The sequence below is a fragment of the Salvelinus sp. IW2-2015 genome, linkage group LG6.2 (assembly GCF_002910315.2).
Source record: "Salvelinus sp. IW2-2015 linkage group LG6.2, ASM291031v2, whole genome shotgun sequence".
NCBI classification, from domain to species: domain Eukaryota; kingdom Metazoa; phylum Chordata; class Actinopteri; order Salmoniformes; family Salmonidae; genus Salvelinus; species Salvelinus sp. IW2-2015.
Window position 1 is genome coordinate 19,160,156 of NC_036846.1, and position 67,611 is coordinate 19,227,766.

At 43.6% G+C, this 67,611-nt stretch overlaps 1 protein-coding gene and 1 long non-coding RNA gene across 4 annotated transcripts; both read right to left on the reverse strand.

The window, feature by feature from the left end:
• Positions 1 to 6,934: 6,934 nt before the first annotated feature.
• tcaim (T cell activation inhibitor, mitochondrial) lies at positions 6,935 to 13,026 on the reverse strand. Of its 3 annotated transcripts, none has more exons than XM_023990357.2 (11): positions 12,905 to 13,026; positions 12,326 to 12,430; positions 11,825 to 11,957; positions 11,270 to 11,420; positions 10,768 to 11,032; positions 10,359 to 10,481; positions 9,851 to 9,948; positions 9,594 to 9,685; positions 9,260 to 9,492; positions 7,777 to 7,908; positions 6,935 to 7,638 (listed from the first exon to the last, which is right to left on the reverse strand). In XM_023990357.2, the coding sequence occupies exons 2-11, from the start codon at positions 12,358 to 12,360 to the stop codon at positions 7,413 to 7,415; spliced, it is 1,488 nt and encodes a 495-aa protein (XP_023846125.1). In that variant the 5' UTR covers positions 12,361 to 12,430; positions 12,905 to 13,026; the 3' UTR covers positions 6,935 to 7,412. The 3 variants fall into 3 exon arrangements, with proteins under 3 accessions (XP_023846125.1, XP_023846127.1, XP_023846126.1); XM_023990359.2 differs by having other exon boundaries at positions 6,935 to 7,679; XM_023990358.2 differs by lacking the exon at positions 12,905 to 13,026 and adding an exon at positions 12,783 to 12,870.
• A 2,334-nt stretch (positions 13,027 to 15,360) lies between these two features.
• On the reverse strand, positions 15,361 to 46,296 carry LOC139027943 (uncharacterized). Its single transcript, XR_011480082.1, has 3 exons — positions 46,091 to 46,296; positions 27,797 to 27,878; positions 15,361 to 16,353 (listed from the first exon to the last, which is right to left on the reverse strand). It is a non-coding gene; the product is annotated as an uncharacterized lncRNA (long non-coding RNA).
• Between the last annotated feature and the right edge of the window lie 21,315 nt (positions 46,297 to 67,611).

Consider the following 67,611-nt stretch of genomic DNA (forward strand, 5'->3'; position numbering starts at 1 on the left):
GACATATGCTGGACTCATTGGACACATGCACGACACCCACAACTCCCTCCCCCATGACAATCACACAGACACACACAACTCAGGGATGAGCTCAGGACAAAGAACTACCTCAGGACCAATGGAACGTGGACACCAGGCCTTGATCAGGACTACCCAAGACCGCAGTTCGACCATCGAGGCCAGACTCGCAGATCTACCTACTTTGCTTGTTGTCTATATATTAACTGTACTGAGTGTTGGAACTAGTCCCTTTTTCCTGACGACCCGATACGGATCAGATAGAAAGAGCCGTGCTGCACGCTTTGGCATAATATTTTTACACTTGAATAAACCTGCCTTATTATAAAATTTATCCACCTCGTCCTATGTCTCCTCTTGTTCTCCTGTCTCAAGTAAAACGAATTATCAATAACACTTGGTAGCAGAGGATGGTTAAAAATATTTGAATTCGGGCCAATAGAAAATTCATCGGACAGGAGACGAGAGGGAGAAGATTCAAGAAGGAGAGGTGACCCGCTCGAGGGAGACCGTCGGCGATTCACCTCACCCAGGAAACTGATCAAAGAGCTCGAAAATATTAAGGTAAGCCAGAGCCGGTTTAATCAAATCTGCATAATTGTATTATAGCCAATATCTAAATCAATGATCAGAAGTACTGAGGTGAGTGGTGAATTTGTTGCTAAATTTATGTGGAATTGTTAAATCAAAGGCATTCAATATAAAAGGGAGTGTGTATATTGTGTCAACCATAGCTAATGTTGAGAAGTTGTTAAAACAAGTCACCAATATCTAATACAATTCCTTACAAAACCCACGTTAAGCTTTGAAGAGGTGGTGGGTCAGACAGAGGATATGGGAGGATGGGGGCGATCTCATGATGATATTAAACAACATTACTGCAGTTAGACTCAGATGGAGAAACTTACCGCATTGTCATGCTCCTGGCAGAAACTCAGCCTGTCCTGAAAGAACGGCAGCAGAGAGTAGCTTGACTGGAAGGAGGACCGGCTCAGAGTGGCAGTAGGAATGTTGTTAGAGTTGTTGGTTCGGTTCCCCAGGTGTTGGTGAAACAGACTCTCCACTAGTCTATCAATGAAATGGTCTTTGGTAAGCCGGACCCTCTGATGTGCCCATACACAGTTGTTACAAAGGTCCTCCTGGCAGTCTCGGCAGTGAGAGGTAGCGGGGTTGCCCTCGTTGCAAGAGCTGCACAGGGGCTCTCTGCTGTGTCTGTGAGAAAAGTTGTTGCCCCTGCTGCTAACAGTATTGCTGATTTGCTCCTCAGACGAATTTACCACGGCATCCAACATGTTGCTAAATAAAAAGTTTGACGAGGGCAAGGCATCTACTCCTGATACGGGCATTAGAACCTTTCGGTCACAAGTCGGGCACCGGAGTGTCAAGGGGTCTCCGGGGTTCCGCTGGCCCTCCAGACACTGCCTGCAGAAGGCATGGAGGCATGGGAGGACGTGGAGCCTTCTGGAGGATGAGGTAGATGAGCTAGTTGAGGTATGAGACGAGGACGAGGAGGAAGAAGAGTTGGAGGAGAGCGGAGCAGAGGAGCAGCACAGTTCTTTGCATAGGGGGCATGTCTTCAAGTCGGAGTCAGGGAAGGAAGCCATCTGGAATAGGGGTCTTTAAACCCGCATTTAGACATAGCCTACGGTTGCCTTTGTAAATAGATGCAATGACGATAGACTATATTAAATGGTTCTATTAAATGTTGCTCCTATTGTGCAAAATTGGTATCCACTCACTGACAACAAATAAGATGTGTAACTGATGAAATAGGTCTGCGGGTGAAGGACGTGTGTTTGAAGGAAATTGGAATGGCAGTCAACGTCAATGAAAGCTCTTTGGAATAGAACAAACTTCAGGTCGTCCTTATTTGCATACATAATTCACATTTGACGTGTTTTGCGTATTGAAATTTGAGAGTAATTATAACTTAATATTACAGAGTTGTATGTTCTTGTTTACGTCAATGCTGCGGGGAAGAAACCAATATTGTGGAATCGGCTGCGTGTCCCCCACTCCGATTCTCCCCAAGCACAGAGAAGGGCCACTGCCGGTTTTCGTTATCAATTCCTCTGTTCAATTACGCACAAACGTGTTTTAACAGTAAGTCTCCGTCCAATTATTATAATCCACCATCACAACTCTTTCAAATGTAGCCAACCATGCGCATCAAACAGAGACTGTTGAAAGCAATTAAATAATGAATCCATTTGATGTAATAAGTTAGCTCGATACTTGCGCGCATAAGATCAAATAGCCAAACAGTTGCTGAACAGTCTCCCAAAAAGGATTTGCTACTCTATGATACCTTCTCTGAACGAAATGCTCTCTGCGATGCATTCGTTGTGCTTTAATAAAAGGCTGCACTTTCTTGAGATCAAATGTACAGCGTTTTCCACTGGCTTCCCTTGACCATCCGCCAGCGCAGAATTAATCCATTCGTTCCGTGCAATGAAGCGTTCCATGGAATGTGTTCATTTGCGCCCGTGTCCTTGTGCACGCGCAAAATATCAAGAGGTACAACGTAGGTTTTTCTATATATGTGTATTATGTGCCATGTAAACTGCAAGACGTGAGTTTCTCGAAAATGCCCTGAATGTCTCTAATCCTACAGCCGTGAGCATACTTCCGTTTCATCACACGGAAGGTGACTCCAGGACTTTGTTGGACAGCGGGGCTGGGCAGTTACATACTAGCGTCGCCCTATTGATGCCATTTTAACAGTAACATTTGAATTGGAAATGTTACAATATAGTATGCAATATGTCGTGTCGTAGACCTCAAACAGCAGTTGTGCAAAAACAAGGGAGCTATTTCAATATTTACATTTCGTGGAAAAAATTATAGACTGGCTTTAATTTAATTTGACACTTTTGAGACTATTCCATTGGTTCCATGGTACCAGGCAAACTAAATCAAACGTTCTCTCTGGCTTGTGTATTTAAAACAACTAAAAACTAAATAATTTGTATTTAAACTGCAGTAAGTAGCCTAATGTTAACGTTTTATTTAAACAACTATAATGTCCACTTTGAATGTGAACAAATAAATGACTGATCATGATCGTATCCATTCATCCTGTCTCAGACTGACAAGCAATGCTTACTCATGCCTGCCTCTGTGAATGCCATGCCATTGATGTTGTGCTTTCGGTTCAGTCTCCAGGAATATCTCTCTCACACACACACACACACACACACACACACACACCACACCAAAACCACACACACACACACACACAACACACACACACACACACACACACACACACACACACACACACACACACACACACACACACACACACACACACACACACACACAGAGAGAGGCCAGGACAGGAGAACCCCAGTGAGGTTTATCCTTTACATGTTAGCAGTCCAAAATAAGCAGTGGGATGCCAGCCTGAGTGACAGAGCTCTGACCCCATTATCCAGTCCTGGATAAGGAGCTGGCCCCGCCCAATCCTGTTTAGAGGAAAAACCCAAGAGTGTAGGCTACTAGGACTGGGGCACTATGAAAAGAAAGAGTCAAGAAGCGTCAGTGTTGGAAATGGCCAAAGACAACTTGGTTGTCCGTCTAACCAGCCGAGATCTGAATCCCACGGGAGGAACCAACCAACCAATCTTAACCATTAGACCAAGAGGACAGTTCCACCACACTTGTGTTGATGGACGGGGTAGACACGGTGTCGACTTCTAACATGGATGTCTCCCTTCCCTGAGTCATATTAAACTTGGTAAATAAAATCTGTGAAAGACTGGGAGACATAAAACATGGGAATCACATGAACACCAGTAATACTCTTTCAAGCCCCAATCAATATCTGAATGTCAAATCAAAAGTCACGGGTGGATAAAAATGCTACCTTTCCTGTTATTTAGGTTGCTGGGAAAATAACTTGAATGTCACTGGCTACTTCAAAGTAGATCATATTTCTGGTTCTGAACTGAATGTTATGATCATAATGCCAGGATGTATTTTCTGGTTACAAAAGGAAGCAAGATGACGCTGGGAAAGAGAGTAGAGTGATCAGAAACATTCAGTTCAGAACAAAAAATATGATCTACTTTGAAGTAGCCAGGGACATTCAAGTTAGTTTCCCAGCAACCTAAATAACAGGAAAGGTAGCATGTTTGTCTTCCCATTACTTTTCATTTGACATTCAAGATATTGATGGCCCTTGTTATTTTACAGAATAATGGCCAACTGTATTGCACTTGATTAAAACCTTTACCACAGTCACAAGAGGGCCAAACGCTGGTCAGGTCGCCGCCTCTTGTCATGATCAAATGGGGTAATTGATAGTGAACGCTCCCCCCCACGTCTGTGAAAACGCATTAGAGCAGGAGCAGTATGGAACAGTGCGTTAGAGCGCCTGGTTGCTGTCTCTGTTCAGTTATAACATTCGACTCCTTGCCACTCCTGTCATTTGCCAAAGACAAGAGTGTGAAGGTGTGGAATGTTAGTTCTAAAGACTGATACCCTGACTACATTAGATCAGGGGAGGTATGGCAACAACAGCGGGAGCTCAGGTATAAATCATTAAAGGCTTTCCTGTTTCAAAACAGTCTGATTTAGCGTCATGACCTCCATGGCTTTATGGCAACACTCAAACTCAGAGGGGGTTCCTCTCTAACTAGGAGGAAGTGGCCGATCAGGATCAGCTTGCCATAAACCAACCAAACCCATATCCTGCACAATGAAGAGGCAGGATGACTAACACTAGCACTGCTAGAAGGCCAACCCCATGCCAGGCGGGACACAACCTCCCCTGTCTATTAATGTCTCCTAAAAAGCTAGGAATTACTCTGCTAATATCCATCCCACCCTGCCTCAGGGTCCATCCCAAATGGCACCCTATTCCCTAGTGCACTACTTTTTACAGGCCCTGAATCTAGGAGCTGAACAGTCAGACCGACAGGCAGACAGGTGATGGTGGATCTATGATTTGTTGTTTCTTTGAAGAGGCTGTTCTGACCACTGATTTAAATAAAGAACATATTATCTATCTATATAGTTCTGGCTCAGTGTACAGAGGAGGAAGGGACTTCATATCGTCTAATTCAACACACATTTATCACTCTGGGAGAGTGAGAGACATCCACATGTTCATGTAGAGTTTATGTATGGGTGTGTTTGGATCAAATTGGCTTTTGACAACCGTTCAGCACAGAGCTGATTCGGGATGGAGTCAGTCAGCTCTGCAACAAGTTACAACACACTTTGTGAAGGACAATGGCAAACAAACAAGAATTTTGAAAATAGTGTTAATCCAGCAATAGTCATACACATTTTACATTTGTCATTTAGCATCTCTAAATTATATTAGATTAAATAAATTATCCATCTTCTCCCAACGCTTGAAATCACTCACTTTATTTTAGCAGGTCTTTATTCTGTGGTATTGGTTGTGTTCAATTTAACAAGAGGTAAAAACAAACATATTAAGCATTATTGTTCCCAGTTGTCTCAACAGTATTCTAGCTAGTCAGGTAACTGATGCAAAATACAGTTAGTATTACTTGATCTTGCAGTATAAAGTCTCCATTCCATTTGACTGTCCCGTCGCCCGAGAGCTGCATCAATGCGGTGGGATCCACTTCCAGTACTATAGCGCTTCTTCTAGTAGCTGTTGTCCATTTCAGTTGAGGTCAACCTACAGTAGACCACTGACCATAGGTTCTACGTATCAAACATCGGATCTAGAATCAGGTCTCCCCTGTCCATGTAATGTTTTTTTTATTGTGATCTAAAAGGTCAAACTTATCCTAAATCCGCACTCCTACTCTGAGAAACACCAGAACATCAAATCTCACTCAGAAGAATATACATCATTACAAAAACCAATGAACCCCATACTGAGTTTAGTGAGAGCACTCCATCTAGTGGAGAGTTTAAACACTGCAGCAGTATAGGACGTCTCCACTCCGATCATCGTATGAGACAGTTTGTAATACCGAGCCATTTCTTCTCTTAGCTCTTCTTTTGTGACAGCAAAGTGTGTTTCTGTACAGTTTAAAGTCAAGTGTAATAGATTTGAATAAGTGTTATAGTTGTCTTCGTAGATGGTCTCGGAAATAATACTCCAACATATTCATTAAAATAACACAATCAATAAAAAGCGCTACTGTACTACATTAACAAACATCTTATTATTTTCCCTCATACACCCCTAATGACAATATTGATAATATTACTCTGTGTTGGTTTCTTCACTCGCACACCCTCCTGAACACTGACTGACTTCAAGATACTAGACCTTCTTGTTGGTTGATACAAACTAACTCTATTGCACCAGCCTGCTCTGACCAAATCTTTTCACAATACTAAACCAAGCTGAGCTGCGCTAGTCTGGTTACGCATCCTATAGTTACTGGAACGTGCTGGAAAGGACATTATGAAAAGAACGTATGCAAGCCAACACAGTACTGGGCCTGGTTTCCCGATATCGATGGAATGGAATTTAGGCTTACGAGTGTTTTAACGATTCATCTTTCCTACAACGGCCGAAGATATACTGCCACGCAGACAGAACGTTCGCTAAGTGTGTCGATACTGACAAGATTGAAAGAAACGGATCACTGCTCTCGGATCAGCTTTCTTCATTAATATCTTACATTAAAATTATAATTATTCCACAATACTGACGATGGATCAGCTAGTACGACTGCAAATATTGAGACGGCTTATTCTAATGCTTACCCTATAATAAATGCACTAAATCATGATTTTACATATCATGAAATATAGAGGCATAAATTACAGACGGTAGCCAAATAGTTTTATTTATCTATTTGAAATATAGGCCTATGTAGACTATACTGTAGGTAGGTAGGCTATTTATATCTGAATGCAGTCATATAGGTTTTCATTTAAGCATAATTTTATATTTTGGTTGTTTCTAACAATTGCATAGACATTGGCAACTTTTTATTTGTAGTCAACATCGTTGTGAAGTTATCAGCGGTCACAGTGAGACAGATAAGCATCTTGATTCTATGTTTAGTGGAAGGGAAAAATAACACTAGCTGTTCTAGGAGTGATCTGAGGCAGGCGGTAAATAACAAGCGTTTTCAAGTGCAACTTTAGTAAGGACGGCTTTGGAAAACAGTTCAGAGATCTAACAATGCTCCTACAAAGGTTCTAACTATGAACTCAGCCTTCAGATGCTTTTGGGAAACCGGGCCCTGGTTCAGCACGATAGTGTGAAAAGAGTATGTCTGTTTATCTGTGCTCTCCAGTAGAAGGATAACGTGGTTGACCTTGTGAGAGTTGGTTGGTTTGTTTCTCTGTGTGGCAGCTGCAGTGTAGCCTGGTGGTAGACATGGTGAGCACAACATTCAGTCTGGTTCAACCAGGCATGCTGCAGCATGTCCCCTGTCCCTGTGCCCTCAGCCCTTCCAGTCCCAGGGGATACACAAGTCCCCGTCCTGCAACACAGAGTAGAAGTGGGAGACCTCCACCCGGAGGCCCTCCATGAGGGGGGAGCGTTCCTCCAGCAACCGCCTGCAGCAGGGGATCATCTGGTTGTGTCTGACACTGGGCTCCTTGGACAGATTCCTCAGGGCCAGACCCTCCAGGCAGTGGAGCAGTACCTCCTCCTCCTCCGCCTGCAGCCTGGGGGACGGACACAGGTCAGGGTCACACACAGAGCTCGCCTAGCCACACACAGACAGAGGGATAATCAATACAACAATGTACACAGACATGTAGGAAGTAGGAGGGCAGGAAGACATGGTTGACAGAGACACTCACTGGTTCCTGTGTTTGATTCGTTGTCGGGCCTCCCAGGCCATGCTCTGGAGGAAAGTCTGTAGTCTGCTAGGCTCACAGGTGGCTGGGATGATGAAGTGACCCATCTCATGCAGGCTGGGGCTGGAGCGGTCACTGGGACAAAACACCACAGGTACATCATCAGTGTCCGGGGAATCTCTCACATGCCTCTACACCAGGTTCCCCTATAGGCAGCCCGCCGGTGATTTCATTTGGCCCTCCAAGTTCTCTGAGCAAAATAAATCAATAATAATAAAAAAAGGTTTTGGGGAATTGTTGTTGTTGGACATAAAATACTAAAAATCACCAAGAAATTTGCTCAACGTGATTTTAATTTAGGAAATCTGTTCCCAAGTATTCCCACACATTTAGAGCGAGGCTTATGTGATCCTATCCCAATGTAATCAATGTTTGAAATTATTCTGCTTTTGTGAAATACTATATCTGTTTGGGATCCAAATCATTTATAACTATGTTCCGGCCCCCCGGCCATCAGGAAAAGTCGGCTCACGGCTAAATGTAACCTGAACAAAAATGCAAACACAACATGTAAAGTGTTGGCCCCATGTTTCAGGAGATGAAATAAGATTCCAGAAAATGTTCCATATGAACAAAAAGCTTATTTCTCTAAAATGTTGTGCACACATTTGTTTACATCCCTGTTAGTATTTCTCTTTTGCCAAGATAATCCATCCACCTGACAGGTGTGGAATATTAAGAAACTGATTAAACAGCATGATCATTACACAAGTGCACCTTGTGCTGGGGACAATAAAATTTGCAGTTTTGTCACACAACACAATGCCACAGATGTCTCAAGTTGAGGGAGCATGCAATTTGCATGCTGACTGCAGGAATGTCCACCAGAGGTGTTGCAAGGTAACTGAATGTTCATTTCTCTACCATAAACTGCTAATGTCATTTTAGAGAATTTGGCAGTATGTCCAACTGGCCTCACAACCGCAGACCACGTGTAACCACACCAGCCCAGGACCTCCACATCCGGCATCTTCACATGCACCATCCACCTGGACAGCTGATGAAACTGTGGAGTATTTTTGTCTGTAATAAAGCCCTTTTGCGGGGAAAAACTCATTCTGATTGGCTGGGCCTGGCTCTCCAGTGGGTGGGCCTGGCTCCCTGCGCCCCTGCCCAGTCATGTGAAATCCATAGATTAGGGCCTAATACATTTATTTCAATTGACTGATTTCCTTATATGAACTCAGTAAAACCATTGAAATTGTTGCATGTTGCGTTTATATTTTTGTTCAGTGTAATTGGGGACCCCCACTCTACAGACTGGTATTATAGTAGCATCAAAATCACACCCTTGAACAGCAATGTGCTGCATAAACAGAGTATTTTGGCCCACTGGTAGACTTCTGGTACATGGTAGACAGTCAGGTACATGGTAGACAGTAGGGTACATGTCTGTGGTGTGGGTGGATAGGGAAGAGTCTCTTACTTCTCCAGGGTCATGGCCAGGCCCTGCAGGCTCCTGGGATGCAGGGCTAGGCGTCGGGCCAGTAGTCTCTTATGGAAGGTGTTGAGGATGCTGCAGTGCTCCTCTATAGGCTGTACAGGTCCCAGTCTCTCTATGTTAATTACCTGAATACCTCCCAACACATGGCTGATCCTCTCCTTCAGCCACTCTGTCTGCTGGAGCAGGCTACGGTAGCTGGGGAGACTCACAAACAGCTAGGACACATGTACACACACAAACAAACATTGAACATGAGCAATAAGGAAAATAAAAAAGACTGGTAACTTTTCCAGCTGAAATGTAACATGTGCCTTACTTTTGTCCATTGGTGATGAACATCCATTGTTCCCAGCATCACATGACCTGAGGCATTCATCCCTGATTGGTCAGTGAATATTATAGTGTGTCCTAGAAGAAAATAAGGAATGCATAAAGTAATTTACCATACATCATTTTAATTCACTCATCATTCTCTGTCAGTCAGGACATCTTTCAAAATGTCAACAGAATAGAACAATTCAAGCCCACTCTTAAGACATAAAGACCCTTATTGACTCTTCCAGGTGTGTATACCTCGCAGGTTGAGCACAGCCTCAGGGTTCTGCTGGGAGAGACGGCTCAGACTCTGGAGCTGACAGCATCTGTGAGTCACTCCCCAGCTGCGATGCCACCTGCAGGACGAAGGAGGTATTGTCCTCAGATCAGGTGTTGAAGTGGGAGCAGAGATCCCCAGTCATGATGTAACAACAGGAGGAGGCTCAAAGTCTCCAGAACATTGATAATACGTTACTTTGGAATGACATTAACCACCTTCTGTTGTACCGCAGGCCAGTGGAACCCAGTCAAACAGTAACTCAAACATGCACCCTATGAAGCTGAAGGGTCTATGCACTTTACTTCATAGGGCCAGCACTTTGCGTCAGAGTCATGTTGTATTCGGCGCATGTGACAATTCGGTTTTTACTATATGTCTCTGCACTATTTTCTATCTGCATGGGAGTTGGTGCACTTAATGAAACTCACCAATGTTTTCATCTTCTATCATAATGGAATAGCTGTTGTTCAGAGTGTTGATGATTACCTGATATCTTCCAAGGCAAATTTCTGACACAATTCCTTCTTGAGTCTCTTCAGCTCCTCCCGTCGAGGGACACTGGCGTTCTGCTTCTTCGTAGCCTCCTTCTCATGGTTTCTCAGCCACAAGCTGCAGCAGAAAGACAACTCTTCAGACAGACCAATGGCTCGCTTGTAGAGCATGTCACTTCTCTCAGGGCAGTGGAATGAGCCAACTAGAAGAATGCAAGTACACAGGCAGTGACGAAGACAGCAAGATCATTTGTTTCTTTTTAAACCCGTCTTCGGAATGCATCTGTGAATTTGAGTTGACAGTTAAAAAGTGATCGAGCTAAAGCGATGCTAATGTCTAATGTGTCATTCTACATACATAAGAAGCTACCGTTTGCTTTGGCTAGGTAGTCATCATACAGTACCTTAGTGTGGGCTCTACTTTCTTGGCCTGCTCCAGCTCCTGCTCTGGGTCTCTGAAGCCAGTGAAGCTGTAGTAGCTTTTGTCCCATTTGATGGGCCTGTAGAAAGGGTTCCCATGCCCAGCCACTGGCTGCTGGCTCTTGGGTGACTCTGAGCTGGCCTTGAGTCCCTTCATGTGCTCTGTGGACAGACTGCAGGACTTCAACACGTCCATTACGGTGGTCAGGACATCCTTGGTCTGCAGAGTGAAGCTGACCGAACGGAACCCTGGGAAATGTAGTCAAATGTATTACAAACGTAGTCAGTCACACAAAAAATCAAAATTGCAAATGGCACCATGTTCTCTATATAGTGTACTACATTTAACCAGGGTGCATAGGGTGTCATTTGGAATGCATCCAGGCATAATACTCACCCTCTCAGAGGAAACGGTATGAAAAAAACAAATGATCAAGAAACACCAATACTGTAGTCTACATTTTAAGCAGGCTAAAAGGACATTACCAGGAGGAAGGATGTCCTTCTGAATGCCTTCCTTCTCCTTTATTTCCCTGACATAAAAGGTGAGCTTTGTTGGTTGGACTGAGCGGGTTCCCGGTTTCTGAAGGTTTTCCAAATAACCATTGAGTCTCTTGAGGGAATTCTCATTCACTTCCTGAAGACAATTACACAAAGAATTTATTATTATTTATTTTTTTGGATTGGCAATTCCACGATAACAGAATGATTCTGAGGCTCATATTTTTCACTTTAAAATGTCAAACAAAAAACAATGAATGCAAAGTTAAACAAACCATACAACTCTATGCACAAGGTCTAATTTTAACAATTACCACTGAAAATTTTACAAAAACAAATTTAACTGAATAACAGTGCAGATGCAAAGTTTGGTAACAGAATGACGGTATGTGCTGCATCTACACTGTCCTTCAAGTAAACGTGTTTTTGTAAAATGTTAAATGGAAATTGTTAAGTCACCATGGAATGGCCCTACGACATAATTCTATGATACATTGACATTATTGCTCTTTTAGCCTACGACAGGACATAATCATTCACCCTTTCCCTGGGATGCTGGCCAAAGAAGTCTGGATGCACTGCAAAGTAGAAAGGTCTCAGTGCATTGATAGCATCTGCCCCTGAAAGAGCTCTCTGATGGACCAAATGTGCTGCAACATGTCTGTTCCCCACTCTGAAAAACAACATGGACCAGAGAGTGAGGATAAAGGGTTGTCACCATGATCACTATGAAGTCCAAAGGGAGCCTGCTGTGCATTACATCAGGGTCTCCCAAACTCAGCCCCCCCTGCACGTTTTGGTTTCTGCCGCACCACTACACAACTGATTCAAATGGTAAAAGCTTGATGATGAGTTGGTTATTTGAATCAGCTGTGTAGTGCCTGGGCGAAAAACAAAACATGCACCCAGGGGGGCCCCAGGACCGAGTTTTGGAAACTATGCATGACATCACTAACAACAGTGGCCCTTTTCACAAAATCAATTCAGAGTGCAGGTGATGATGTAAATATGATAATGTAAGTACTATAGTGGGTTATTTACCTCATGGCACTTCGCAGGAGAGAGGTCACAGACATAGCTGTAGCTAGCTCTAGCTGGACACCATCAAATCAATGACTTGTGACATCCACAGGTGTTGATTCTCTCCTGTTGACGAAATAGGTTACAGATTATGAGTTGACTGACTGGTCCAAACTGACAAATCTTAATAAAGATTGTAGTAGCATTTATACTACAGCAGTAGCTAGCCAGCTGAGCCTTGGTTTGTTGGGCAAACTCAAAATAGGTCTTATTTACAGTATCTCTGGCATTCACAGGACTAGCCTAAGGCAAGGCCAAGGGGACACATTGGAGAACACTCTAAACAACAACGCTATCAAATCGTCTGGCTTGCAAGTTCTTTCAGTTTATTCCATCACAAAACTGAGCAATAAATCGTATGACCTGTTATAACTAACATACAATCACAACAACAAACAGGTTCAGCTAGTTTACCCACCTAGCTAGCTTTCTTGCAGGCTAGCTGTGTGCTGAAAATAAGCAACCACATTCAGACTGTACCAGCCACATGTCGATAAGTGTTTGGCTCAGAATATATCAAAATTAATGAATACAGATTACCTTCTAAAGACTGCATTGCTGAATTGGTAGCATGGCAGTGAATTATTTACATAGATTTTGAGTCCAATGTCAGCCAGTGCTCCATTCACAGAAATCAGACAGACAAAAGCAATCGCACTACTATACTAAAGCATCAATTGCTCTGATATGGACGTTTAATGACCTCTGCTGGTGAGTTTAGAAAACTACAAGTAATATCTCGCTCATCATTGCACCTCTTCTAAATGCAGTCCAAATTATTTTTTTTCTGTATTTTGTATGATATTGTACAACAACAGCAGATGAAACTAACACCGTAAAAGAGTGATAAAATGTGATCAGTGTTATTTCCTGATAGTTGCTGGTTGAAAATACAATCTACACAGGACCTTCTAATCAGCAGGTTTTGCATGGGTGAAGTTTCGTCTTTCCATGGTGACATCATCAGGCGGTAAATTAGTTAATAGACCAATAACAAAGACAGTTCCAAACCTCTGCCAATAACAGCTAGTTCTCGGTTTTCCCCTCCCCACTCAGACCACTAAGTCCTAGCAAAAATATTGCTTGAGAAACAGTTTTTTGCTAAAAAAACTTTTTTGCTTCTTTTTGTACATGATGCCATATATGTTATTTCATAGTTTTGATATCTTCACTATTATTCTACAATGTAGAAAATAGTAAAATTAAGAAAAACCCTTGAATGAGTAGGTGTTCTAAAACTTTTAACCGGTAGTGGACATGCTTGCAGGTCTTTGGGAGAGGAATTTGGAAATTCTACTGCACGGGAACTTAAATTCTACAGTCGTGGCCAACATTTTTGAGAATTACACAAATATACATTTTCACAAAGTCTGCTGCCTCAGTTTGTATGATGGCAATTTGCATATACTCCAGAATGTTATGAAGAGTGATCAGATGAATTGCAATTAATTGCAAAGTCTCTCTTTGCCATGCAAATGAACTGAATCCCCCAAAAACATTTCCACTGCATTTCAGCCCTGCCACAAAAGGACCAGCTGACATCATGTCAGTGATTCTCTCGTTGACACAGATGTGAGTACAAGGCTGGAGATCACTCTGTCATGCTGATTGAGTTCGAATAACAGACTGGAAGCTTCATAAGGAGGGTGGTGCATGGAATCATTGTTCGTCCTCTGTCAGCCATGGTTGCCTGCAAGGAAACACATGCCGTCATCATTGCTTTGCACAAAAAGGGCTTCACAGGCAAGGATATTGCTGCCAGTAAGATTGCACCTAAATCAACCATTTATCGGATCATTAAGAACTTCAAGGAGAGCGGTTCAATTGTTGTGAAGAAGGCTTCAGGGCGCCCAAGAAGTCCAGCAAGCGCCAGGACCGTCTCCTAAAGTTGATTCAGCTGCGGGATACACCACCAGTACAGAGCTTGCTCAGGAATGGCAGCAGGCAGGTGTGAGTGCATCTGCACGCACAGTGAGGCGAAGACTTTTGGAGGATGGCCTGGTGTCAAGAAGGGCAGCAAAGAAGCCACTTCTCTCCAGGAAAAACATCAGGGACAGACTGATATTCTGCAAAAGGTACAGGGATTGGACTGCTGAGGACTGGGGTAAAGTCATTTTCTCTGATGAATCAACTTTCCGATTGTTTGGGGCATCCGTAAAAAAGATTGTCTTGAGAAGACAAGGTGAGCGCTACCATCAGTCCTGTGTCATGCCAACAGTAAAGCATCCTGAGACCATTCATGTGTGGGGTTGCTTCTCAGCCAAGGGAGTGGGCTCACTCACACTTTTGCCTATGAACACAGCCACGAATAAAGAATGGTACCAACACATCCTCTGAGAGCAACTTCTCCCAACCACCCAGGACAGTTTGGTGACGAACAATGCCTTTTCCAGGATGATGGAGCACCTTGCCATAAGGCAAAAGTGATAACTAAGTCGCTCGGGGAACAAAACATCGATATTTTGGGTCCATGGCCAGGAAACTCCCCAGACCTTCATCCCATTGAGAACTTGTGGTCAATCCCCAAGAGGCGGGTGGACAAACAAAAACCCACAAATTCTGACAAACTCCAAGCATTGATTATGTAAAAATGGCTGCCATCAGTCAGGATGTGGCCCAGAAGTTAATTGACAGCATGCTAGGGCGGATTGCAGAGGTCTTGAAAAAGAAGGGTCAACACTGCAAATATTGACTCTTTGCATCAACTTCATGTATTGTCAATAACTTATGAAATGCTTGTAATTATACTTCAGTATTCCATAGTAACATCTGACAAAAATATCTAAAGACACTGAAGCAGCAGACTGTGGAAATTAATATTTGTGTCATTCTCAAAACTTTTGGCCACGACTGTATATTTATTTTATGATGAAATGGGTGTATGAATTATACGATTAACTTCCAATGTATCGTACAGTCTGAATGGAAATAATTTTACACAATAAAATATTCAAATAATTTGCAAAGATAATCATATAAATGACAAGATACATAGCTGTAATTGTTCACATGTATCCTACTTTATTATTGGAATAATGATGCAAAAACTAATTCACAATTGTACTTAAACACTTTCACTCACAAACTACCACCACACAATACAATTCGTTCCGTAACGAATAACAAATAAAAAGTCCTTTGATGAGTTTTAATAAAAGTATATAATATAAAGTGAAATAAAAGCAGCACAGAGGGATGCTAACAAAGCGTACTGATACTAAGACTGAGACTAACATCAAAATCCATTTTCAATTTAATCCCAGACAAAGCAATATACCCAGCCTTTCATTTGTCATGCTTTTACATAAACCGGAACACATTTCATTATGATTGATTATTCATTTCATGCTATTCCCATCACACTTGTTCAGAGAGGCACTGTCCTCTCTCTAGTTGTACTGTCTTATGCTCTGATAGTTCACTGATGATGAATCCTAGTCCTAGTGTGCAGACACACAGAAGCTGTCATAGGGCAAGTCAATACAATACAACTCTACTTTAATCACAATTGAGAATTAAACAATGGTGGTTATGCTTCGGACCCATGCTCAAATGTTCCTCTTATGCCCCAGACACACAGTGGAATATTTTGTTTATTTTTAATTAACTTCGACTAGTCTGTTTTTGAAAGACACATCCTCCACTAGTCTCGGCATGCATTTTGATCTGTCCTCCTGTGATCTGCTGCTGTGCCTTGCTGCTGGTGAGGGAAAGGGCTGGGCTCCGGGGCTTCGGTGCTGCAGACAGTGCTGCTGCTGTGCCTTGCTGCCGGTGAGGGAAAGGGCTGGGCTCCGGGGCTTCGGTGCGGCGTACAGTGGGGTGTGACCCTGGTGTTGGGAAGAAGCCGTGTCTGGCACTATAGCGGCCTGATTCACAACACCAGCTGTCCCGCCCCACCAGAAGTCAGAGCTGGCTAGAGCTGTTCCTCCTGAGGCCCTGCATCCTCCTGGGTGGATCCTACAGCTCTCAGGGGCTGATCCAGAGAGAATCTGGAAGTCAGATAAAAACAACAGCATCATTATTTATTCATCAGTATTACAGTTATTATTACAGTAAACACTCATTCCTATTCAGTGCCATTCAGTTTATTTTTATTTCTTTATTTCACCTTTATTTAACCAGGTAGGCCAGTTGAGAACAAGTTCTCATTTACAACTGCGACCTGGCCAAGATAAAGCAAAGCAGTGCGACAAAAACAACAACACAGAGTTACACATAAACAAACGTACAGTCAATAACACAATAGAAAAATCTATGTACAGTGTATGCAGATGTAGTAAGATTAGGGAGGTAAGGCAATAAATAGGCCATAGTGGCAAAATAATTACAATAAAGTTTAGGTTAGAATGTATGACCACTTTAATAAACTGCTAACATGGCTACAAATGCAATGTCTAAAACAATAAATACTTATCAAAATCTAGAGTGTAGTATTGGGTGTGAGTAGGTTCAGGTAAATTAGGGGCAGCCTTCAGATGTGGCAGATACTGTAGCAACATGCAGAGTGGAGCAGAGTTGACTATTTCAGAGGAAGTGTATTGAGGTCAAGGCAGAGATAGATGGAGCAGAGAATAACTGAGGACCACGCCTGTAGTTCTCCATCCACCTCTGTTTACACTGGGATGGGGTGGGTGGGGTGGACAAGTACAATTATTGGGAGGGAGAGGTTGCATATAATGTGCAAATGTCAATTTATTTAGAGTGAAGTTTAGAAATCCAACTAGAGACGTTTGACTAAGTTAAAGAGGCACTCCTGCTATTTTGGAACTTGTCCTGTTGAAAAAACAATATCCCACGTAGAAATACAGTAATGTACACACAACACACACCACACACACACACCACACACACACACACACACACACACACACACACACACACACACACACACACACACACACACACACACAACCACACACACACAACACACACACACACACACACACAAATGTTTTTTGGAGCAAAATGTTGTTTTTTTCGACACGACTGAAAACTTGAAGGAGTTAGTCTGATGGTGCCCTCTGATGTCATCGGCCCCCCCACTTGTGTCTTGTGTGGGGGAACAATAGAGTAATAAGAACAGATGAGAAACCCCCCCCACCCACCCACCCATCACCCACCCCACTTGTGCCACCTGGACCACATATTGAGATGTACCTTTTGTAAAGTTAGTCAGGTGATAAATGAGGGTAAAAGGAGACTGGAGTGCCACTTTAACGATGAGGGAGGTTATGCTACACAGGAAATGAGTGAGAGACATCATCCAACAACGCAGCAGACCCATTACAGAGAGATTTGGATAAGCTTTTTTGTCTGTGCTAATTTAATGATTCCCAGAGGACGGTCTGACTAACTGGCCTGGTTGTTATGAGGAGACAGAGATGGAGAGAGAGAGAGACAGAGAGACGGAGACAGAGAGAGACGGGAGCGTACTGGAGAGGGAAAACATTGAGTGAATCATAGCTCCACCATCTCAGCCAACTGTGTTAAAGGAGCTAAGCCTCTGCAGTCTGTCTGGCACCACCTGTGTGACAGAGGTCAGAAAGAGGACAGAGGTGCTGAGGCCATACTTAACTGGAACTTCCAAGGTGGAGCCAGAGCAGTAAAACAATGGCTCTTATTGGCTGCTGCCTCAGTGACTGTGGATAAAGACTGAGGCTATGTCCCAAATGGCACCCTATGTAGTAGTTCTCATACAGCTCTGGTCAAAAGTAGTGCAATATATAGGGCTTAGGGTGCCATTTGGGATGCAGCTTGGGCAGATCGAGGGGACATCTTAAAAGGGCAAAGTGACCACAGTGATTAACATATTGTTGCTCTGACTTCAATTCCATCCCACCATACAACTTAATCTCTTCTTGATAGACAGGCACAAACCATCAACAGATACATTCCATGTTACTCCTCAATGGATGACATTTTGTGAAAACATGGTTGACATATTAATATGAAACTCATTCTAAAAGCCATCAAAATACACTTTAAGTTGTAAGTGAGAAGAGCATATTAACGGTGTCACAGAGAGAGAGAGAGAGAGAGAGATACCGGTAGGTAGCTGCATTTGAAGCTGCCACGGTTTGGGGGCCAAACACCTTTACCACTGTTAGCTGTAATGCGACTCTATTAATCTGCAGTTTGTCCTCTCCCCTGGACATATTCCATCACTGGAGGGTCAAGTCCAGCTAATTCCTCCACAGTTGAACATGCCACACAGCATAATATCCCAGCAATACCTTTCTGCCCAATCCTGTTCTATCCGCTCTGTTGCCCTTTCTGGTTAATCTAATTGCGACAAAGCCCACATAAGGGCTTTTGTGCCAAGAACTTCTTTATGGTTTAAAATTAAACGGCTCGGGCGCCCAGTTTTTGGACGGCAGCCAGTGTCCTTCAGACAAAGAATGTCACTGTGCTTAATAGGCAGAAAAGCTCTCCCGTCCCGAAAAAAAGCAGCCACCACACGCCTCAGTACTGCGCATGTCTGCTCCCACTACTTTCTGCCAGGGCAACAATGAGAGCAGTTACATCTGAACTGCACCATAGTGTGAGAGGTGCTTTTGGACAGGCCTGTTAACAGACACACTTCCATTTCTGTACAGACAAGTTAAAGACAGATAATCCTTTCAAAAAAGCTTTTTTTGGGGGGGTACTTAATGACCTGATTTAGATTTTCTCAAGTTCTGGAAGTTGCCAGAATTGACCATAGTTTCTAGTAGCTCTGGTCCAGAGCGTTAAGTCCAACTGGCTGAAGGCTCAACATCAGAAAGCTGCACTTAATGCCCTGGACCAGAGCTAAGGTTCCAGCTGAGAACAAAGAAGAGTACTTCTTCCAGTAATTCTCATATAAAATATGATAATCTCCCAAACAGCCAAGCCAAGCATCATTTCACACACAAGGGGCCACCAGACACAAGATATGTCACTATTTCTGACACCTCCACATTGTCTGAACAAATCTATTTCCTTTTCATCAGATCTCTATGTAATCTACATTCAGTGATGTCATGTCCTTTGTGCTGAGCTGTATTCCATTCTGTGGATTCCATGATTGGATTCCATTCTGGGGAAGTCCCGTCGGCACAGCAACATGCCTCCTTGACATTTCCGTCGGATAGTTCCGGAATCATTTTGCGTATCCCCCATTCATTACAATATTTGCTTAGCAGAATCCCTTGAAATTATGAATCTACCTCTCACTGTTCCAATGTGGTTGTATGCACCTGCATTCCCCTTGGAGAAATTCAGGATCAATACATTCTCAAGTCAAAGATGCTTATCCTACTCACAAGCTAAGAAAAGTGTTTTACAGAACCCATAATGATATACTGTAGTGTGGCACAGTACCAGTACAAGTGTCCATGTGTAACGGCTAAACCAGTCATTTGAGGTAAAAAAGATCGAAATAAAAATAATGCCAATTCAAGCAAAAAAATAGGAGACCTTCCTTGGAGTGAAGACCCTTTGACAAGCAATTAAGGACTTGTTCGTTGTCTTGCTTGGGCTATGTCCTAAACGCAGCCATTAGTTAGCATTAATAGCTTCTCACGGTAATTAAAACTCCCTTCTAAATGATCCTGGTGCCCGACCAGACAGTGCAGTATGTCCCCTGTGTCTCCAGACAAGCCCAGCCTACCCCACCCACCCTCCCACTTCGGGCCACATTTCCCTCCCTCTGGCCTGGCTTTGTGCTGATGGACGAGCCCATCCCTCACGGTCCTCCCAGACAGCTGTGCTTAGCCTGCAGAATGGAGAGAGAGACTTTGGGACTTTGCTTACTGGATGAAAGCAAGCATTTGTTTCCTAATGGAACCTTCAGCCCTCCCGGAAGATCAATTATATTCTGTACACCCAAAAATAAGACATTGGCATCATCACCGTCTTGGTAATTGATCTCTTTCTGAGGGCTTGGCATCCCTGGCTGTGTCTGTTTATTTTTGTTTTAGCACAGACTGGCTGATGTGTGATACAGTGTTCAGGTAATAGGGGACATGTCGATGGTATTGTATCTAATAATATTTGCAAATCTGTAAGATTGCACAGTTAGTATCGAATTCTATGAATGTGGAAATTCCCCTCACTGATAATATCACCTGTATTATGGGAAATGCATCTTCCTAATCCATCTGAAATGGTTTTCCCTTTCCTATGCATTTCCATTTCCAAATACTAAGAGAAAAAGCCCAAACAAATTCGACAGAAACTTGTTTTGGCATGCTAGACGGAAGGGGAAATATCGACTGCAATTTCTGAGAAGACGTACAGACAGACTGACAGACAGACAGGTCTTATCATGGATGCAGCAGCTGTCAGGAACAGCCCAGGTGACAGAAAGGCATCATCTCATCAGCCTTCCCACAGCCTGTCAATCCTGCACAATGGACTGATTGACATATCCCTTATATACACCACTACAGCAACCTTCCCACAGCCTGTCAATCCTGCAGAATAGACTGATTGACAAATCCCTTACTGTATATACGGCAACCTTCCTATAAGCCTGCCTTAAAACAACACTATTTCAGTATGAGAGTATATTTCTTTCCTTCCATAACTCGACATCGGAAAGATGAACATTTGCTTTCATGCTTCACTCCTAAACTGAAAATGAAGTGAAATGAGAGAGAGAGAGAGACAAAGAGAGAGAGAGAGAAGAAGGAAGTATATGTAATGAGAGTGTTTACGGGAGGTTCCTGTCCATCGGTGGAAGGCAGTCTGCTCATTAAGCTATAGAGAGAACAGAGAAGGCAGTCTGCTCATTAAGCTATAGGGAGAACAGAAGGCACTCTGCTCATTAAGCTATAGTGAGAACAGAGAAGGCAGTCTGCTCATTAAGCTATAGGGAGAACAGAGAAGGCAGTCTGCTCATTAATCTATAGGTAGAACAGAGAAGGCAGTCTGCTCATTAAACTATAGGGAGAACAGAGAAGGCAGTCTGCTCATTAATCTATAGTGAGAACAGAGAAGGCAGTCTGTTCATTAACTATAGGGAGAACAGAGAAGGCAGTCTGCTCATTAATCTATAGTGAGAAAGAAGAAGGCAGTCTGCTCATTATCTATAGTGAGAACAGAGAAGGCAGTCTGCTCATTAATCTATAAGTGAGAACAGAGAAGGCAGTCTGCTCATTAATATATAGTGAGAACAGAGAAGGCAGTCTGCTCATTAATCTATAGGGAGAAGTGTGTGTGGATGATCGAGCCACTGGTCTGGATCTTTCTGCATGGATTCATTAGTTTCTCTGTGGGACACACACACTTCTGATGATATTGTGGTTCCCAGACCACAAAACACAATGTGACAGACAGTCCTCTCTGGAACTCTGTCCTCCATCCCTCTCCTGTCCCTCATTCCTCTCTGACAAGATATCATTATGGACCGATTTTATACATATCTAATATACTCCATTGGCATCTGTAACATAACAGGCAACATCCCAACAGGCAGTAGCATTGAACAGTAAAGGGAGCCTGCTTTTGTGCTACAGCTGCAGAGGGTGTTGGATGTATGTACACGGCTGCCTGCTACTCGACTGTGATGGTATTTCACTGAGTGTTTGGCAGGCGTGGCACTGCAGCATTGCTGAAGGAAACAGCTGTTCTCCACAGCAGACAGACAGACAGACAGACAGAACAGACAGACAGACAGACAGACAGACAGACAGACAGACAGACAGACAGACAGACAGACAGAGAGAGACGACAGAGACAGACAGACAGACAGACAGCAACAGACAGACAGACAGACAGACAGACAGACAGACAGACAGACAGACAGACAGACAGACAGACAGACAGAATAACAGACAGACGGAATAACAGACAGACAGACATACCCCTGAGCCACCATGGCTTTATAGGAGTAGAGGTAAACAGGCCAGTTCATGTGGTTAATAGATGGTAGTAGTGGTAAACAGTGGAAGAGAGGCCAGTTCATGTGGTTATAAGATGGTAAGTAGTGGTAAACAGTGGAAGACAGGCCAGTTCATGTGGTTAATAGATGGTAGTAGTGGTAAACAGTGGAAGACAGGCCAGTTCATGTGGTTAATAGATGGTAGTAGTGGTAAACAGTGGAAGACAGGCCAGTTCATGTGGTTAATAGATGGTAGTAGTGGTAAACAGTGGAAGACAGGCCAGTTCATGTGGTTAATAGATGGTAGTAGTGGTAAACAGTGGAAGACAGGCCAGTTCATGTGGTTAATAGATGGTAGTAGAGGTAAACAGTGGAAGACAGGCCAGTTCATGTGGTTAATAGATGGTAGTAGTGGTAAACAGTGGAAGACAGGCCAGTTCATGTGGTTAATAGATGGTAGTAGTGGTAAACAGTGGAAGACAGGCCAGTTCATGTGGTTAATAGATGGTAGTAGTGGTAAACAGGGGAAGACAGGCCAGTTCATGTGGTTAATAGATGGTAGTAGTGGTAAACAGTGAAAGACAGGCCAGTTCATGTGGTTAATAGATGGTAGTAGTGGAAGACAGGCCAGTTCATGTGGTTAATAGATGGTAGTAGTGGTAAACAGTGGAAGACAGGCCAGTTCATGTGGTTAATAGATGGTAGTAGTGGTAACAGTAGAAGACAGGCCAGTTCATGTGGTTAATAATGGTAGTAGTGGTAAACAGGGGAAGACAGGCCAGTTCATGTGGGTTAATAGATGGTAGTAGTGGTAAACAGTGGAAGACAGGCCAGTTCATGTGGTTAATAGATGGTAGTAGTGGTAAACAGTGGAAGACAGGCAAGTTCATGTGGTTAATAGATGGTAGTAGTGGTAAACAGTGGAAGACAGGCCAGTTCATGTGGTTAATAAGATGTAGTAGTGGTAAACAGTGGAAGACAGGCCAGTTCATGTGGTTAATAGATGGTAGTAGTGGTAAACAGTGGAAGAGAGGCCAGTTCATGTGGTTAATAGATGGTAGTAGTGGTAAACAGTGGAAGACAGGCCAGTTCATGTGGTTAATAGATGGTAGTAGTGGTAAACAGTGGAAGACAGGCCAGTTCATGTGGTTAATAGATGGTAGTAGTGGTAAACAGTGAAGACAGGCCAGTTCATGTGGTTAATAGATGGTAGTAGTGGTAAACAGGGGAAGACAGGCCAGTTCATGTGGTTAATAAGATGGTAGTAGTGGTAAACAGTGGAAGACAGGCCAGTTCATGTGGTTAATAGATGGTAGTAGTGGTAAACAGTGGAAGACAGGCCAGTTCATGGGTTAATAGATGGTAGTAGTGGTAACAGTGGAAGACAGGCCAGTTCAGTGGTTAATAGATGGTAGTAGTGGTAAACAGTGGAAGACAGGCCAGTTCATGTGGTTAATAGATGGTAGTAGTGGTAAACAGTGGAAGACAGGCCAGTTCATGTGGTTAATAGATGGTAGTAGTGGTAAACAGTGGAAGACAGGCCAGTTCATGTGGTTAATAGATGGTAGTAGTGGTAAACAGTGGAAGACAGGCCAGTTCATGTGGTTAATAGATGGTAGTAGTGGTAAACAGTGGAAGACAGGCCAGTTCATGTGGTTAATAGATGGTAGTAGTGGTAAACAGTGGAAGACAGGCCAGTTCATGTGGTTAATAGATGGTAGTAGTGGTAAACAGTGGAAGACAGGCCAGTTCATGTGGTTAATAGATGGTAGTAGTGGTAACAGTGGAAGACAGGCCAGTTCATGTGGTTAATAGATGGTAGTAGTGGTAAACAGTGGAAGACAGGCCAGTTCATGTGGTTAATAGATGGTAGTAGTGGTAAACGTGGAAGACAGGCCAGTTCATGTGGTTAATAGATGGTAGTAGTGGTAAACAGTGGAAGACAGGCCAGTTCATGTGGTTAATAGATGGTAGTAGTGGTAAACAGTGGAAGACAGGCCAGTTCATGTGGTTAATAGATGGTAGTAGTGGTAAACAGTGGAAGACAGGCCAGTTCATGTGGTTAATAGACAGACAGGGGTAAACAGTGTGTCTAGACAGACTAAAGCACTAGGCCATTACATGTCAATGATTGAAGTAGTACACACTGCTAATAGTATTCAGGGAGGTTGAAGGTGACTTAAATGTTATGTCTGCGTCCCACAAGACACCATATTCCCACTATAATGCTACGGTCTGCACTGAACTCAAAAACAGCATCATTTCTTATCAAATAACCAACAAGTAAAAGCCATTGATCAGAGCCTGTACTATTGACCTCAGGACAGATACTGTATATGTTAATACTTGGTGCCTTGACTAAAACTGGAAGGATGAATGTCATTACAGGATATCAAGAGAGTAAATGAACATGTGACTTGTCTCTTCCTGCAACACCATCCTCCTCCCCCCAGCTAGCTGTGCTATATATTTCTCTGTGTATCTCTCCTAAATTGTCATTAATAAAGTGGAGAGCCGACGGTAATGCATTACTAATACCATTAAAGGATTGCTTTTCTTAGTTCCTTTTACGTCAACTTGGTACCCTTCTGCTGTCTGAAAAGCAGGTCCTTTTCCCTCCCTTCTAAAATAATTGAATCCACGCGACCACCTTCAGGCTAAACTGTGAAAGTAGTTAGAGTCATTTCTTGGTCACATTAACATCATGATCAGATCTGTAATGAAGCAGAATATGCCCTTTGCCTTATTGGGGAATGTGAGGATGTGCTCTTGTTATATTTGCCACAGTATCAGAACAACACAAGGGAGAGGAATTAACATTAGACCATTATAACCAAATATTATCATTGTGGACCCCAGGAAGAGTAGCTACTGCTTCTGCAAAAGCTAACGGGGATCCAAATAAACAAATAAATAAACAAATATCAATTATATTGAACATCTTCAATGTTTTACATAACAGGGTCGGCACTTTTCACATGACATAAATGAATGTGCAACACAATGACATAAAATCCCATTTCGTACCAGTACCGATGGAATAAATGGAACTGGACAGCATATTGCACATATCATTATTTCAGTCAGAACTGATGTATTATGGGAAATCAATATGAATCTATAATAACTACAGCACAAAATCAAAGAATGACTATATGGTGTATGTATGAACTCCACAAAGATACACTGTCCCATGTCGACACATGCCTGGGTTTCACTGTATTTGATAACCAATTATGCCTTTGTACATCTAGTTAAAAATATCTATGTGGATTCTGGACATGATACAATGCTTTCCCCCCAGGGCTATAAAGGGCTGTTTGGTTTATTTCACCAGTTAAACTTGAATATAGGAGCGCTGCCAACCCACTGAGGGAATTAAGCAGAGTGAAATGCAGAGTGGTGCTGCTGAATGGGCAGATTGGCAGGCCTACCCTTCTACTCTACTCTAACAAGTCCACACAATGAACACACGACCAGCGCCATTACCCGCCGAGCTACAGTGGAGAGACAGGGAGGCAGGGGCTGAAGATGAAAGACATTTTCATAAGCCCATCCGCAGTCTATTATTGGCCACTTGTAATTGATCCCTATACCAGTCAAGCCTTCTCACAATAGTGATTTGAACATAGGCCTACTAATGTCTACTCATAATGATGTGAAGTTGTTATCATGAAATATGTTTCTGTAGGATATGATCTTGAATATTGTTTCTCCCCTTTGACAGAAGTATAACTTTGTCTGTGGGAAAAAGTAGAAAATGGATATGTCTATCTACATTTTAATGGTATAGGATACATCTATCTACATTTTAATGGTATAGGATACATCTATCTACATTGTAATGGTACAGGATACATCTATCTACATTGTAATGGTATTAGGATTACAGTCTAACATTATAGTCCCAATGTATTATATAGCTATATCCTATCTTAATCATGCCAATAATGGTATCTGATACATCTATCTACCTTTAACAGGTAACAGGAATCCATCTCTCACTTATTTTTAAACTGTAATCTAGACTCCATTTCTATGTACCAATTTTAACTGATGACAATCTACACCTCTCTTATCTCCATTTAATGGTATACAGAATACATCTATCTCATTTATATCGGTACAGGATACATCTATCTACATTTTAACTGTATAGATCATTATGTACATTTAATGGTACAGAATACATCTATCTACTTGTTAATGGTATAGGATACATCTATCTACATGTTAATGGTACAGGATACATCTATCTACATTGTAATGGTACAGGATACATCTATCTACATTGTAATGGTATAGGATACATCTATCTACATTGTAATGGTACAGGATACATCTATCTACATTGTAATGGTACAGGATACACTATCTACATTGTAATGTATAGATACATCTATCTACAATGTAATGGTATAGGATACATCTACATACACTGTAATGGTACATATACATCTATCTACATTTGTAATGGTATAGGATACATCTATCTACATTGTAATGGTACAGGATACATCTATCTACATTGTAATGGTATAGGATACATCTATCTACATTTTAATGGTATAGGATACATCTATCTACATTTAATGGTATAGGATACATCTATCACATTTTAATGGTAAGGATACATCTATCTACATTTTAATGGTATAGGATACATCTATCTACATTGTAATGGTACCAGATACATTCTATCTACATTTTAACGGTACAGGATACATCTATCTACATTTTAACTGTATAGGATCATTCTATGTACATTTTAATGGTACAGAATACATCTATCTCCATTTTAGTATTTTGAATTTGACTCCATCCTTCTATTTCGACTACAAATTAGTTTTAGCTGTAGTACACTTCACCAGCACACAGTGCTGTTTGGGAGAGAGGATATTTTATTTCCAATAAATGTTTTTCTATAGGTTGTTGTGTCGGTCATCAGTCGTGTTAAGCGACTCCAGTTTAAAAAGGAAAGGCTGAAATAAATGCAGTAGATAACAGTGGAAGGGAAATGACCTTGACTTGATTGGCATCAAATTATTGTCACTTTTGATCTTCTTCTCACATACATTACAGTAAAAACCAAAGGGTCGGTTCATTAGTACGCAGCAATCAATCTGGTTCTTTACATTGATTCAAGTAGGTTTGTCTTTAAAATATATATATTTTGCTTTGAAATGTAGGTATGATGAAGTAGCTCTTTATAGCAAGTTTTATAGCAAAATGTAATGAATTTAAATAATTACTATTGTGATGAAAAATTCATAACGAATGATACACACTTCTCTGCAACAATATCTCTGAATACATTTGTATGAAAAAAGGATGTATTCTGGAACCTTTTATTTAGCTGCTACATTTTGCTTAAATTCCAAACCCATAGACATAATAAATTACTACCATACATTTCATGAAGCAGAAGGCATAGAGGGTAATTTACTGTAGGATTGACTTGCTATGCGTTCTCATTAGTAAGGGAAAGAAGTCACCTCACTTTTAATGCAAATTCATACAGATCCCTAATAGCCATAGACATAGAGTTCTATAGTGAGAACAGCAGAGATGTTAGAAAGATGACAAACCTCTGACGCCACGTCAGTCCTCCTGGTTTTGAGAGAGACATCAGGACAGCATACCATTCAGTGGTGATGAAAGCCCTGCAGCCTGTAAAAAGAAGAAGACAGATATTTTTGTCATGTGCATAAACATCTCGGTTCTGTTGTGTGAAGGCATCACTGTGATATACAGTACATAGAACCATTTAACAAACACACACGCACTCATGTACACGTACAGTACACTTACGCACTTACGCACGCACGCACGCACGCACGCACTTACGCACGCACTTACGCACGCACGCACGCACGCACGCACGCACGCACAGCACGCCACGCCACGCACCACGCCACGCACGCACGCAACGCACGCACGCCGCACGCACGCACCGCACGCACGCACGACGCACGCAGCACGCACCACGCACGCACGCACCGCGCACGGCACGCGACGCAACGGCACACGCACGCACGCACACACACGAACACACACACACACACACACCACACAACCCACCACACACCACCACACACACACACACACACACACACACACACACACACACACACACACACACACACACACACACACACACACACACACACACACAGGCAGGCAGGCAGACAGGCAGACAGGCAGACAGGAGACCAGACGACAGACAGACACTTAAACCTGAAACCTGAATGTATTCATTGTACTCAACCTCTTACGTATCAGTATTAATCAAACTGAGACTAGAAAACAGTCAATACTGATCTAACATATCTAGTTGTATTGTTCTAAAGCAGCAGTCTACCGTCCTCCTTTTAGACAGTGGAGGAGGTGAGGACCAGTCTACCCTTCCTCTCTTTTAGACAGTGGAGGGAGGTGAGGACACAGTCTACCCTTCCTCTCTTTTAGACAGTGGAGGGAGGTGAGGACACAGTCTACCCGTCCTCTCTTTTAGACAGTGGAGGGAGGTGAGGACACAAGTCTACCCTTCTCTCTTTTAGACAGTGGAGGGAGGTGAGGACACAGTCTACCCTTCCTCTCTTTTAGACAGTGGAGGGAGTGTGAGGACACAGTCTACCCTTCCTCTCTTTTAGACAGTGGAGGGAGGTGGGACACAGTCTACCCTTCCTCTCTTTTAGACAGTGGAGGGAGGTGAGGACACAGTCTACCCTTCCTCTCTTTAGACAGTGGAGGGAGGTGAGGACACAGTCTACCCTTCCTCTCTTTTAGACAGTGGGGAGGTGAGGACACAGTCTCCCTTCCTCTCTTTTAGACAGTGGAGGGAGGTGAGGACACAGTCTACCCTTCCTCTCTTTTAGACAGTGGAGGGAGGTGAGGACACAGTCTACCCTTCCTCTCTTTTAGACAGTGGAGGGGGTGAGGACACAGTCTACCCTTCTCTCTTTTAGACAGTGGAGGGAGGTGAGGACACAGTCTACCCTTCCCTCTCTTTTAGACAGTGGAGGGAGGTGAGGACACAGTCTACCTTCCTCTCTTTTAGACAGTGGAGGGAGGTGAGGACACAGTCTACCCTTCCTCTCTTTTAGACAGTGGAGGGAGGTGAGGACACAGTCTACCCTTCTCTCTTTTAGACAGTGGAGGGAGGTGAGGACACAGTCCTACCCTCCTCTCTTTTAGACAGTGGAGGAGGTGAGGACACAGTCTACCCTTCCTCTCTTTTAGACAGTGGAGGGAGTGAGGACACAGTCTACCCTTCCTCTCTTTTAGACAGTGGAGGGAGGTGAAGGACACAGTCTACCTCCTCTTTTAGACAGTGGAGGGGAGGTGAAGGACACAAGTCTACCTTCCTCTCTTTTACCTCTCTTTTAGACAGTGGAGGGAGGTGAGGACACAGTCTACCCTTCCTCTCTTTTAGACAGTGGAGGGAGGTGAGGACACAGTGAGGCCTCTCAGTGCCTCTCCTCTCCCAGGCAGGCAGGCAGGCAGGCAGACAGGCAGGCAGGCAGGCAGTAGACAGGCCTGGCTACGCTGCCTGGCTGATAATAGGGTCATTAATCATGCGTTCACAGACTGCTCTCTATCAGACGTAAGTCCTATGATTATGGCCATTGATTGGGGTGAAATAGTCCTCTGCTGCTGCTACTGCTGCTGCTTGGACCAATCTAGTCCAGGCTTGTTGGGGCGTGATTGTTTATTAGTTGACTCATTGATTAAAGGATGAAAGCTAACAAAATGGAGTTTGAATGATCTCCCTCTCATTAATATGTGTAGTAGATGATTGGCTCTGTGGTTCAATAGGTCCATAGGACATATAGTATAGTATACTATAGTAGTATACTGTAGTATAGTGTTGTCTAGTATAGTATAGTGTGGTATAGTGTGGTATAGTATAGTGTGGTATAGTGTAGTATAGTGTAGTATAGCATGGTTTCCCAAACTCGGTACTGGGGCACCCTTGGGTGCACATTGTCGGTTTTGCCCAGGCACTACACAGCTGATTCAAATAACCAACTCATCATCAAGCTTTGATTATTTGAATCAGCTGTGTAGTGCTGGGGGGGAAACGACAATGTGCACCCCCAGGGAGGGCCCCAGGACAGGGTATGGGAAACCCTGTAGTATAGTATAGTATAGTATAGTGTAGTGTAGTGTAGTGTAGTGTAGTGTAGTGTAGTGTAGTGTAGTATAGTATAGTATAGTATAGTATAGTATAGTATATATAGTATAGTGTTGTGTAGTATAGTATAGTATAGTATAGCATAGTATAGTATAGTGTAGTGTAGTATAGTATAGTATAGTATAGCATAGTATAGTATAGTGTGGTATAGTATAGTAAACATGGCTCAACTCCCTCAAGGAGTAATATGTTTTATCATTTGAAATGTTTCACAAATTTACATGGGAGGTCCATTCTCCCCTTTCTACTGTCCTAGATTATGTTAATAACCAGTTCATAATCAGCTAGGGAATTGCTACATATTTACAATTAAATGTATCACATATAAAGTACAGGTATTAGATAAATATTAATTGTTGAACTTGGATTCAATAAGGAAATATAAACAAGGTGTATTGAAGGAATTATAGACATAATTCACAAGCTGTATTCACCTCATTATTCACTGAAATATAGGCGGGTCTGACTTCCGGTTAAGCATTTTGGGCCAATAGTTCGCCGCTAGCTAGCTATCGCTTCTCACAACTTTCCAAACATGGATTCACGCAAAACAGGCATTACTCTCAGTAGCAACGACTTATTTATAAAGTCCTATGTAATGACAGCCAGACAAATCCTGTATAGTGTCTGTTTCCCTTCACCTGATTAAATGTGACAGTAATGACAGTTGGAGTTAAATTCAATCTCCGTCTATTCTCAATGTTCCCTCATTGTCTGTCAAACCATATGCTGCTGGACAAACAATGATTTTACATAGAACACCCTAACCTGAAAATACACAACAGAGAAGAACACACATAACACGCTTTATTAAAGAAGGAGGATCCAGAATTAGGGCAGTCTAAGACATGGATTGAAATAGAAACGTACCAAAGCTCCCGGGTCAAAATGGCTTCTGTCTCTGTGTGCTCCACTAATGAAAGGATATAGCTGTGTGGACACTGAGCACCTGTGATGGTTCGTCTGGTTTTACACAGTAGCTATGTGTTGCAGCTATGTCTTTTCCTTACACTGTCAGATAAATACTGTGAAACTACAAGGCATTCGATATGAAACATGCTTCCTTGTAGTTTGAGTATAACATTTGAAATGAGTGCAAAAAAAACAGATTTTTTTGTCTACCTCTATTGCATATGCTTTCAGTGGTCAGGTGTGAGCATGTCTATGGATTTGCGGTAAAGATTTTTACAGTAAGTGTTTCTTGCAAATGTGGTTGACGCTTATCTTGTATGTTACGCTATATGACTTCTATCTGCCAGGATTTACATAGTGAATACACTTCACTTAATAAGGAGAAAATGAGCAAGGAGAACAGAGAAAGGGATGTGTACGTGAGTGTGTGTGTTTCTTAAGCTTCCTAAAGCAGCCACACACCAACTCCTGTAGATAAAACCCATAGCGAGCTCTGTCACTCAATTAATGTCTCTTTTTATCTTCCGTTAACATACCTGCCATCCTCAGCGAGGAATTAAAGCACTATCTCTTTCTCTCTTTCCCTCTCTCTCTCTCTCTGCGTCTCTCTTTCTCTCCCCCCTCTCTATGTCTCTCTCTCTCTCTACCTCTCTGTCTCTCTCTGCTTCTCTCTTTCTCTCCCCCTCTCTCTCTCTCTGCTTCTCTCTGCTTCTCTCCCCCTCTCTCTCTCCTCTTCTCTCTCTCCTCTCTCTCTCTCTCTCTCTCTCTCTCTCTCTCTCTCTCTCTCTCTCTCTCTCTCTCTGGGGGAGTAAGAAGTAAGCTAAGGGGAATAAGAAGAAGATAAGCAGAAGGCCAGGTGGATTAAATTTCGAGCTAATAACTTAGCGGTGTAAAAAAAGGACAGATTTGGGGTTCACAACCCAAATGTTTTCTTCATACTAAAACATGAATGTCTTTTGGTTTCTTTAAATACTAGTATGGTGTGATACATAACAGGTCTAATATAAATAAACTGACTGGTACCACCCCACCACATAGGAGACGGCTCAAATGGCGGCATGGAAATCGCTGACATTTTGTGGCAGAATTTTTCTCACTTGCCCGGCAGCAGCAAATCCCCTGTTGAGAGGACTTGAGTGTGAAATCCATTTAGGACAGATTCCGGCAGAAAGCTTGTCATCTCATTGAAAAGATACCCCTCTCAAAATATGGAACAAGGCCTGTAGGTGTCAAATGCATCACATTCTTATAGCCTCAGTCCCCCAGCCAATCTCCTGTTTATTTGTTAGTGTGTGTACATAGAGAAAACAAGCCAGGGTAATTGTTTCTTGTTTAATTTCCTATCTATACGTGGCAGCGGAAACAAGCATGTCCTCGGGCAGCAAACCAACATGACTGCAGTACCAAGGTTACTGAATCACAAAGAGAAGAGCATGTCTGAAAAGGAGCACATTAAAGGATTCCGTGAGAAAGTCCCTGAGGATGACAGTACAGCAGGCCCCAGATCAGTTTTTACAAAGACTACGTCCTAAGTGGAACCCTATTCCCTATTTAGTACACTACTGAAGCTCAACGGATGATGTAGGGAATAGGTTGCCATTTGGGACGCATCCTAAGGCCGTTCTACAGCAGACCCACTCCTGACCTTGCCTTTAAACATGACAATGGGTTCACTTTTAGAAGTCTTACTTATACTTCCAGCGTGTTTGAACAAGGTATCACGGTATGACACAGACAGCATATTGAAGCAGGCAGGAGAGGGTGAGCTGTATTTTATTATCCTCAGAGCAGTTTTGTTCCTCTACCTCCTAATAGTTCACCACTCACCCTTTAAGTCATTTTAGAACACATTCCTGTACTAGACAGACTGTGCTTGGGGAGTCACAAAGTGTATATTGATAGACTACACCATGCTACACCATTCAGAGTTAAAACCCCAGTCATTTTCCAATAGGAAACTAAATCTGAAAGCCCTAGAATGGCAGATGTGGCAGACACGTCTGTCGCAGTTAGTTCCCTGCAGTCTCCAGTTGCTTAGTTACTTTCAGCGGGTGGCTCATGCTCTCTAGGCCATAGGGGACGTAGGGTCTAACTTCTCCTTCCGTATCCTTCCACCTCCCCTGCAGTGTTAGCTGAGAGGGGGATGTAGGGTCTAATGTCTCCTTCCGTATCCTTCCACCTTCCTTCAGTGCTAGCTGAGAGGTGGACTGGGAACTATGTTGTGGGAGCCGTTCCCATGGAGAAGTGGACTGGTGGGAGGTCAGATAAGGATCAACTACTACTGTTCTACTGTTCCAGGAGGAAACTGCTGGACTACCATTCTAGATTAACATGGTCACTCAGGAGGAGCCTGCTGCACTACCATTCTAGATTAACATGGTCACTGAAGAGGAGACTGCTGCATTACCATTCTAGATTAACATGGTCACTGAGGAGGGACTGCTGCATTACCATTCTAGATTAACATGGTCACTGAGGAGGAGACTGCTGCACTACCATTCTAGATTAACATGTCACTGAGGAGGAGACTGCTGCATTACCATTCTAGATTAACATGGTCACTAGGAGGGAACTGCTGCATTACCATTCTAGATTAACATGGTCATCAGGAGGAGACTGCTGCACTACCATTCTAGATTAACATGGTCACTGAGGAGGAGACTGCTGCACTACCATTCTAGATTAACATGGTCACTGAGGAGGAGACTGCTGCATTACCATTCTAGATTAACATGGTCACTGAGGGAGGAGACTGCTGCACTACCATTCTAGATTAACATGGTCACTGAGGAGGAGACTGCTGCACTACCATTCTAGATTAACATGGTCACTGAGGAGGAGACTGCTGCATTACCATTCTAGATTAACATGGTCACTGAGGAGGGACGCTGCACTACCATTCTAGACAACATGGTCACTGAGGAGGAGACTGCTGCATTACCATTCTAGATTAACATGGTCACTGAGGAGGAGACTGCTGCACTACCATTCTAGATTAACATGGTCACTGAGGAGGAGACTGCTGCACTACCATTTCGATTAACATGGTCACTGAGGAGGAGACTCGCTGCATTACCATTCTAGATTAACATGGTCACGGAGGAGGAGACTGCTGCATTACCATTCTAGATTAACGTGGTCACTGAGGAGGAGACTGCTGCATTACCATTCTAGATTAACATGGTCACTGAGGAGGAGCCTGCTGCACTACCATTCTAGATTAACGTGGTCACTGAGGAGGAGACTGCTGTACTCCATTCTAGATTAACATGGTCACTGAGGAGGAGACTGCTGCATTACCATTCTAGATTAACATGGTCACTGAGGAGGAGACTGCTGCATTACCATTCTAGATTAACATGGTCACTGAAGAGGAGACCGCTGCGCTGCATTACCATTCTAGATTAACATGGTCACTGAGGAGGAGACTGCTGCATTACCATTCTAGATTAACATGGTCACTGAGGAGGAAGCTGCTTCACTGATACTCCACAGCGTATGTACTGTACAATGTTGTCAAAACTGTCAGCTACACACCAAGAAAGACATTTGAAGAATTTCAGAAGTGTTTAGTGTTACTATTATTTCTTTCAAACCAATTCCCCAATTTTCGGTGACTTCACCTGAACTCATATGTACATACTGTATCTACCTCAATTACCTCGTACCCCTGCACATCCACTCAGCACTGGTACCACGTGTATATAGCCAAGTTAACGTTACTCATTGTGTATTTATTCCTTGTGTTATCATTTTTTCTGCATTGTTGGGAAGGGCTTGTAAGTAAGCATTTCACTGTTAGTCTACACTAGTTGTTTACTAAGTATGTGACAAATTAGTAATTATTTGACCTCAACCTATACGCTTTTCCGGATATTCAGTATCTGATACTGAGATGTCTAAGTGTGCTTCCCAAATTACACCCTATTCCCTACATACAGTGCCTTCGGGAACTATTTAGACGCCTTGACTTTTCCCACATTTTGTTACATTACAGCCTTATTCTAAAATGGACACACAATACCCCATAATGAAAAACAGAGGTTTGGAAACTTTAGCAAATTTATAAAAACTTAAAAACAGAAATACCTTATTTACATAAGTATTCAGACCCTTTGCTATTAGACTCAAAATTGAGCTCAGGTGCATCCTGTTTCCATTGATCATCCTAGAAATGTTTCTACAACTCGATTGGAGTACACCAGTGGTAAATTCAATTGATTGAACATGATTTGGAAAGGCACACACCTGTCTATATAAGGTCCCACAGTTGACAGTGCATGTCAGAGCAAAAACCAAGCCATGAGATTGAAAGAGTTGTCCGTAGAGCTCCGAGACAGGATTGTGTCGAGGATCAGATCTGGGGAAGGGTACCAAAAAAATTCTGCAGCACAGCCCGCTTGGAGTTTGCCAAAAGGCACCTAAAGACTCTCAGACCATGAGAAACAATATTCTCTGGTCTGATGAAACCAAGATTGAACTCTTTGGCCTGAATGCCAAGCGTCACATCTAGAGGAAACCTGGCACCATCCCTGCGGTGAAGCACGGTGGTGGAAGAATCAGGCTGTGGGGGTGTTTTTCAGCGGCAGGGACTGGGAGACTAGTCAGGATCGAGGCAAAGATGAACAGAGCAAAGTACAGAGAGATCCTTAATGAAAACCTTCTCCAGAGCTCCCAGGACCTCAGACTGGGGCGAAGGTTCACCTTCCAAAAGGACAATGACCCTAAGCACACAGCCAAGACAACGCAGGAGTGGCATTGGAACAAGTCTCTGAATGTCCTTGAGTGGCCCAGCCAGAGCCCGGACTTAAACCTAATCGAACATCTCTGGAGAGACCTGAAAATAGCTGTGCAGCAACACTCCCCATCCTACCTGACAGAGCTTGAGAGGATCTGCAGAGAAGAATAAGAGAAACTCCCCAAATACAGGTGTGCCAAGCTTGTAGCGTCATACCCAAGAAGACTCGAGGCTGTAATCGCTGCCAAAGCTGCTTCAACAAAGTACTGAGTAAAGGGTGTGAATACTTATTTAAATGTAATATTTCCATTTTTTTTTTTAACAATTAGCAAACATTTCTAAAAACATGTTTTTGTTTTGTCATTATGGGGTATTGTGTGTAGATTGATGAGGGAAAAAAACAATTTAATCAATTTTAGAATAAGGCTGTAACATAACAAAATGTGGAAAAAGTCAAGGGGTCTGAATACTTTCCGAAGGCACTGTACTTTTGCACTGTACTTTTGACCAGAGCTCTATGTAGTATATATGGAATAGGGCACCATTTGGGATGCGTCCTAAGGCTCAGTCAGTATATAGGTTAAATCTCACATTTACCCCATGATAGGATTGTTTAATGCAGAGTCAAATGAGATCTTGACCACCACCTGGCACAGACAGAAAACCTGGGGTTAACGACCTGGGGTTAACTACCTGGGCTTAACTACCTGGGGTTAACGAAGCAGAGATGGATCGTGATGAAAGGCTTCCTATCCTACTGTAAGAAACAGCATGAGGTACACTCTTAGAAAAAAGGGTTCCAAAAGGTTTCTTCGGCTTTCCCCATTGGAGAACCATTTTTGGTTCCAGGTAGAACCCTTTTGGTTTCCATGTACAGCCCTTTGTGAAAAGGGTTCTACCTGGAACCAAAAAGGGTTATTCTATGGGGACAGCCGGAGAACGCTTTTAGGTTGTAGATATCACCTTTTTTTCTAAGAGTGTATTCTAGATTGTAGATAGCAGGGACCGTATATCAAGCGTCTCAGAGGAGTTCTGATTTAAGTTTGACCTTTTAAATCACAATGAATAAGATTAGATGGACAGGAGGGAGATACTCTTAGATCAGTACGTCTACTCTAAGACGCTTGATACATACGGCCACAAGTCTGAGCCACATGGTAATATACTGTATAGCAGTGTTTCTCAACCTCCGGTCCACGGGCCGGTGCCAGTCCGCGGGATGTTGCTGGCTGATCCCTGATTTAGTCAAGGAGAAAAAAATCACAGTTTATCGGTCCCTGACACAAGAGGGACCAGAGCATGCTGGTTCGTGGTAAAAAAGAACTTGAGAAATACTGGTGTACAGATGTAGGATCTTAATGTGATCACCCTGTTGCAGGATAACTTTTCTGCAATGCAGGACATTTAAAACTTGTAGTGTATTTGTGTTTTAAAAAGGCTTCTGAAGTTTGTAATTTCAACGTTGACATTTCAGACTTAATTTTCCCTGACGAAAAATGTATCAACCCCTACAAAAATGCCCATTAATTATAATCCACATAATAATTAACATTTTCTGTTGCTGCAGGATTATTTTCCTGCTGTAGCAAACTGTCTCAAATGAAGATCCTACATCTGTATACGTCAACCAAAGACTCGTCACTCTTCCTGTCCCTGCCGAGGTGAGGAGAGGTGTCTGTCTGCACAGACTAGTGAAGCATGTGAAAATGACTCCACGTTGACTCTGTCATACTCTGTCATACCATCTCCTCTGTTCTGTCCCTTTAGATGTCACCCAACCCACTGCCGGCAGCTAATATTAGCCTGCACAATCATTATTATGGAGAATATATGGTCAGTAATAGCTCCATTGGTGCCATAGCACCTTTGATATGGAAATGTGCCGGTGCATATTTTCCTAACTACCACATGGCTATGGAAGCGTGGGAAGACAATGAAGAATGGAGGTTCCTTTGGGGACCTTGTTCTAAAATGCTTCAACAAATTGGGACTGAGGGTATGCCTCTTTGAATATGTGTTGAAGCCCTCACAGCCAATATGCATGGCATATTGACATATGACAAATTGCAAAAGTCATTGATGGAATAACTTGATGGCAGATAATGAACTCATATGGCTCACTGGACTATGTGACTCCCTGCCAGACAGGTTGTCACAAAAGGTTTAGAGAATCAACTCGTAACATAAATAATAGAATCTTATGGACGAATCTTGAGATCTTATGAATCATATAATTGATATTGCCCAATCAAAAACATTTGAAATGTCTATGGATTTTTCTCTTCAGACATAAAGACAGTATTTGTTCACAAAAATAATTACTGAATAATATCACAAACAAATACATTAATATTAGAACAATGAAATATAATATGTCCATAAAGGAGAAGATGGATAAACAGTCAACATTAGGAACGACAACCCTGTGCGTATCAGCCACAGCCAGTACAAAGAGAGATAAAAGGGTCCTACCTTCCTTTACCAGAACATGAGAGTAGACACACACTATATGAACAGGCAGACGTTCTCCCACACACACAGCTTGCTCTGCCTCTCTCTCTCTCTGTCTCTCTCTGCTTCTCTCTTTCCCTCCCCCTCTTTCTCTCTATGTCTCTCTCTCTCTCTACCTCTCTCTGTCTCTCTCTGCTTCTTTCTCTCTATGTCTCTCCTTCTCTCTACCTCTCTCTGTCTCTCTCTCTTCTCTCTGTCTCTCTGCTTCTCTTTGCTTCTCTTTTTCTCTCCCCCCTCTCTTCTCTCTGTCTCTCTCTCTGCTTCTCTCTGCTTCTCTCTTTCTCCCCCCTCTCTCTATCTCTCTCTCTCTTTCTCTCTCTCTCTCTCTCTCTCTCTCTCTCTCTTCTACTACCTCTCTCTCTCTCTCTCTGTATGGAATATGCTACCTCCAGCACCATCCTCCCCTCCATCACCGCTCGGGAATCCCACCCTGTGCATATAGTCTCTCTCGCTCTCTTTCTCGCTCTCTCTTTCTCTCTTCCACTCTCTCTCTTCCACTCTCTCTCTTCCTCTCTCTCTCTCTCAGCGTATGAGCTCCACAAAAAGACTCTCCCTCACAGCCCATATGATCATGTGATGTGTGTGAGAGTGAGTGCGCTTGTAAGTATGTAGTATGTCAATGTGTGTTTGTAAGTATGTGTGTGTGGGTGTGTGTGTTTGCACGTATGCATGCATATGTGTGTGGCGTGTGTGCGTATTTTTGCATGCATGTTATGTGTATGTATGTGTTATGTGTACACATGGAGTGAGTGTGTGTATTACTACTGTACAAGTGTGTATTTCTGTTTTACCAGAGGTCTAGCTACTAGCGAAAACAAACAGGAACCTTCCCGACCCCCCGCCCCCCCAGCCCCCCCAGGCCCCCCAGCCCTGGTCGACAGCCATCAGAAGGCAGCAGAGAGGATATACATCTGTTTTACCAGCCCCTAGGGCACATGACTCCAGCTACTTAACCCAGCTGCATTATTAACACATGTTAATGCTTGCATTATATGGAATAGGAGCGTCGCTGTTTTAACATGGAGGAGAGAAGAGGGAGACATGGAAGGGAAGGGCAAGCCACCGCCACTTTCTGCTGACTGGAGGGATTTCACCCCGTCCACTGACTCCACACAGCTGGGCCGGCCGGACTAAATGGGGTGTCATTTGGGACGCAGAGTCTTTTTACCCAGACCATTCAGTTGGGGATAAATCTCTAAGCAGCTAGCAGTGGCAGCAAGGCAGACTACTACTTAACAAACACATCCATATTTCTCCACCGACTGATTCTCCTTTTGTGTTTTTAATTGTTGTTGCAGATTTCAGTACTCAATCAAAATTGTTTTTATTTCATTCAATTTCCATCCATCTAAATGTTCTAACAGTGAGCAATGTAGAGGGATGAATTGTACATATACAAGATGCACAAACCTACACACACACACACACACACACACACACACACACACACACACACACACACACACACACACACACACCCCACACACACACACACACACACACACACACGCACACAGTATAGTAACGCTGATGTTGTACATTGCTATGTTGGAAAGATTATAATTTTAATTAAATGTCAAATGTGAATTCTCCTAGAGATAATTAACGGACTGGAAAAGTTCTTTTTTTAATGACTAATTTCACTCTGGTTTTGTAAATATAAATATGTATGTGTTGTATACTGTATGTTATACTTGTACCATATAATTAATGGACCCATTAGAATCCAGTTACTGAACATGTTTGATATGTCTCTCTCTCTATATGTTACTATTGGAGGATGATGGTAATAATAAACAGATATAATCATATCTATGTCATTCTGTCTCTAATCTCCTAGTAAAATGTACGCGCTGGGATTTAGTAACCACTCTTTTCTGAGGACTCATTTCTCCATTTCAATATACACTATTTTACAACGTGTGTATTTTACTTCATGACATTTCTGAAAGGCACCAAATAAATGGTGTTGTAAGCTCTCTCATTCTAAATGTAATTCATTAGTTCCCAACTGCCTTTGTTCCACATGCCCTCTGAGAGAACAAAGGATTTGATCCCCCACCATAACATACCATACGCCCCCCACACTGGCTCCTCACTCACTAACACATCTTACAACCGTTTATGTTGCATTCTTCTGCGTATACGTTGGACGGGCTAGTATGCAAGGTTAAGTGTATTACCATGTCTAAAGAAATAGGTTTTTATAATCCCTTGCCATGGAATGGAGTATAATACAGAGTGTATAGGCTGTATTTTGATAAGTATAATTAGTGGATATGGTTGGTTATCACCGTGGGTTTGTGAAATATCCCTAGCAGTGGAATGAAGTGTAACACGGACGCCAAGATTATTATTTCAAATATATTCACAACTATGCAATAGGTCTAGTTAACCTCCTGGTCTACTTCCTCATTTTAATGTAGATTGTTCTATCTGCACCAGCAATTGGATATCACAGTTTAAAAAATAAAATAATAATTGGTGCATGCAAAACATTTAATATATATATTTTTAAATGTAAATCATATCCTATATGGAATGTGTACAAGACAGTCTAACTATATATATGAGCTCATATGAACAAGACAGAAATTGTGAGGAAAAGGAACAGCATTTGAAAAACGCCGTATTTCCCTGATGAATGAATGGCCAAACCGTGACAGTACATAGACAGGCCTGCTAGGGTATGGAAAAGGCTACAGATACAGTGATACCACTTTCTATGAAGTACATACGTATAATACTTTATAATGTCCTTTATAATGCATTATAGAACACTTACAATGTGTTATGTCACTGGCTATTTGCGTGGTAAATCTACTGTCCAATGTCCTCAGGACAACGTGAGCAATGCCACCACACCCAAGGATTTCCCAGCATATAGCGGCTAGCCCAAGCACTTCACAGACTGCATGACTGAGTACTATGCACATAAATGCATTACAACGACAAACTCTGCATAGCAAGAATGAGGCTGATATCTGTTGCAGTGCGTAGGGCTGAGTGGATGAGAGGGATGCCAAAGCATTTCAGTGCGGTTGAATTTCATCCAATTACAGTAAACGTCCAAGAACTGTGATAACTGCATGTGACGTTTGAATAATTTCTTGTTTTATAATACTTAGTATCCCTTTTCAGATATACAATTATGTCTAGAATTCCCAAGTCTAGTAACAGAAAGCTACGGGATATGATTTTGTTAGGATGTAGCCATCTGGTCAGAAGAATGCATACGTCCTCTGACAGCAGAATGAAGAACCAAGGGGACTATGGTACACAGTAATACTACAAGTCAAAGAGTTCTTACACATTCTCTCGACAGAATCATTATCCATACCATTCTACAAAAGTACCAGCTGTATTCGTTAGTGCAGAATTATCATATTATTTTGCCAAACATACCTGTATGCATATACATTGATCATGGACATCATATCATTTGTTGTAGGGAGTAATGACAGATGATTCCAATGTCAGATTGATCAAACTGAGTCGTCATTTTCTGTAATACATATATTGGTTTTAATTCATTTGTCTCTCTATATAAAATAAATAACTTACGGGTAGCTAAATTAAAGCTCTTATATTGCCCAGCCTGACACTAACACCCATATGGATTCATGTGTATACATTTGCATTGGTAATTGTTCATAGCTGTAAGGGGTTGCTATATAATCTAGTCATTTGTTGTTTAATCAGATATTTGTTTATTAAATGGTTCGTAGACTGTGGGTTTTGATATCTATTCAAATTCCCATTCCCTTTGATCAAAATGCATAATTAAAAGCTTAAGGGCCTGAAAACTCAACTGACCCAATGTATTTGGGCTAAAAACATCTAATAGCACCATATCCTTATACATCCCCCTCTGGGCAATTCATATAAAAGACTAAAGGAGTGGGTGTTGGCTAAACAGGAGAAACGTCTGAGAAAGTCAACCTCTTTCTCAGATGAAAAGGAAGGGAGAGATAGATGTGTGTGTAAAGACATCGGAGAGAGAGGGAGACAGGAAGGAGCTCCAAATGTCACATATAGCACCCCTCCTAGACAACCTCTCCTAGACAACCCCTCCTAGACAACCTCTCCTAGGCAACCCCTCCTAGACAACCCCTCCTAGACAACCCCTCCTAGACAACCCCTCTTAGACAACCCCTCTTAGACAACCTCTCCTAGACAACCCCTCTTAGACAACCCCTCCTAGACAACCCCTCTTTAGACAACCCCTCCTAGACAAACCCTCCTAGACAACCCCTCTAGACAACCCCTCCTAGACAACCCCTTCCTAGACAACCGCTCCTAGACAACCCAGCAACCTCTCCTAGACAACCCCTCCTAGACAAACCCCTCTTTAGACAACCCCTCTTAGACAACCCCTCTAGACAAACCCCTCCTAGGCAACCCCTCCTAGACAACCCCTCTTAGACAACCCCTCCTAGGCAACCCCTCCTAGGCAACCCCTCCTAGACAACTCTCCTAGACAACCCCCTAGGCAACCTCTCCTAGACAACCCCTCTTAGACAACCCCTCCTAGACAACCCCTCCTAGACAACCCCTCCTAGACAACCCCTCCTAGGCAACCCCTCCTAGACAACCTCTCCTAGACAACCCCTCCTAGGCAACCTCTCCTAGACAACCCCTCTTAGACAACCCCTCCTAGACAACCCCTCCTAGACAACCCCTCCTAGACAACCCCTCCTAGACAACCCCTCCTAGACAACCTCTCCTAGACAACCTCTCCTAGACAACCCCTCTAGACAACCTCTCCTAGACAACCCCTCCTAGACAACCTCTCCTAGGCAACCCCTCTAGGCAACCCCTCCTAGACAACCCCTCCTAGACAACCCCTCTTAGACAACCCCTCCTAGGCAACCTCTCCTAGACAACCCCTCCTAGAACACCTCTCCTAGACACCTCTCCTAGACAACCTCTCCTAGACAACCCCTCTTAGACAACCCCTCCTAGGCAACCTCTCCTAGCACCCCCTCTAGACAACCCCTCCTAGGCAACCCTTCCTAGAAACCCCTCTTAGACAACCCCTCCTAGGCAATCTCTCCTAGACAACCTCTCTAGACAACCCCCTTAGACAACCCTCCTAGGCAACCTCTCCTAGACAACCTCTCCAGACACCCTCCTAGACAACCCCTCCTAGACAACCCCTCTAGACAACCCTCCTAGACAACCCCTCCTAGACAACCCCTCCTAGACAACCCCTCTTAGACAACCCCTCCTAGGCAACTCTCCTAGGCAACCTGTGGGGTGGGGCTCCCGGGCGGCTCATCTACCTGCTCCTCCTGAGCCAACTAAGGAGATCTCCCTCTGACTGTGACAGACATCCAGAAACACACGTACACGTATTAATCTGCTGAGGACAAATCCTACAAGAAGCAGTGTCAGAGAGAGGAGGTTCATGCCACAGCACAGCTATTCAATTTAGAGTTACATCCTCAACTCCAACATCACATCCCCTCTCATCACATCCCCTCTCCATCAACCCCCTCTCCATCACACCCCCTCTCCATCACATCCCCTCTCTACCAGACCCCCTCTCCATCACATCCCCTCTCCATCAACCCCCTCTCCATCACATCCCCTCTCTACCACATCCCCTCTCTACCACATCCCCTCTCCACCACATCCCCTCTCCATCACACCCCTCTCCATCACATCCCTCTCCCACCACATCCCCTCTCCATCACATCCCCTATCCACCACATCCCCTCTCCATCACATCCCCTATCCACCACATCCCCTATCCACCACATCCCCTCCCGTCACATCCCCTCTCCGTCACATCCCCTTTCCACCACATACCCCTCCACCACATCCCCTCTCCATTCACATCCCCTCTCCACCACATCCCCTCTCCACCACATCCCCTCTCCACCACATCCCCTCTCCACCACACCCCCTCTCCATCCACATCCCCTCTCCACCACATTCCCTCTCCACCACATCCCCTCTCCACCACATCCCCTCTCCACTACATCCCCTTTCACCACAACCCTCTCCACCACATACCCTCTCCACCACATCCCCTCTCCATCACATCCCCTCTCCATCACATCCCCTCTCCACTACATCCCCTCTTCCACCACATCCCCTCTCCATAACATCCCTATCCACCACATCCCCTCTATCACATTCCCACATCTCCATCACATTCCCCTATCCATCATCCCCTCTCCACCACATCCCCTCTCCATCACATCCCCTCTCCATCACATCCCCTCTCCATCACATCCCCTCTCCACCACATCCCCTCTCCACCACATCTCCTCTCCACCATGACTGTCTATCACATCCCCTCTCCACCACATCTCCTCTCCACCATGACTGTCTATCACTGGAGTCACCAGCAGTCAGCTGTCAAGGCCCATCAACTCTGTAACATGGCTGCCATAGTCACACTGGCCAGGACCGGTCACACCAGTCCAATATGGCTGATGCTGTTATCCAAAGTGGATTACAGTCATGCATGTCGTGCATACATTTTTGTATGGCTCCAGTAGGAATCGAACCCACGATCCTGGCATTGCAAGTGCCATTCTCTATCAATTGAGCCACACAGACACAAGAGCGCCTCTAATAGGGACACGTTAGGGGCGACTCGTCCTCCCGCTACCGAGATGTCCTCCCACTCCATCTAATGCAGCACGCTCTGGCTCCTGAATCTACAGGGTTAACCAACCAGCCAATCCCTCCACAACACTGTATCCTCTCTCTCTCTACCTGGTCTTCGCTGGAGAAAATAAAACCCACTGGCCCATCATACATGGGGCTGTGCCTGCATGCCTCGGAGAAAAATGACTTAGTGGTTTTGGGCAGGGCAGCTAAATGGGCGGATATTTTCAGAGTGAGGTGTCTGTGTGGAGGCTGGTGTGATGTGAAAGGCTGATTGTGTACCAGCGACTGTGTGTCTCTCAGCATTGATCCCATTAGACGATGTAAATGAAACACACAGACGTCCCTCTTTGCTCTGGGCTCTTCAAGCAACTCTTTGTCTCCAGGGGATTTTGCCTAAGGATTCCATGACAACATGTCAGACACTGTATGAAATTGATTACATGCAGCAAACGCGCTTCTCTCTATCAGAGTGCCGTGTTTCGTTCTTAGCGACGCTCCTTCTTATCTTTCCAAAAAAGAAAGAGGTGTTCTGTGTTCCACCGAGCTGTGGAAACAAAGAAACAGGAAGGAAGAGACTGAAGAACTTAAGAAGACGAAGGTCCAACTTTGACCCTCAGGTGATGCCATGCTAGTCAAAAGGAGTGCCTGTTTTACAGTCTCTTCTCAGGTCTGTCCATTTGAAATGATCCAGGTGTATCTGTTACCTTGTTTAAAACAAGACATGTTAGGTGTTGTGAGTGAGTCAAGCTCAGCAATAAACCACAGTGTATGTATGTATGAGGCTGGGTAGTTACGGCAGCTGAGGGAAGCAGGACAATGAACAGACAAATATAGACAGAGTATGTGACAGAGTGTGTGACAGAGTGTGTGACAGAGTGTGTGAGCACCCTTCAGACTTACCCCTTGTGATAGCAGCAGGCGGAACACACACCAGGCGCAGCAGATAGGGATGCTTCCTGGTCCTGGAGCTCCTGCAGACCTCCATGTACTGTCAACCAGAGGCTGCCTTCTCTCTCGCTCTCTCTTTCTTCCTGGTTCATTCCCTCCCTCCTCCTCCTCCTCTCTGACATGCGCTTCAGAAGAATCAGATCACTCTCTCCAGCCTGGTACAGAGAGCAATGAGGCACATGGGAGGGGTGCTTTGTAATCTACCAGGTTGTACCACCCAGAAGAGAAATATGAGGGGTGGGGGGAGAAGGAGGAGAGGAGGGTTAGACTAGTCTCCAGCCATACCTTCCCTTCATCCCTCTGTCTGCACTGGGATTGGTCTCTTCCTTTTTCTTTGCCCTGATTGGAGGTCCTCGTTCCCCCTCATTAACATTATAAGAATCCTAAAGAAAGAGAGAGAGAGAGAGAGAGGGGTAGAGAGAGAGAGAGAGAGAGAGAGAGAGAGAGGGGTGGGAGGAGAAGGAGAGAGAGAGCGGAGAGACCGAGAGCGAGTCGGAAGAGAGAGATGAAGAAGAGAAGAGGTGACGACAGAGAGAAGAGAGGAAGAGAAGCGGGGTGAGAGAAGAAGAAAAAAGAGAGAGAGAGAGAGCAGAAGAGAGAGAGAGAGAGAGAGATGAAGAGAGAGAGAGGAGAGAGAGAGAGGGAGAGAGAGAGAGAGAGAGAGAGAGGGGTGAGAGAGGGAGAAAATGAGAGAACGAGAGGGGTAGAGAGAAAGGGGGAAAAAGAGAAGAGAGAGAGAGAAGAGGATAGGAGGGTAGATGCCTTAAAGCTTTAAATAGTGATTCAGTGGAGACTCTGGCTAAGACAATGTAGAACAATAGCATCATTCATTTTTGACATGGAAACAAGAACGCTCTGACTCTGGGTGTTAATGGAGACTTCACTGTCTTTTAGTTCACCATCCTCTCACATACAGGCTTTAACCACCAAAATAATGGAGTTGTGTGTGTGTGTGTGTGTGTGCATGTGCGGGTGTGGTGTAAGAATCTCCTCATGTCATGCCCAGGTGTCTGTCTGTCTGGACTGTCTGTCACACTGTCTGCTGCACCATATATCCTCCTCCCTCCACTGTTAATACATGCATCGTCCTCAGCATATCTGCTCCTCGGCGTTATGGTTCAATAGACTTATTTAAAGACCGTTAATGGTTATGCAAACGTGGATATGTGAAGTTACTCATGTTATGATAAGCAGCGAACCATGAATGAAGAAAAAACCAGAATGTTATCTCTCTAGTGACTACAACAGGTCTGCCAGAGATGTTATTCATTCTAGTGACTACAGCAGTTTGCCTGAGATGTTATTCATTCTAGGACTACGCAATCTGCCGGAGTTTTTCTTCTAGTGATACAGCAGTCTGCCAGAGATGTTTATTCATTCTAGTGATACAACAGTCTGCCAGAGATGTTATTCATTCTAGTGACTACAGCAGTCTGCCTGAGATGTTATTCATTCTAGTGACTACAGCAGTCTGCCAGAGATGTTTATTCATTCTAGTGACTACAGCAGTCTGCCTGAGATGTTATTCATTCTAGTGACTACAGCAGTCTGCCAGAGATGTTATTTCATTCTAGTGACTACAGCAGTCTGCCAGAGATGTTATTCATTTCAGTGACTACAGCAATCTGCCTGAGATGTTATTCATTCTAGTGACTACAGCAGTCTGCCTGAGATGTTATTCATTCTAGTGACTCACAGTCTGCACTGAGATGTTATTATTTTATGACTACAGCGTCTGCCAGAGATGTTATTCATTCTGTGACTACAGCAGTCTGCCTGAGATGTTATTCATTTTAGTGACTACAGCAGTCTGCCAGAGATGTTATTCATTTAGTGACTACAGCAGTCTGCCTGAGATGTTTATTCATTCTAGTGACTACAGCAGTCTGCCAGAGATGTTATTCATTCTAGTACAGCAATCTGCCTGAGATGTTATTCATTCTAGTGACTAACAGCTGCCAATATGTTTTCATTCTGTGACTACAGCAATCTGGCCTGAGATGTATTCATTCTAGTGACTACAGCAGTCTGCCAGAGATGTTATTCATTCTAGTGACTACAGCAATCTGCCAGATATGTATTCGTTCTAGTGACTACAGCAGCTCTGCCGAGATGTTTTCATTCTAGTGACTACAGCAGTCTGCTAGATGTTATTCATTCTAGTGACTACAGCAATCTGCCTGAGATGTTTTTCTATCTAGTGACTACAGCAATCTGCCTGAGATGTTATTCATTCTAGTGATACAGCAGTCTGCCAGAGATGTTATTCATTCTAGTGACTACAGCAGTCTGCTGAAGATGTTTTATCTCTAGTGACTACAGCAGTCTGCCAGAGATGTTATTCATTCTGACTACAGCAGTCTGCCGAGATGTTATTCATTCTAGTGACTACAGCAGTCTGCCAGAGATGTTATTCTCTTCTAGTGACTACAGCAATCTGCCGAGATGTTATTCATTCTAGTGACTACAGCAGTCTGCCATGATGTTATTCATTCTAGTGACTACAGCAGTCTGCGAGATGTTATTTATTCTAGTGACTACAGCAGTCTGCAAGATGTTATTCATTCTAGTGACTACAGCAGTCTGCCAAGATGTTATTTCATTCTAGTGACTACAGCAGTCTGCCTGAGATGTTATTCATTCTAGTGACTACAGCAATCTGCCTGAGATGTTATTCATTCTAGTGACTACAGCAATCTGCCTAGGATGTTATTCATTCTAGTGATACAGCAGTCTGCAGAGATGATATTCATTCTAGTGACTACAGCAGTCTGCCAGAGATGTTATTCATTCTAGTGACTACAGCAGTCTGCCAGAGATGTTATTTATTCTAGTGACTACAGCAGTCTGCAGAGATGTTTATTTTCTAGTGACTACAGCAGTCTGCCAGAGATGTTATTCATTCTAGTGACTACCAGAGTCTGCCAGAGATGTTATTTCATTCTAGTGACTACAGCAGTCTGCCAGAGATGTTATTCATTCTAGTGACTACAGCAGTCTGCAGAGTGTTTTCATTCTAGTAACTACAGCAGTCTGCCAGAGGGATTGATTCATTCTAGTGACTACAGCAGTCTGCAGTTGTTATTCATTGTCTAGTGACTACGCAGTCTGCCTAAATGTTATTCATTCTGCTACAGCAGTCTGCCAAGATGTTATTCATTTAGTGACTACAGCAGTCTGCCTGAGATGTTTATTCTCTTTAGTGACTACAGCAGTCTGCCAGATATGTATTCATTTCTAGTGACTACAGCAGTCTTGCCAGATTATTCGTCTCTAGTGACTACAGCAGTCTGCCAGATATGTATTTCATTCTAGTGACTACAGCAGTCTGCCAGATATGTTATTCATTCTAGTGACTACAGCAGTCTGCCAGATATGTTATTCATTTAGTGCTACAGCGTTGCCAATATTTATGTTCTAGTGACTACAGCAGTCTGCCAGATATGTTATTCATTCTAGATGTACTACCAGCAGTCTGCCAGATCTGTTATTATGTTATTCATTCTAGTGACTACAGCAGTCTGCCTGTAAAGAGTTCTGTAGTTGTTCATCATGGCTACTACACTTGATTCCTCTTCTACTAAAATATGAAGGCAAATACCTTGACAGCAGTGCACTGACCAGCTGATTTATACTGTTCTCAGAGCCAACCTGGTTCCATCAGCTTGGAGGAAAGCAGTTGCAATTATTCAAGGCTTGCATTGTGAAGTCTTCTCAAATAGTAAATTGATTACCATTTTAGCAGGAACTACAAAGCGGTAGAATGGAATTTCACACTGTACGCAATCAAAATGATCTGGCTCCATCCCTGGCATCAGAGCACATATAATGAACCTTTCATTTATCCTACATTCCTGCAGTAGCATCTGAGCTAAATTCCTCTAGATAGACCGTGTAAGAAGAATGCCTATGTTGAGCAGTGTTCTGCTACTCATAACAACATATGGCTGAGCTCAATGGCCGTCGGGTCTCATATGGACAGGCGGTTTGATTGACAGCCAGCCACACAAAGGACCGGTGCATGCTGGTCTGTGTGAGTGAGTGTGCTATGAAAGGTATTCTATGGATCCTGACAACAGAGAGATCTACTCAGGCAGAGATGCCACAGTATTTGTGACTGAAACTAAGTACGTTTCATGAGGGCTAATAGGGAGCTATTAGGAGATATGTCAGTGTGTGTGTATAGAGTCTGTGTCAGTCAATACTAAAGCTGTGTGTGTTTCCTGCAGCTGCTCTGCACGTATTACCTGTCACTGCTCCAGCTCAGCAGGCCTCTCTCTGCCTTTTCTTTCTTTGTCTCAGTAAGTCAGTGTGGGTTGAGAGGAGATGAAACACTTTTTGACTCCGTCCACATCCACTTACTGTAGAAATCCCCTAGCAGCCTCCGTATTTGATGAGCATGTGTGTGTACGCATATGCGAGTGTGTGTGTTTGTGTGTGTGTGTGTTTTGTATGTCTGTCCTTGTCAAAGCAGAGTGCCTGTCTGTCTGTCTGTGCTGCTTTACGCTGTAGGTGTGCGAGGCGGATATTGACATGATTTACAACGGTATTATACATCAGCTACATTTGAAATAACATGTACAGCATCACTTCCTCTTGAAGCTGGAAGCTGAGATGACCATTATCAGACAGTCTGCTACAGGAAGATTACATTATCAGACAGTCTGCTACAGGAAGGCTGAGATGACCATTATCAGACAGTCTGCTACAGGAAGCTGAGATGACCATTATCAGACAGTCTACTAAGCAGGAAGCTGAGATGACCATTATCAGAACGTCTGCTACAGAAGCTGAGATGACTTACAGACGTCTGCTACAGGAAGAGAGATGACATCTATACAGACAGTCTGCTACAGGAAGCTGAGATGACCATTATCAGACAGTCTGCTACAGGAAGCAGAGATGACCATTATCAGACAGTCTGCTACAGGAAGCTGAGATGACCATTATCAGACAGTCTGCTACAGGAAGCTGAGATGACCATTATCAGACCGTCTGCTACAGAAAGCTGAGATGACCATTATCAGACCGTCTGCTACAGACAGAGATACACCCACACAGGTCCCCATTATCCAGACTGCACGCTGCGCTCAGATTGCTGTGAGCACAGCAATGATTTTCATATGAAGCGTTAGTTTAAAAGGGAAGAGAGAGATCAATATAGTATAGAATAGGAAAGGAAAGAGATAGAATATAGAAAGAGTGTCAGGTGTGTGCATACTGGTAGCGAAGTCAGGTGCAGGGAGAGCAGAGAGTTGTGAACAGCCACTTTATTGAGGCAGGAGAAACCAACGGACGAGCGGAGCGAACTGTGTCAAAACTCCAGCCATTAGGCAAAGTGCAAACGCGCAAAACAGTCACAATAATTTATGTTTAACAATAAACATCTTCGTGAAAACAACACGGTAATTTAGCAAACCAGTCTGGCGCGTCAACAATAAACACGTAACACAAAACAATTTCACACAAAGACATGAGAGGGAACAGAGGAATAAATACATGCAGGTGTGATTGGGATGAAAACGAGGGTGTGCAGGGACAAGACAAAACAAATGGTCAATGAAAAATGGAGCGTCGATGGCTGGAAAGTCGGTGACGTCGACCTCCGAACGCCGCCCGAACAAGGAGAGGGGCCGACTTCGGCGAAGTCGTGACAAAGAGATAGGAGGAGGGACACGGCAGCAGTATTGTTTGCGGAATTCTAACAGGGTTTTAAATGGGAACAGGAAAAGCTAAAGAGCAGTAGAGGTTCTTGAGAAGTAATTCATTGGAAGATGAGATCTGAGAAAATCCTAAAGAGATCAAGATATCACTCTATGGGGAAAAAAGTGGGGGAGAGAACAAGAGGGGATTAGAGGGAGGGGGGTTCGAGGAGAGGGGATTAGAGGTGAGGGGGTTAAAGGAGAGGGGATTAGAGGTGAGGGGTTCGAGGAGAGGGGATTAGAGGTGAGGGGGTTAAGGAGAGGTGATTAGAGGTGAGGGGGTTCGAGGAGAGGGATTAGAGGAGAGGGGATTTAGAGGTGAGGAGGTTAAAGGAGAGGGGATTAGAGGTGAGGGGGTTAAAGGAGAGGGGTTAGAGGAGAGAGGGTTAGAGGAGGGAGGTTGGAGGAGAGGGGTTGGAGGAGAGGGATTAGAGGAGAGGGATTAGAAGAGAGGGGATTAGAGGAGAGGGATTAGAGGAGAGGGGATTAGAGGAGAGGGATTAGAGGAGAGGGGGTTAGATGAGAGGAAGTTAGATGAGAGGGGGTTAGAAGAGAGGGGGTTAGAGGATTGGAGGTTAGAGGAAAGGGGATCAGAGGAGGGGATTTGAGGAGGGGGATTAGAGGAGAGGAGGTTTAGAGGATAGGAGGTTAGAAGGAGTAGGAGGTTTAGAGAGGAGGGGATTAGAGGAGAGGGGATTAGAGGAGAGGAGGTTAGAGGATAGGAGGTTAGAGGAGAGGGGATTAGAGGAGAGGGATTTAGAGGAGAGGAGGTTAGAGAGGAGAGGGGGTTAGAGGATAGGAGGTTAGAGGAGAGGGGATTAGAGGAGAGGAGGTTAGAGGAGAGGAGGTTAGAGGATAGGAGGTTAGAGGATAGGAGGTTAGAGGAAGAGGGATTAGAGGAGAGGGGATTAGAGGAGAGGAGGTTAGAGGATAGGAGGTTTAGAGGAGAGGGGATTAGAGGAGAGGGGAGAGGAGAGGAGGTTAGAGGAGAGGGGGTTAGAGGATAGGAGGTTAGAGGAGAGGGGGTTAAAGGAGAGGGGATTAGAGAAGAGGGGATTAGAGGAGATGAGGTTAGAGGATAGGAGGTTAGAGGAGAGGGGATTAGAGGAGAGGGGATTAGAGGATAGGGGATTAGAGGAGAGGGGGTTAAAGGGTGATTCTGGAAAAGGTGAGAATAGTCTATGTGTGTGTGTTCTGATGTCAGGTGATGACAGAACTCTTGTTTGTGTATCATGGCACCCTCTGGCAACATCTGACTGTGAACATTAGGTGTAGTAAAGCTACTGTAGCAGACACTTCCCAGACTAACATTACAAACACTTTCACCATTGTCCCAGCCCCACTTTACCTCGGCTCCTGTGTAGAATGCATACTACAGGGCTATGGCCGTACTCAGGTTTTTACAGTACAGCTTGACGGTACACAGTAGTGCAAAGAAAGACCACCTTTCTTTGACGCAAACATTCCCTCTTTTAAACATTTTCAGAAAATAACCGAGAAATGACAGTTAAAGCATGTTTTCTGGGTATGCAGCGGTTAGTATAACAGGGGTGTGCGTGGAGAGGGGGGGCTGCTTAAGCCTTTTTATTTGTAAGGATTTTACAGGAAAGAAGCAAATCATTAGAGCCAGAAGAACACTTCTTCCCTTCTGTTGTGATTATGTAACCAACCAAGTGCCACAATTATCATAATGCAACAATGTTAATGAGGGACTGGAGCAGAGAGGTCCTGCTACCATCGCAATTATCATGGATCGACGCTATATAATATACTGACTGTAGTTAGGTACATATTTTTCAAGCTCTTTTTGGTGTAAATGCTGTATTGCTGCTGGACTATGGCACCCCCTTCCTATACTGTGTACTGCTGTAGACCAGGGCACTGTAGACCTTCCTATACTGTGTACTGCTGTAGACCAGGGCACTGTAGACCTTCCTATACTGTGTACTGCTGTAGACCAGGGCACTACGGTACACAGCTAAATATGAGCCATATAACCAAGAACAAAGAGCCAAGAACAAAGACAATATTCCTTTTCAAATCAAATAACATTTTATTAGTCACATGCGCCGAATACAACAGGTGTAGATCTTACAGTGAAATGCTTACTTACGAGCCCCTAACCAATAATGTAGTTTAAAAAAATACGGATAAGAATAAGATATAAAAGTAACAAGTAATTAAAGAGCAGCAATAAAATAACAATAGTGAGACTAAATACAGGGGGGTACTGGTACAGAGTCAATGTGCGGTTAGTTGAGGTAATATGTACATGTAGGTAGAGTTATTAAAGTGACTACGCATAGATAATAACAACAGCGAGTAGCAGTGGTGTAAAAGAGGAGGGGGACCTACACTTGGTGCTCCGGTACCGCTTGTCGTGTGGTAGAGAGAACAGTCTATGACTAGGGTGGCTGGAGTCTGACAATTTTTAGGGCCTTCCTCTGACATCGCCTGGTATAGAGGTCCTGGATGGCAGGAAGCTCCAGTGATGTACTAGGTTGTTCACACTACCCTCTGTAGTGCCTTGCGGTCGGAGGCCGAGCAGTTGCCATATCAGGCAGGGACGCAACCAGTCAGGATGCTCTCGATGGTGCAGCTGTAGAAACTTTTGATGATCTGAGGACCATTCTCAAATCTTTTCAGTCTCCTGAGGGGGAATAGGCTTTGCCGTGCCCTCTTCACGACTGTCTTGGTGTGCTTGGACCATGTTAGTTTGTTGGCGATGTGAACACCAAGGAATTTGAATCTCTCAACCTGCTCCACTACAGCCCTGTCGATGTGAATGGGGGCGTGCTAGGTTCTCTTTTTCCTGTTGTCCACAATCATCTCCTTTGTCTTGATCATGTTGAGGGAGAGGTTGTTGTCCTGGCACCACATGGCCAGGTCTCTGACCTACTCCCTATAGCCTATAGGCTGTCTCGTCGTTGTCGGTGATCAGGCCTACCACTGTTGTGTCATCGGCAAACATAATGATGGTGTTGGAGTCGTGCCTGGCGGTGAAGTCATGAGTGAACAGGGAGTACAGGAGGGAACTGAGCACGCACCCCTGAGGGGCCCCCGTGTTGAGGATCAGCGTGGCGGATGTGTTGGTACCTACCCTTACCACCTGGGGGTGGCCCGTCAGGATGTCCAGGATCCAGTTGCAGAGGGAGGTGTTTAGTCCCAGGGTCCTTAGCTTATTGATGAGCTTTGAGGGCACTATGGTGTTGAACGCTGAGCTGTAGTCAATGAACAGCATTCTCACATAGGTGTTCCTTTTGTCCAGGTGGGAAAGGGCAGTGTGGAGTGCAATAGAGATTTGATCTGTGGATCTGTTGGGGCGGTATGCAAATTAGAGTGGGTCTAGGGTTTCTGGGATAATGGTGTTGTGAGCCATGACCAGCCTTTCAAAGCACTTCATGGCAACAGACGTGAGCGCTACGGGTCGGTAGTCATTTAGGCAGGTTACCTTAGTGTTCTTGGGCACAGGCACTATGGTGGTCTGCTTAAAACATGTTGGTATTACAGACTCGGACAGGGAGAGGTTGAAAATGTCAGTGAAGACACTTGCCAGTTGGTCAGCGAATGCTCACAGTACACATCCTGGAAATCCGTCTGGCCCTGCGGCCTTGTGAATGTTGACCTGTTTAAAGGTCTTACTCACATCGGCTGCAGAGAGCGTGATCACACAGTCTTCTGGAACAGCTGATGCTCTCATGCATGTTTCAGTGTTATTTGCTTCGAAGCGAGCATAGAAGTAGTTTAGCTCGTCTGGTAGGCTCGTGTCACTGGGCAGCTCTCAGCTGTGCTTCCCTTTGTAGTCTGTATTGGTTTGCAAGCCCTGCCACATCCGACGAGCGTCGGAGCCGGTGTAGTACGATTCGATCTTAGTCCTGTATTGATGCATTGCCTGTTTGATGGTTCGTCGGAGGGCATAGCGGCATTTCTTATAAGCTTCCGGGTTAGAGTCCCGCTCCTTGAAAGCGGCAGCTCTAGCCTTTAGCTCAGTGCGGATGTTGCCTGTAATCCATGGCTTCTGGTTGTGGTATGTACGTACGGTCACTGTGGGGACGATCGATGCACTTAATGATGAAGCCAATGACTGATGTGGTGTACACCTCAATGCCATCGGAGGAATCCCGGAACATATTCCTGTCTGTGAGAGCAAAACAGTCCTGTAGCTTAGCATCTGCTTCATCTGACCACTTTTTTATTGATCTAGTCACTGGTGCTTCCCGCTTTAATTTTTGCTTGTAAGCAGGAATCAGGAGGATATAATTATGGTCAGATTTGCCAAATGGAGGGCGAGGAAGAGCTTTGTAAGCATCTCTGTGTGTGGAGTAAAGGTGGTCCAGAGTATTTTTTCCTCTGGTTGCACATTTAACATGCTAAAAGAAATTTGGTAAAACGGATTTAAGTTTCCCTGCATTAAAGTCACCGGCTACTAGGAGCGCCGCCTCTGGGTGAGCGTTTTCTTGTTTGCTTTTGGCAGAATACAGCTCATTCAATGCTGTCTTAGTGCCAGCCTCTGACTGTGGTTGTATGTAAACAGCTACGAAGAATATAGATGAAAACTCTCTATGTAGATAGTGTGGTCTACAGCTTATCATGAGATACTCTACCTCAGACGAGCAATAGCTCGAGACTTCCTTAGATATCATGCACCAGCTGTTGTTTACAAAAATACATAGTCCGCCGCCCCTTGTCTTACCAGACGCCGGTGTTCTATCCTGCCGGTGCAGCGTATAACCAGCCAGCTGTATGTTGATAGTGTCGTCGCTCAGCCATGACTCCGTGAAGCATGAGATATTACAGTTTTGAATGTACCGTTGGTAGTTTAATCTTCCGCGTAGGTCATCTATTTTATTCTCCAAAGATTTCACGTTTGCTAGCAGAATGGAAGGAAGTGGGGATTTATTCGATCGCCTACTAATTCTCAGAAGGCAGCCTGCCCTCTGGACCCTTTTTCTCCGCCTCCTCTTCATGCAAATCACGGAGATCTGGGCCTGTTCCCGAGGAAGCAGTATATTGTTCGCATCGTGCTCGTGAGACTTGTTAAAAGAAAAAAATCATTCTGCCAGTCCGTGGTGAGTAATCGCAGTCCTGATGTCCAGAAGTTATTTTCAGTCATAAGAGACGGTAGCGGCAACATCATGTACAAAATAAGTTACAAACAACGCAAAAAAATGAATAAAAAAACCACAATCGGCTGGGGGCACGTAAAACATCTGCCTTCTTCTCCTGCGCCATTTTAGGATCCTTTTGAGTGACTAACCATAACCCACAGTACAGGCATAGGACCTCTTCAGTTATAACTACCAACCACCAAGCTGCAGGTTGGATAGACCTTTATTATGTATGTAATACCCTGTTAAAACCAGGTATTAGATACACTACGTTTTACTATGTTGTGTTGCAAAGCATCAAACAATTATGTTGCTTTCAAGTTTAAACTTCAAAATAAACAACCTGTCAATGAAAGATGCACTGTTGGTTTGAATTATTGGAAGTCTACTTAATTAGTTAGACATTTTACATGGATACGGACTTGGTTTAGCGAATGAGAAATCTTGTTAAGTTCGGGCCAATTGCGTGAACTCTGGTTTAGCTGTTACACAGAACTTTTAGGAACACTTTGAGGACACTGCTCAAGAGTCATGGGGTTGAAAAGAGACACTATCTGTTGTTGGGCTTTTACATCTGTGAAGAGATTACGAATTGCATTTAGCAAATACCCTGTTGCCTTTTCTGACTTACCTGTTACCTGTCTAGAGAAAGTCTAGTTGATGTATAGTAGTGGTCTAAGGCACTGCATCGTAGTGCTAGCTGTGCCACTAGAGATTCTGGCTTTGACCCATGGGGCAGAGCACAATTGGCCCAACGTTGTCCGGGTTAGGGGAGGGTTTGGCCGGCAGGGATGTACTTGTCCCATCGCGCACTAGCGACTCCTGTGGGGGGGCCGGGCGCAGTGCACGCTGACACAGTCACCAGGTGTACGGTGTTTCCTCCAACACATTGGTGCGGCTGGCTTCCAGGTTTAGTGGGCATTGTGTCAAGAAGCAGTGCGGCTTGGTTGGGTTGTGTTTCGGAGGACGCACGGCTCTCGACCTTCGCGTCTCCCGAGTACGTACGGAAGTTGCAGCGATGAGACAAGACTGTAACTAACAATTGTATACCACGAAATTGGGGAGAAAAAAGGGGTTAAATTATATATATTTTTAAATAAACATCTATTGAACTTACCTGAATTCGCCTGATGTGTGGAGGATTAGCCATCGTTGATTCAACAAGCGTTAGCCTGGCGTCGTCGGATCTTGAGCTGGGGAGGACGGCTGTTCCTAGTGAGCTGTGGACTTCAAGCAGGGCATTTTCCACCATGGATAAAAAATAGGCATCGGCCTTGGAATTATTCTTTCAGGGAGTTTGGTCCAGTACCATGAGCAACATTGGGTTTCAATGAATTTTGCTGTATCGTTCGACATACCTTCAATGAGCTCCAATGACCGCCAACTGTAGCTTACAAGCTTGTTAGTTGAACAGTGTCAGTGAGTTTTATAAGAGTACACTGTAATACCCAGGATTATATTTTTACTTCTCTACACTGTAATTGATTATAGTGCAGCTGATCATTTTTGTTTAGCTAATATATTCAAGTCAAATTGCTTTCCCTGTGTGGTTGTATTTTCATTGAGTCATACTGCATTTATTCTTGTTGCATGATGGGAGAACATTCTGTAAACAGTAATCTAAGCCTTTAAAAATCTCTTAGTAATATCCCTAGCCTCTTGTTTTTCTCCTAGTGAGTCATTATCAGGTCATTTACTGTCCTTTCACCATTATTCCCATGCTGGTCAATCTGAGTCTTGTGATGAGAGGGTTACATGAGGAGTACGGTAAGAGGAGGTAGTTACAGTACATAAAGGTTTGAAAGGCTATATATGTTCTATGCTAGCTATAGCCATCCATAGGGCCATCTATAGGGCCTTGCACTCAACAACCCCAAAGGATATAGTAGAATTTCATTCATGTAGGCTACCACACCACCCCAGCCTCTCCCTCCCTCTCCCTTCCTCAATCTCTCCCTATCTACATCCCTCCCTCTTATACATCCCTGTCTCTGTCCCCCCCTCCATCAATCCATCCGTTCCTTCTATCCCTCCCTCCGACTCTCCTCCCTCCATCCTTCCATCTCCAGACACGCTCATCCGTTCCCGGACAGAGACAGATCAAACCAGGTCCTTAGAGGTGTAATGAGGCAACAGCAGCCTGACACATAGCTGCCTGTCATTACACACTAGTCACCATTATACAGTAGTCACCTCACCTCTACTGGCAACACGAGTCAATATCTTACATCATCAATGACTAAGAGCCACTGTGTCACGATTGCTACATCTCTGCTGCCCTGTTTCCATTCGAATCTGTGTCTGCTATGAGAAAGCCAGGTCTTAACAATGTAAATTAAGTCTTGAATTAAACACACTGGAATTGATATGTATAATGTGAATTAGAAAACCCTAAAATTAACTTTCATTATATGTCTCCTATGAGAAAGAGAGGTACCAGGATTATGGTAAATTGTCAAATAGCTGTTTCACTCCAGACTGAGATGAACACTACTGTAATGGTTGAGCAAATATTTAAGCTCGACAAGCAATTAATTCGCTCATCGTGGCTTTACCCAGTGGCAAGTACTATTAAATGCCTTGACTGATTGTCCGAATAATCAGCCTATGAAGCCTTGCACTAAACACACACACACACACACACACACACACACACACACACACACACACCACACACACCACACACACACACCACACTCCACTTCAACACACTTATGTTGATTACCTACAACCAAAGTCCAAAAATGTGGATTGCAACAACAATGGGGTTGGCAATATTGAAAGCCGCTACAAAACAAAGGAAATGTTGCCTTCTATGTTGTGGATGGATAACAATCAGATATGAAGCTAGTGGATTGTTCTAATTGTGCCTTCATTCTACGACCCATGCCGGCAGGATACACCTCTGTTGAGCTCTGCCCAGTTTCTTGTGTTGTGTGCGTACGACAGTCCGTGGCAGAGTGAAGCCTCGAGCAGCAATTGCTGCACGTTCGGTGAGTGTCAGCTGAGCGTGAATAAGCGTCCTGAATGCACCTTGTCCTGACCACGCCGTCGCTCCGTGCCAAGAAGCAGCCGTGGAGTGTACTGCTACATGCGCGAGGTGATCTTATAAATTGGAAGCATCTCATGCTTTAGCTAATATGAGGACTACGACACAGTGTTCTGAGACCCGAAGAGGATCATCTCTCTGCATATCTCTTTCTTAACTGATAGCCAACACAGGAACCTGCAAGCACTGTAACTCACTTTTCGTCTTCCGTGTGTCTCTAGTTTACTACAGTACTGAGGCAACAGGTAGTTGTACATCCAGAAGCGTGCATCGAACCCCAACTCCAGCTTGTACTAGAACACAGAGGACCCCAGAAATTCCGACAAACTCCGCAGTCCTCCTCGTTTACTTCTGAAAGCATCAAACGCTGAGTGTTAGCAGCTACCAAGACACACCTCAGCTTTACAGAACACAACGGAGGACCGAGGATCTCTGTACACTGTTCATCTCAAGTAAAAGTTTTAGCGTAGAAGCAGCTCATGAACGTCCTTTCTGATGTACCAGATTCTACACTTCAGAGTCATATACATAGGAACCGAGAGACTGCACAGGATGACATATCCTCAGCGGTTTTCCTCTTACTGTTTGTGTTACCAGTTTCTAAGAACACAAGGACGGCATGCCAGAAGTGATCACTCAAGCTTTACTAGAACACAGTCCGACGACTGCAAACACTTCAGCTTTTACCTTATGAACATTCCTAAGTAAAGAAGACGCAGACGAGATCACTCGAGCATTTACTAGAACCCACTATGAGACCAAGACACTCTACCTGCGTTTTACTCTAAATTCTAACAGAACAAACGCATCAACACTTGACTAGAAACACAAAGAGACAGTTCGTGCAGCCTTACGTAGAATGTCACGAGAGACACAGAACACTCAGCTTACTAGAACACAGAGACCAGAACACCTCAGCTTACTAGAACACAGAGACCAGAACACTCAGCTTCACTAGAACACAGAGACAGACACTCAGCTTTACTAGAACACAGAGACAGAACACTCAGCTTCACTAGAACACAGAACACTCAGCTTTACTAGAACACAGAGACCAGAACACTCAGCTTACTAGAACACAGAGACCAGAACACTCAGCTTCACTAGAACACAGAGACCAGAACACTCAGCTTCACTAGAACACAGAAGACCAGAACACTCAGCTTTACTAGACACAGAGACCAGAAACACTCAGCTTACTAGAACACAGAGACCAGAACACTCAGCTTTATTAGAACACAGAGACCAGAACACTCAGCTTTCATAGAACACAGAGACCAGAACACTCAGCTTTACTAGAACACAGAGATCAGAACACTCAGCAGTCACTAGAACACAGAGACCAGAACACTCAGCTTTACTAGAACACAGAGACCAGAACACTCAGCTTTACTAGACACAGAGACCAGAACACTCAGCTTTCATTAGAACACAGAGACCAGAACACTCAGCTTCACTAGAACAAAACACTCAGCTTCACTAGACACAGAGACCAGAACACTCAGCTTTACTAGAACACAGAGACCAGAACACTCAGCTTACTAGAACACAGAGACCAGAACACTCAGCTTTACTAGAACACAGAGAACCAGAACACTCAGCTTTACTAAAAACCAGATAGGAAACATAACAAAGGAGAGAGTGGAACCAGCTATCTGATTTAGTAAGCTAAGAAATTCCAAAACACCACACACACAGCACGCACGCACGCACGCACGCACGCAACGCACGCACGCACGACACCACGCACGCACGCACGGACCACGCAGCACGCACGCACGCACGCAGCACGCACGCACCGCACACACACACACACACACACACACACACACACACACACACACACACACACACACACACACACACACACACAGTTGTCCATCTAGAATCTTAGTGTTCACCCAACTGAGTGGATTTTCTCTAATTCTTTAATGGTTTCCAATTGCTCAGAATTTGCATTTAAGTAGTGTTTCATTATTCCAAATGCTAATTTCAAAATGAGTGTTTTAAAATAACATTGGGTATGATAATCAAATGTGTGTTTAAATGGGCACTGTGCTACAATGATGGAAATGGAATCTGAGTATGCCCCCCAAAAACATTTTACTGACAAGAGTTTTTAGAATGTATTTCAATACACGGTTCTCTAGTCTTCATTTCCTGTAATATTTATCCAGGAGGGACAAGCTATTTAAAGCATGAATCTCATCACTGTCACAAAAATACAGAATTTATCAATACTATTTAGGCCCTTTAATGTCTGACAGAAACAACAAGAAAACACAATTCATAGTTTAGATTTATTTAGTAGTTAGAATGAAATGAAAAAAAATAAGAAAAGCAAAATTAACAGCAATACTGTGATGATTTTTGTATAGGGCCATAATATCTCATTTACACATAATTAATAGAATATCAAGCGCAATATATTTTTTTATATTCATGTATACTTACACTTATGAAATGATACAAATACTTATTGTTTATGCTCTATGTCTAATCTCAGCACCCAGAACCAAGGCCACGTTCAGTTGCCAAACGTTGTTGAACAATGCAGATAGAAATGCCATGAATAGAGTTGATATGATTCCTTATTCTACATGTCAGAGAGTCATGTTTGTTCTACATAGCCTATTTCTAACTGAACGTTCCAAATCAATGTGTTGTGCTGAGCGCACCCCAAATCAGCTATGTTCAAGCAGACACAAGAGACCAACATAATGTTGCCCCTTCCCCAAATTTTAGATGAATCAAATTGGATAATGAATTGTGATTCATGTAAAAAGCAAGTTAACAATGGAATTAATACAGATTTGTATAATTTATGGAAAACAAAACAATACTAATTTAGTTAACATGACACCAAGGAACTTGAATCTCACAACCTGCTCCACTACAGCCCCGTCAATGAGAATGGGGGCGTGCTCGGTCCTCCTTTTCCTGTTGTCCAAAATCACCTCCTTTGTCTTGATCATGTTGAGGGAGAGGTTGTTGTCCTGGCACCACACGGCCAGGTCTCTGACCTCCTCCCTATAGGCTGTCACATCGTTGTCGGTGATCAGGCCTACCACTGTTGTGTCATCGGCAAACTTAATGATGGTGTTGGAATGGTGCCTGGCCATGCAGTCATGAGTGAACAGGGACTACAGGAGGGGACTGAGCACGCACCCCCGAGGGGCCCCCGTGTTGAGGATCAGTGTGGCGGATGTGTTGTTACTTACCCTTACCACCTGGGGCCGGCCCGTCAGGAAGTCCGGGTTGCAGTTGGTGTTTAGTCTCAGGGTCCTTAGCTTATTGATGAGCTTTGAGGGCACTATGGTGTTGAACGCTGAGCTGTTGTCAATGAATTAGCATTCTCACATAGGTGTTCCTTTTGTCCAGGTGGGGAAGGGCAGTGTGGAGTGCAATAGAGATTGCATCATCTGTGGATCTGTTGGGGCGGTATGCAAATTGGGTGAGTCTAGGGTTTCTGGGATAATGGTGTTGATGTAAGCCATTACCAGCCTTTCAAAATACTTAATGGCTACAGATGTGAGCGCTACGGGTCGGTAGACATTTAGGCAGGTTACCTTAGTGTTCTTGGGCACAGGGACTATGGTGTCTGCTTGAAACATGTTGGTATTACAGACTCAGTCAGGGAGAGGTTGAAAATGTCAGTGAAGACACTTGCCAGTTGGTCAGCGGCGCATCTGCGGATACACATCCTGGTAATCTGTCTGGCCCTGCTGCCTTGTGAATGTTGACCTGTTTAAAGGCCTTACTCACATCGGCTACGGAGAGCGTGATTACACAGTTGTCCGGAACAGCTGATGCTCTCATGCATGCCTCAGTGTTGCTTGCCTCGAAGCGAGCATAGAATGAATTTAGCTCGTTTGGTAGGCTTGTGTTCACTGGCAGCTCGCGGCTGTGCTTCCCTTTGTAGTCTGTTTAGTTTTTATTAGTCTCTTTCTGTTAGTCTCTTCTGTTAAGGTAGTTAACATGCTGTTAGTCTCTTCTGTTAGGGTAGTCAACATGCTGTTAGTCTCTTCTGTTAGGGTAGGCAACATGCTGTTAGTCTCTTCTGTTAGGGTAGTCAACATGCTGTTAGTCTCTTCTGTTAGGGTAGTCAACATGCTGTTAGTCTCTTCTGTTAGGGTAGTCAACATGCTGTTAGTCTCTTCTGTTAGGGTAGGCAACATGCTGTTAGTCTCTTCTGTTAGGGTAGTCAACATGCTGTTAGTCTCTTCTGTTAGGGTAGTCAACATGCTGTTAGTCTCTTCTGTTAGGGTAGTCAACATGCTGTTAGTCTCTTCTGTTAGGGTAGTCAACATGCTGTTAGTCTCTTCTGTTAGGGTATCAACATGCTGTTAGTCTCTTCTGTTAGGGTAGTCAACATCCTGTTAGTCTCTTCTGTTAGGGTAGTCAACATGCTGTTAGTCTCTTCTGTTAGGTGTCAACATGCTTAGTCTCTTCTGTTAGGTAGTCAACATGCTGTTAGTCTCTTCTGTTTAGGGTAGTCAACATGCTGTTAGTCTCTTCTGTTAGGTAGTCAACATGCTGTTAGTCTTCTCTCTCCTCCCTGGCCCCTGTAGATGGATTAATAGCGTGACAGCTTGGAACTCCCTCTGACACTCCCAGTGTCCTTAGCAAGAGGGCTGCTGCTGTTATAGAACAAAGCATCCACCAGCCATACCACACACAGTACTGCACCACCTGTACTGCACACACTTTACCACACACAGTACCACACACCTTACTGCAGCATGCTATCTCTGTTCGGTTCTGAAAGAACTGACCAGAAGAAAAGAGAGAGGATTTTAAGCAATTGAGATAGAGCTCCTCTCTTCCTCAGGTTCCCTCCTCACTACCCAGCATGTTAAACAACTCCATCCTCACACAACAAAGACAGAAACAGCATGTTAAACAACCTCCATCCTCAACACAACAAAGACAGAATAACAGCATGTTAAACAACCTCCATCCTCAACACGACAAAGACAGAAACAGCATGTTTAAACAACCTCCATCCTCAACACAACAAAGACAGAAACAGCATGTTAAACAACCTCCATCCTCAACACAACAAAGACAGAAACAGCATGTTAAACAACCTCCATCCTCAACACAACAAAGACAGAAACAGCATGTTAAACAACCTCCATCCTCAACACAACAAAGACAGAAACAGCATGTTAAACAACTCCATCCTCAACACAACAAAGACAGAATAAACAGCATGTTAAACAACCTCCATCCTCAACACAACAAAGACAGAAACAGCATGTAAAACAACCTCCATCCTCAACACAACAAAGACAGAAACAGCATGTTAAACAACCTCAACACAACAAAGACAGAAACAGCATGTTAAACTACTCCATCCTCAACACAACAAAGACAGAAACAGCATGTTAACAACTCCATCCTCACCAACAAAGACGAAAACAGCATGTTAAACAACCTCCATTCTCAACAACAAAGACAGAAACAGCATGTTAAACAACCCCATCCTCAACACAACAAAGACAGAAACAGCATGTTAAACAACCTCCATCCTCAACACAACAAAGACAGAAACAGCATGTTAAACAACCTCCATCCTCAACACGACAAAGACAGAAACAGCATGTTAAACAACCTCCATCCTCAACACAACAAAGACAGAAACAGCATGTTAAACAACCTCCATCCTCAACACAACAAAGACAGAAACAGCATGTTAAACAACCTCAATCCTCAACACAACAAAGACAGAAACAGCATGTTAAAACAACCTCCATCCTCAACACAACAAAGACAGAAACAGCATGTTAAACAACCTCAACACAACAAAGACAGAAACAGCATGTTAAACAACTCCATCCTCAACACAAACAAGACAGAAACAGCATGTTAAACAACCTCCATCCTCAACACAACAAAGACAGAAACAGCATGTTAAACAACCCATCCTCAACACAACAAAGACAGAAACAGCATGTTAAACAACCTCCATCCTCAACACAACAAAGACAGAAAACAGCATGTTAAACAAATCTCCATCCTCAACACAACAAAGACAGAAAAACAAGCATGGTAAACAACTCCATCCTCAAACACAACAAAAGACAGAAACAGCATGTTAAACAACCTCCATCCTCAACACAACAAAGACAGAAACAGCATGGTTAAACAACCTCCATCCTCAACACAACAAAGACAGAATAACAGCATGTTAAACAACCTCCATCCTCACACACAAAAGACAGAAACAGCATGTTAAACAACCTCCATCCTCAACACAACAAAGACAGAAACAGCATGTTAAACAACCTCCATCCTCAACACAAACAAGACAGAAACAGATGTTAAACAACCCCATCCTCAACACAACAAAGACAGAACAGCATGTTAAAACAACCTCCATCCTCAACACAACAAAGACAGAAACAGCATGTTAAACAACCTCCATCCTCAACACAACAAAGACAGAAACTGCATGTTAAACAACTCCATCCTCAACACAACAAAGACAGAAACAGCATGTTAAACAACCCCATCCTCAACACAACAAAGACAGAAACAGCATGTTAAACAACCCCATCCTCAACACAACAAAGACAGAATAACAGCATGTTAAACAACCTCCATCCTCAACACGACAAAGACAGAAACAGCATGTTAACAAACCTCCATCCTCAACACGACAAAGACAGAAACAGCATGTTAAACAAACCCATCCTCAACACAACAAAGACGAAACAGCATGTTAAACAACCCCATCCTCAACACAACAAGACAGAAACAGCATGTTAAACAACCTCCATCCTCAACACAAACAAGACAGAAACAGCATGTTAAACAACCTCCATCCTTCAACACAACAAAGACAGAAACAGCATGTTAAAAACAACTCCATCCTCAACACAACAAAGACAGAAACAGACATGTTAAACAACCCCATCCTCAACACAACAAAGACAGAAACAGCATGTTAAACAACTCCATCCTCAACACAACAAAGACAGAAACAGCATGTTAAACAACCTCCATCCTCAACACGACAAAGACAGAAACAGCATGTTAAACAACCCCATCCTCAACACAACAAAGACAAAAACAGCATGTTAAAAACAACTTCCATCCTCAACACAACAAAGACAGAAAGAACAGCATGTTAAACAACCCCATCCTCAACACAACACAAGACAGAATAAACAGCATGTTAAACAACCTCCATCCTCAACATGACAAAGACAGAAAACAGCATGTTAAACAACCCCCATCCTCAACACAACAAAGACAGAAACAGCATGTTAAACAACCTCCATCCTCAACACGACAAAGACAGAAAACAGCATGTTAAACAACCCCATCCTCAACACAACAAAGACAGAAACAGCATGTTAAACAACCTCCATCCTCAACACAACAAAAGACAGAAACAGCATGTTAAAACAACCTCCATCCTCAACACAAACAAGACAGAAACAGCATGTTAAACAACTCCATCCTCAACACAACAAAGACAGAAAACAGCATGTTAAAACAACCTCCATCCTCAACACAACAAAGAAGAAACACCATGGTTAAACAACCCCATCCTCAACACAACAAAGACAGAAACAGCATGTTAAACAACCTCCATCCTAACCA

What these genes read in the sequence shown, in the direction of transcription:
- tcaim (XM_023990357.2), bottom strand. Translation starts at nt 12,360, where the DNA reads ATGTCTGTGACCTCTCTCCTGCGAAGTGCCATGAG. An exon ending in GCCAGCATCCCAGGGAAAGG is followed by an intron (nt 11,421 to 11,824) that starts GTGAATGATTAT and finishes AATTGTCTTCAG; the next exon opens with GAAGTGAATGAGAATTCCCT. An exon ending in TTCATCACCAATGGACAAAA is followed by an intron (nt 9,493 to 9,593) that starts GTAAGGCACATG and finishes CATGTGTCCTAG; the next exon opens with CTGTTTGTGAGTCTCCCCAG.